The sequence below is a fragment of the Callospermophilus lateralis genome, chromosome 10 (genome assembly GCF_048772815.1).
Source record: "Callospermophilus lateralis isolate mCalLat2 chromosome 10, mCalLat2.hap1, whole genome shotgun sequence".
Taxonomy (NCBI): Eukaryota; Metazoa; Chordata; class Mammalia; order Rodentia; family Sciuridae; genus Callospermophilus; species Callospermophilus lateralis.
The window spans coordinates 131,370,601-131,439,827 of record NC_135314.1 but is presented as its reverse complement, the minus strand read 5'-3'; the positions used below and the strand labels follow the sequence as shown (position 1 = coordinate 131,439,827).

General features: G+C 52.2%; 2 protein-coding genes across 4 annotated transcripts; both read left to right on the top strand.

The window, feature by feature from the left end:
* Nucleotides 1-32,900: 32,900 nt before the first annotated feature.
* Nucleotides 32,901-62,265, top strand: Sema3f (semaphorin 3F). 3 transcript variants are annotated; one of them, XM_076868061.2, is made up of 19 exons: nt 32,901-33,437; nt 37,514-37,672; nt 51,077-51,237; nt 51,345-51,407; nt 51,519-51,638; nt 52,383-52,475; nt 54,023-54,116; nt 55,995-56,114; nt 56,341-56,480; nt 56,598-56,712; nt 56,876-56,945; nt 57,116-57,260; nt 58,209-58,431; nt 59,015-59,103; nt 59,219-59,260; nt 59,432-59,589; nt 59,787-59,854; nt 60,143-60,276; nt 60,949-62,265. In XM_076868061.2, exons 2-19 carry the CDS (start codon nt 37,561-37,563, stop codon nt 61,357-61,359), a joined length of 2,358 nt encoding a protein of 785 aa, XP_076724176.1. In that variant the 5' UTR covers nt 32,901-33,437; nt 37,514-37,560; the 3' UTR covers nt 61,360-62,265. The 3 variants fall into 3 exon arrangements, with proteins under 3 accessions (XP_076724176.1, XP_076724178.1, XP_076724177.1); XM_076868062.2 differs by lacking the exon at nt 32,901-33,437 and adding an exon at nt 33,782-33,841; XM_076868063.2 differs by lacking the exon at nt 52,383-52,475.
* Nucleotides 62,266-64,473: 2,208 nt separating this feature from the next.
* On the top strand, nt 64,474-67,621 carry Gnat1 (G protein subunit alpha transducin 1). The gene is made up of 8 exons (XM_076867432.2): nt 64,474-64,579; nt 65,794-65,836; nt 65,945-66,086; nt 66,188-66,345; nt 66,439-66,567; nt 66,785-66,914; nt 67,166-67,319; nt 67,431-67,621. Exons 1-8 carry the CDS (start codon nt 64,474-64,476, stop codon nt 67,619-67,621), a joined length of 1,053 nt encoding a protein of 350 aa, XP_076723547.1.
* Nucleotides 67,622-69,227: the final 1,606 nt, after the last annotated feature.

Sequence of the window (69,227 nt, the reverse complement as noted above, 5' to 3'; positions counted from 1 at the left end):
ATATATATATATATATATATATATATATATATATATATATATATATATATATATGTATGGAGGATTGAATCCAGGGGCACTTAACCATTGGCATATACCACTGGTCCTGGCTTCATGTTCAGATTTTTAAGTTTGAGAGTTTAACATGTTTTAAGACTACATGGAAAATCATCCATAACTCCACTTACCTTCTGTCTTCTCAACTGCTGAGAGGGTTCTCCAGGATATTGCAGGGCTTTCTATTCTTGATAGTGTCATCCCATCCTTGTCTCCAGCACCAGGGAAGAGACCATGTTTGAGGAAGACAGAAAGTATGCCTGGGTGGCAGAGACTTTTCTGAAGACCAGGTGACTCGATAGGTTCTCATATTGCCTTATCTGGCCTAATAATTCTTGAGCTCCATAGATTTTGTATATAATCAGGGAAGGCAGCCTTTTCTTGAAACTTGTTCTAGACTTAGTGGCTTTTGTGGATGGTCACATTTTCTTAGGGCAAGCCTGGCCCTTAAACATTTGAAAATAGGATGAACTTCCAAGACACAGGTCCACCCCCAGCCTCCTCAGTGATGCCTTTGAGTGATTGAGCATAACTATAGTTTTGTGAGGGAGAGAGAAGTAAATGCAAAAGCTCCAAGTATAGGTTTTCAGAAAGCCATGAGAACCTCACAAGGCCCCAAGTTTCCAAAGGCCAGATAGGGTATGTATGTGCCAGACTAGTGTAGGGTAGGCACTCTTGAAAACAGATTGGCCCCACCACTGATGCCTCAGGGAAGATGCTGGTGTTCCAGCACCGAGCAGCAGTCACAAGCAGCCTAATTAGCTGAATCTGACACTCAGCATGGACAGCTCTTCAGGTGAACACAAGCATAATGGACTGTGGGAAGCTCTTAATTATGTGCACCCAATACATCAAAGCTTTTTTTTTTTTTGGAACAGGGATTGAATTTAGGGGCACTGAGCCACATCCCCAGCCCTATTTTGTATCTCATTTGGAGACTGGGTCTCAGTTGTTTAGCACCTCATTGTTGCTGAGGCTGGCTTTGAACTCATGAGCCTCCTGTCTTGGTCTCCTGAGCTGCTGGGACTATAGGTGTGTGCCACTGCGCTTGGCCTGGGCAAAAGCTTTTTTTTATCTAGGGGAGCCAGCCCTTTCATCAATCACGTTCAGCATTGGGTTGGTTTCCCCACACCAGGAAAGGCACTTGTAACCCTCCCTCTCTGCTTGGTGGTATTCTCTATGCCTCTATACGGACTGCTCTGGACCATAGTATCTGCTGTCAGCAATGCAGGCGTTTCTTATGACATGAAATTGAGGGTTCCTGCTGGGTGTTGTGGCACACACCTGTAATCCCTGAAGCTGAGGCAGGAATATTTCAAGTTTGAGGACAGCCTCGGCAATTTAGCAAGACCCTGTCTTAAAATTTAAAAAAAATAAGCATGGTAGTACATGCCTATAATAATCCCAGTGACTGGAGGCTGAGACAAGAGGATCAAAAGTTCACTACTAGCCTCAGCAATCTAGTGAGGTCCTAAGCAATTGAGAAGAAACTGTCTCAAAATACAAAATAAAAAAGGCCTGAGAATGTGGCTCAGTGGTGATGTGCATTTTGGTTAATCCCTAGTACCAAAAAAAAAAAAAAAAATTGAGGGTATAGTTCAGTGATTAAAAAGATGGGGGTTCCTGTGACTATGAATATCCGAGCCAGCTTTTCAGAGAAGCTGTGGAGACACCCTCTGGTTTTTTTCAACCTGTTTTATAGCCACACCTGTCACTAACCTATCTAACCAAGTGACTGCAGCTATCATCCCTACTTTTTTTTTTTTTTTTTTTTTTTTTTTCTGGTATTGGGGATTGAACCCAGAAGTGCTTTACCACTGAGCCACATCTCCAACCCTTTTTAATTTTTCATAGTTTGAAGCCATCTCAGTCTCCTGAGTAGCTGGGATTACAGGATTACATCATGCCCAATTCCAAAGTTCTTTTGTTTTTATTTTGTGATACTGGAACACTGAGGCATTCTACCACTGAGCTACATCCCCAGCACTTTTTTTTTTTTTTTTTTGAATCTCAGTTGCCAAATCTCAAATCTGGCCTTGTGATCCTCCTGCCTCAGCCTCCTGAATCCCAGGAATTACAGGGTTGTGCCACTGTGCCTGGCCAGTCCCAGTTCTTTAGATTTTGACATGCTAAATCTTGGGGCTCAGATCCCTGAGGACCTGAGGCTGAAGTCCAGGGCAGGCATCCTCCATCAAGACTGGCTTCAACCCCAGGCCCTGAGATGAGTATGCTCAGTTCTGCCTACCCACAGAGCTGCCATTCTTCCTAACTATGCCTGATGTGGAACTGCTGAGAGCAATATAAACTTCCCAATGAGGGAAACCTAAATCCCAAATTTGGAAGGGGATTTTGATGACCTAGAGAGAACCTCCAGGGTTCCTGAAGTCCAGATTGCCCTTGGCTGGAACAGCTGCTGCGATGTGCAGAGCTTTGAGGGCTCTCCAGGAGCAGCTGTCATGGCTATGCATCAAACAAGTTTCAAAGCCCAGATGAGCAGCCAGGCCTGAGCTAAGCTCCCTAAGCATGCATAGTCTGGCTAGGGGTCTCAAGGGCGCCCGGAGCCCAGCCACCCTTACTGGGGAGCAGCGGGGTGCAGGGGAGGTTGACAAACAAATGCCTTCAGAGAGAGGTGGGGTATGGAAAAAAATTGCTGGAGACAGGTCCCTAGAGGGGAGTACTGTGCTGCTGCTGGCCACCAGGTGGCAGCACTCCATTATCTTACTGGCCAGGCTGGTATTCATAGTGGTAGTGGGAGGGTGTCCCGCCAAGTCCTGAGGTACTGGAGGTTCTCAAAACCTCTTCTCAGGTCTCTGAGATTCAGAAAGACATGACAAGAATTTGTGCCTTAAAGCTCCTTTTGTGGAATCAGGTAAGCTCCCAGGCTGCTGGCACTATTTCCTGAGGATCCCCTTCCTCTCCCCATCAAAGATCCCCACTGGTTAGAAGGGGAAGTTGTCTCCATAGCACCCAGATGAGGGCAAGAGCTAGACTGGCCATGTGCATACTAAGTGCTTCAGTCTCTTAGCAATTCTTGCCAACCTTGATAAATAATTTCTCTGGTCGATAAAATGCATTTCTGCCTCTCACACTCCCTTTATCCATCTGCGTAATTATTGACTCTCACAGAAATACTCTTGACAGAACTCATATCAGACCTGCAGTTTCTTTTTCTACAGCCCATGGAGCTGCAGACAGACTTGCCCAGGGCTCCCTGGTGGAAGCAGGGAGTGTCCACATGTCCTCACCACAGCCTCCCAAAAGGTGACAGGAGGGAGTAAGACCTTGGGTTAAGATCAGAGCTCTATCTGGAGTTGGTCATACCTAGCCAGAAAACTTTCCAGCAGGACAGACAGACCAGGGACAGGTCCTGCTTAGTCCAAGCACCACTTTCATGCAGTTTAAAGTGGAAGAGCAGTTGCTGGAGGTTACTAGGTTGGGCTGTTTACAGGTGAACACTGAACCTGGATTTCAATCTGGATGGTTCACCCAGTTGACCCACAGTCCTAAGAGTTCCATGGAAATGGGTCCTCCTGTATCAATAAGATCAAGCTCCAGCACTGATGCACTTCAATCCTGAAATGAGCTGGGCCTTAGAACCCCCAACACCCTGGAAAAAGAAGACAAAGAACAATCCCTAGATGATGCTGGGAACAGGAGCTGAAGACAGCAGTATGGGCTTCAAGGGGTGGGAGGCTGAAGGGATAAAATAAGAGGGGAGGAGTGGTTATCACAGAGGGGCTCAGGGGACTCTGGGTGCACTGCTGAGATAAGACAGCTGAACTGTGTGTGAATTCTCCTTACTGATGGGGGAGGCCACAGCAAGTGGGCACTTTCCTGCAGGCTCAAGCTTTGGGATCCAAGGGGCATCATCACCCTCTGTGTCGTGTACAGAAGCTATTTGAGAATGATTCATTGAAGCAATTAAGCCCATCCCCTGGCTTGGGCTGGAGACAGGATGGGTGGAGGTATGGGAGCCCAAACCAGCCTGCCCTGCAGTGTTGGGTTTAGCCCCAGGCTCCCCAGCCCAGCATAACCAGTCACCAGAGAATGCCCACTCCACAGGGCCAGAATAAGAACTGAACCCAAATCCTAAGGAATAGCAGGACTGGGACTTCTTCCCCTCCACCCCACCTTCCTCCCATTCTTCCCCCATCCCTTGGCTAGGCTGAGAGGACAGTCTATTCACAAGCACATAGCATGCATACATGCATGCACACTCACACACAGGCTTAGATAGTTATCCAGCTGCAGCAGGCTGTGTACATATTTCCCCAGCACTCTGGAAGTGTGCAAAGCCACTACATGCAGATGCCTGTAGGTCATAGCACATGCCAATCCAAAGCATGAAGTATGTTCATTCATACCTCTTGCCCTGGCCACTGGCACACAAGCCAATCCAAATTCACCACTGCATGGAAGTGTGACCTGGCTCCAGCCACAGGGTACAGGAATCAAATGTTCTTGCTATCCCTGAAGGAAGGAACCTGCTGACTGGAAGCAGGGAAAGGGGAGAGAGCCCTCAGGGCCACAGCCTGACTACAGCACAAACCATCACCCAGCTTACATACCCTTGTGCACGTACTCAATCCGTGGCTCCGCTTTTCCAGGTAGGTGTATCTTGGGGGTTTTCATTTGAAACAGGTCCCTGAGCTCACAGAACAGATCCAAAAGGGCCAGTTGCTGCTCAGCTCTAGGGCTGAAAGAGAGCTATGGGGGTAGGATGCTGAAGAACAGGCATCATGTCCTTAAATAGATTAGTTTAATACTCCCCCTTCCAATACAGCAGCCGTACCTCATGGATAGGAGAGAGAGTGGAAACAGATTGGTAAACTGAGGTTCAGAGATGGACCTATGCATGCCCAGTTGAGAGGGCTCTTCAACAGTCATGCAAACCCATCAATAGCTCTTGCTACCCATGGCCCAAACATCTCCATCGGTTAGTGCCCTATCTCCCCCAAGACTGGGCTCTGTTTCCCCTCTTGGGCAAGGAGTCTCCAGAAACAGCTGAATTCTGCCTCTTCCCTCAGATAAGGCTCTCCCAGGACTGGATAGGCCCTATTTCTCCCTAGCACCTCAGCCCTAGCTAGATCAGGCCTCTCCTTTAAGACCAGGAGCCCCAACTTGAGCCCCTTCACAGCCTTCTACCAGATTCAAAAGCAAACTGGGAGAAGCAACCACATGCTTACACCACCATCACACGCCCCTGCCCCACAGATTTTTCTGGTTCTTATTAATGTAAATGAAATCTGCTCCAAGTGGCCTTAATGGAAAGCGTTCCTGGAATTTGTGCACACGTGGGGTGGGGGAAACCCTGAGATTAACTCTTGTGCAGCCGGGCCCAGACTAGTCAGGCTGCAGTGACCCTGAGACTAGGATGGGCTTGGTGGAGATCAGGTCAGTCAGAATTTTCTCCTCACATCAAGGGTGGCAGACAAACATCTATATTCTGTCCCTTGTCCTGGAGTCAGTTGAGCATGTTCAGAGGTTTCTCAGAGCCTTAGAAACGTAGCCTGGACAGAAATGGGGAGCTCTGGAAAGTCCTTAATCAAGGAAGGGCCCCACCAAAGAACAGAGGGGCAAAAGGGAAGTACAAGGTAGAGTAGCTGACAGTACATATCTTGTCTTCATCCAGCTCTATCCTAATTTAGGAGATTTTGGACCCAGGCACCCTGCACAGAGAAGACCTTGCCTCTGAGATTTCTCTTCTTCCCCCAACCCCACCTCACTCCTGCCAGGACCATTATCTTTGTGACTATTAAGGGCAAACGGAGGGAGTTTGAGAATCCAGAGTGGATGCCCAAGACCAGTTGGCATCAGGGTGGGAGCAGAAAATCCCTGGCTTGGAGCCTGTAACATGCCCTGCCTGGCTCCTTCACTGAATCTGGATGCTTGTTCTGGCACAGCCCTCGGGCCTGGCCCCAGCGGAGCCCTGTTTTACTGCCTTTCCTGGCCAGGACAGGGATGTCTGCTTCATTGGCGGGGGTAAGAAGAGTCTAAGATTTCAATTTCTCCCAGGTGTGGCTCAGTCTGGAGGATGCCTTGGGGAGGCTGGCTAAGGGGCCCGCACCTGGAGGTAGGGGCTGCAGAGACAGGGAGGAGCTCAGGAGAGGGAGTGCAGGAAGGGGAGGAGGCGTTAGAGGGGGTCTCAGAGAAGAAAGGGGACTCAAGATGGGGAGGTCCCTGGAAGGAAGTAGGGGCTCTGTAAAAGGGGAAGGCTCAGGGAGGGGGATTGGAGGGGCAGAGGACTTACAGGGGTCTGAGGGCAGAGGCTCAGGGAGGGATATTGGAGGAACAAGGGGGTGGGGAGTTGGAGGCTGGGGCTCTGAATGGGACCAACTTCCTTGGGGAACTATAAACTGAGGATCCTCCTCACCCACACCTGGCAGGCAGCTGGGGGAGGAGACTGACCCACTTAGCTGCCTCTTCCCTTAGGCTTCCACTAATGAGCGCTCTGGGCTTTGGGAGGCAGCCTTGCCCCCAGGCTTGCTGAAGGCCATCCATCCCCCTATTGCCCTTCATTATCTACTGGGGTGTTCACTGGCTCAGTCGGTCTCTCGGTCTCCCTTATCTGTAGCTGTGCTTGCCTGTGATGGTGAGAGGCAGCTCTGAGCCCCAAAAATGTACCCCTACTTCCCCAGATTGGGGAGGAAACAAAGGCTCCCAGACCCCTGCTGTGCAGCCAGCTCTGAGCAAAGAGCTTTGATTCCACCTGTGGGCCCCGCCAGCATGCCAATGAGGAGGCAGCAGGGTGCCCACGCATAGCACATAGGAGAGCTGGCTGAGGCCCTAGCAGGACCCTGGGGGTGGACAGTGTACTCAGATCATATAGAGGTTTGTAATGCCTGTGGTCAGAAAGGAAAGGGGTTCATCATGGATGAAGGAAGACCCCTTAATGTGGGGGAGAACAGGTCTGGAGGATGAAGAACAGGGAGATGCTTCAGGGGGCATACTTCTAGGAAGATGGGAACATGGCTCGAGGAGAATGAGGCCCCTAGAGTAGTTCTAGGAAGGAGAAGTGGCATAGGAGAGATGGTGGGAAGAGAAGTTTGCAAGGGCACAGCTCCTTGTGGATAGCATGGGAGAAACAGTTCTGGAAGCAAGCCTGGGACAATGTGGGTGCTGGGAAGCACAGCTCTGGTGACACTTGGGCAGCACAGTTTTGGGATTGTGTGGGAAACACTATAAGAGTGAGGGCACAATTTGAGAACAATAAGGTTGGGAGCCAGCTCTCAAGGATGTCTCATGGGAGGACAGTTCAGGGAGGAGTCTACAGTGTCTCCAATAGCCTTGACCTCCTTGGACTCCTTCTCACATTCCTAGGGTACATGGGAAGGTCTGGTTGCTGGATTATGCCTAAATCCCTGAGGCCTCCCCTAACTCTGTCCCGCAGTCCATCTGTCCTCTTCATCCCAGAGGATCCCAAGGCCCAGGTGGCACTCTTTCCTCCCAACACCCTCATTAAGGAAGGGCTTTGAGATCCTTCTGTAGCATCTGCCCCCCAACCCCCTCCCAGCCAGCTGCAGGCTCTGGCCCCTGGAGCCTTATAAATATTTATAAGGAGATAAGCAGGATCTGTCAGGTCCCAATCCAAACCTTTGTCCTGGGAGTAAGAGAGAGAGAAGTAGTCTCAAACTCAGGGCTTGAAGCTTCCTGAGGCAGAGCCAAGTCTTTGGCCAAGGTAGACCTCTCTGGGTAAGTCTCCTGGGTTCCATAATAGGGATGGGACTGGGCAGCCTCAGGGAAAGCCCCTGGCTTGGAACAGGGCTCAGATGGTGAAGCTGGCAAGGCCTGACCCCCGTATCCCTCATCACACTGGCTGTCCCCATTGCCAGGCCGCGTCTGTCCAGACTAAGCTGGCTGGCCTTTTATACAGGAATTCCATCACCTGCCTGCTGATGTTGCCACCCTACCTTCTAACTTCGAGTCTTCATGGCTTCATAACCCCCAAGTTAAGACCACACTGACCTGGGGACCTGGCAGGAGGCACACTCAGTATCCTTCTGAGGGGCATGTGTTTAGGGGAGGAACTCCAGCCTCCTGTCACAGATCATAGACCACCAGGCTTCTCAGGCTCCCCCAGCCTAAGATATGCTCCTCTGGGCTGGCCCACCTTCCCCTCCCTTCCCATCTCCCCATATGTCTTCCCATGTGGGTGCTAGGACCAACAGCAGGAGGGGCTGAACATCTAATGAGCAAGAGAACAGAACACTGTTAGAGGGAATGTGAAATATTGTATCCAGTGTGCATGCAAATTATTAAACACTGTACCCCATTTACAGGCTAAATACTAGATCTGAATGGCATCAGATACCAGGCTGAAGAGGAAATTAATACTGTACCCAAAGGAGGGCAGACTCTTAGTCTACTGAGTATAACTAAGTACTGGCGAGTACCATCCTTGCAGTGTGGGCACCTCCTCTTTGGACATAGCTAAGCATTTTTCCAAGGAATACCATATCTAAGCTGTGAGGGAACAAAGTTCACAGTGTACACCATCCCAGGTCCTTGAGCAAATCCTGCATCTGAAAGGAAGCATACCTTTCTCAGGCTCTAGGTGGGTGGAATGTGGGTAAAACATAAATATTGTCCTTTGGTTGGGGTGTATATGTGGCATTCTGTTTTTTATTTTTTTGTACTGGAGATTGAACCCAGAGATGTTCTACCCCACTGAACTGTGTTCCCAGTCCTTTTTATTTTTTATTTTGAGATAGGGTTTTGCTAACTTGAGGAAGCTGGCCTCAAACTTTCAATCCTCCCTCCCTCAGCCTCCTTCCTAATAGCTGGGATTGCATATATGCGCCACTGGGCCCAGTTTTTAACTTTTTTTTTTTTTTTTTCTGTGTTGGAGACTGAACCCAGAGCTTTGTGCTTGCTAGGGAAGCACTCTTCTATTGAGCCACACCCAGGTGTAGTCAGGTCCTGTATTGGGGGCAGGTGCATTCTGTACTTGGGACATACTTAACCTCTTTTCCTGTTTGGAGAACTGCTGTACCCACACTTAGGCACAGTTCTTAACTAGGACTGTCAAAGAAACCCTGAAATTGATATATTAATAATGAATCCAATGATACTCCAGGTGTTCCTGGCCCATGGTGTGGGGCTCAGATGATCAATGAGGTTTCCCATGGATTCCAAACCTGCTCATAGGATATAAGCCCCCACAAGGCATCTAGCTCAGCTCTGCCAAACTGGGCTTATGAATCATGAAGTTGTGGGGGCAGCCCAAGGAAACCGAAGGACAGCCCCTATCTCCTTCTGTCCGGTTGCTGCCTAATGGGCCCCAGACTCCTTTCCTTTTCCTCATGAAAGTCTGAGGGTTGTCCAGCAAAACTTCTGAGAGAACCACCAAATCTATTTGGTACAGGGTGGAGGCTGGGTGGAAGCCAAAGTGGAGTTAGGCCCAGGGCTGGGTTCCTCAGCTCTGGGATCAGTCTCTTGCTTTATGATCCCAGGTATTATCATTTGTAGGACCGAGGACACTTGGTCTGGAGTAGCTAAACTTCACATGGCACAGCACAGTTCTGGAAGCAGATGGGGATGGAGATAAGATGCAGGCTCAGGGCCACAGGCCCTGGGGACAACTCCAGCAGTACCTATGTGTTTACATGCCCACATTTATAAGTAAGAGGTACAGCCTGGATATACATTATTCCTCTATCCCCATTAGGAATCAGGATTAGTGACCTCCTGCCAGTCTAACTCCAGCCTCAGTGATTCCAAGTCAAGGGTCCCAGTAGGGTCCATTCAGCTGTCCAGGATGGTTCTGTGCTTAGCAGAATTTTAGTTGCCATTCAGCTGGTAGCTTAGAATTCATTAACCTATTGTCACAGGTTAGTGGGCCAGTGAATCCTGAAGGGGTAGTCCTTGGGTTTTTTGTTTGTTTGTTTGTTTATTTTAATTACTTCTCCAGAGTCAGGCCTCCCTACCTGAGAGCTGGTTGGTCTTCCTTTTTTTTTTTTTTTTTGGCACCAGGGATTGAACCCAGAGGCATTCTACCACTGAGCCATATCCCAGCCCTTTTTATTTTTTGAGAGGATCTCACTAAGTTGCTGAGACTGGCCTTGAACTTTCCATCTTCTTGTCTCAGACTCCCGAATTACTGGGATTGCAGGCATGCATCAATGCATCCTGGCTTTGAGGGCTGATCTTCCAAACCTCCACTGTACTTGTTGCTCTGTCCATTGCAGGCAGGCCCAGAGTGTTTATAGGGTGCATCCTGATAGCCCAGGATAGCCTGCCTGGTGCTTCTGTGTCTCTATGGAATTCTTGTGCTTAGACCATGCCCTCAACTGAAGGGAACCCTAGGCATGGGTCTGGAAATCTAGATTGGAACAAGCCAACTTGAAGTTGGCAGGCCTGGGAAGTTTATACCCCCCACCTCCATTGCTAACTATTCTGTGCAGACACACTCATGTGCAGACACACACACACACACACACACACACACACACACACACACACACAAACACAGGCAGCCCATATAATCTCTGAAGCTTGGCTACACTAATGCTAATGCATTAATGGAAAAACCCGATACTCTAGGAGCCACGATGCTCCCAGGTGTGTTTAACCAGCATCTCATGGGATTGGTTAGCCAGAATGTCCAGCCCCTAGTATGCACAGTGATGGCTGCATAGTGCTAAGTCTGCATTGGGACCTGTTAAAGTCACCTGTGATTCTGGTTACCTGGTTGTCCTGGATTCCCTGAGAGTGTCCTCTGTGATGATAGAATAGGAACTTGTCTGCCTCTCCTGGACCCTCACACTAAATCAGTGTCTTGGTGATAGGTCTTCTCCTGCAGGCCCCTGGAGAAGATGAGTGCCACCTTGAGTAGCCATCTTCCAGGTATGTGCAGTCATCTTCCAGATGTGTGCGGCAACCCTCCAGATGTGTGTCATTGTCTTAAGGGTATTACATAGTTATACTCTAGGATCCTGGAGTTGATCTCTGGCCATGTACTTCTTTTTCAGGACCAGTGATGAGTGATGGTGATTCTCAGACTGTCAATTCCCGAGGTTAGGAGCCCACCTGGATGGTCTCCAAGACCCAGGCTCTCCCCAGCTAAGAACCCAGATAAGAAGTCTCAGGACCCAGCTCCAGACTCTCAGGCTGGGAATGGTGTGAGATAGGTGTGGGTAGTGGAAGCTTGGGGATTACTCCCCACAATTCTTTTTCCTGTGAACCATTGCTAGGGAGGAGGGGCCCATCTTGGTCTTCTGGCCCCCTGGAAAGATTGGGGGTGACTAATTCCAGGTCTTTCTAACCTCTTGTCCCCAGGTGCTATAGCCCGGGCCCATCTCCTCTGCCCATCCCCTCCGGCCACATCCCAAATCCCCAATCCAGCAGCAGACCTCCTCGGTGTTTGCCTGTTGCCATGGTGATGGGATGCACCTTTCTGTTACTATGGCAACCAGTCAGGGGTTTTTAAAATTCAGTTGAGGTAATTTCTACCCCTCAATCCTCATCCTCAGACACCTCGTTTCTTCTCTTTTCTTCTCTGAATGATAGAATGTTGTGGTGGGGGGTTGGATCCCACAGCCACCAGCCAGAGCTTGATGTAAAATGGGCCTGTGGGAAGACTTCACCAATTCCTCCCAGACTTTTCCACCCAGACTAGACCCTGAAGAGTAGGACAGTTTTCTTCCCACTCTCATCCCCAGGCCCAGGCCTAAGATGAGAATATGAAGGCTTTGCCTGGCTTGATAAGCAGCCAGTACACCTGGGAGGTCTAGATGAGGGTGCAGCCCATGTGACTGTGTGCCTACACAGGATCAAGGAGAGTCCCCAGGGATCCTCCCAGGCCTCCCCACTGTGTCCCCAGGCTCATTTAGAGATCTCAAGACACCAGGGCTCAGACCCTAGGACAATAGGGGACAGATGTTGTTTATGCTGTGTCCTGGTGCTAAGAAGCTTAGCATAGCAGAACTCTGGGCTGGCTGGATTTGGGCAGAGGGCATATGAGAGAGATGGAGGGAGGGAAGGGGATGCAGACACTGTCCAGTAGCTGGTCCTCCCCCTCCCCCTCACCATCAGAGTCCTCTATCCCTAGGCACCTGCTTCATTAAGTCTAGTCATTGTAAATTCATGAGGGCCAGAATCCCCTCCCTGCCCCCACCTTTCTCCAGACGAGAAGAAGAGATGCTGACAGCCTAGGACAGACAGGTAGATGCCTGAACCTGCCTAGTCTGCATGTAACACACTTTGGCTTGTCCCTGTAGCATACTGTTGTTTCCACAGGTGGGGCCTCCCCCAGAGAAGAGGTTTCAAAGAGAAAAAAAATCTTGGACAGTCCTATAGCAGGGGAATAATCCCCACTAGCTCTGACATATGCCTGTTTCCCATCTCCTCAGTGGGTTGGGTGGGGGTCCTATTTCCTGAAGTTGGATGTGGAACAGCACTGTTACCCTAGCAGCCCCATGGGTAGTTCTTTAAAACAAAGGACTGCAGGGCCATCTGATGGGTACCAGAGATAAAGGAGGGAGCTAGGAGATTATTCCCCACAATTCTTGCTCCTGTGACCCACTGCTGGGAAGTAGGGGCCCATCTTTGCCTTCTGACCCCCTGGAAAGGTGGAGTACTACTCTCCGCCTCCCTGTCTCTTGGGCACAAGGGCCAAAACCTTAATAGCAACGGTCCTTCTGGGGGTACAGATGGACCAGCTGAACTTAAGAGGCTACAGAGAATCCCTAGGTTGAAGCCTCTGCCTGAGGTTCCACATTTCCTCTCCCAAAACAGGGAAGTCCTAGAGACCAGAAGGGTTGTTTGGAAAAGAATTGCAACCCCCATCTCCTCTAGTAAATAGTGGCCCCAGCCCAAGTCCACTTTACTTAGAGAAGGGTTCCCTGCTGCCCTGCCCACCAAGCCCCAGAAGGCCTTTACAGGGTCCACAAGTACCTGAACACCTGGGTCTATGCCACCCACCTCCCATGTATAGGATAATAAAGTCTGTATTAGACACTTTTCATTGGTTATTATTCCCACTAACCAGCCTTGTTGGCTCCATTGGCCCAGACAAAGCCACAGGGTTCTCAATGGCAAGCATAATTAATTCTGTTCTCCTGCCAATTGGTGGGAGGAGTGGGCAAAGAGGGCTCAAACCCTCTTCAGGCAAGGAGGAGGGAGCTGGGTGTGGTGGTGCACACCTGTAATCCCAGATACTTGGAAGGCTGAGGCAGGAGATTCACAAATTCAAGGCCAGCCTGGGCAATTTAGTAAGATCCAAAATAAAAAGGGCTGGAGGTGTGTCTCAGTGATAAAGTACCCTTAGGTTCAATCTCTAGTATCATACCAAAAAGTGAAATGATGGGGCCCAGTGAGGGTATGAAGATTGGAGGGGTATTTTGGAAACCCACCTCTAATATCTGCCTACTTTTCCTGCCAGGCTCCAAGACCAGAGAGACCCCAGATTAGGCTGGGGAGGAAGGAGCCCAAATCAAGCCCTAGATGAGGGGGTATGTCCTAGGTGGGGAAACCCTGATCCCTGATCTTCTTCCACACTCAACTGGTTGGCTCCTGAAGGAGAAAATCGGGTATTTATCTCCCAGGTGCTTCCCCTCTACAGCCAATGATGGCCTCTGCCTTTTTTTTTTTTTTTTTTTTTAAATTTTCAGTGCTAGGGATTGAACCTAGAAACTCACTGATACATACAAGTAAGTGCTTTACTACTGAGCTACATTTCCAGTCCACTAGGGAACTGCTTTTGAACCACACTATAGCTCCAACTAGGATCTTCACACTTGAGACCCTACTGCTAATCATGAGGGCAGGGCAGGGTTGCTAGAGGTTTCTCATGTTAGCAGAGGCGACTGGTGAGACCTGTTCAGCTCAGTGTGACCTGCTTAAACTTGACATGAGCCAGAGCTAAGTCTAGCTGAGCAGAAACTCCAAGAAAGTCTGCTAGCCCTGGTAGGCTTGTGAAGCACTGAAACTCCCATCCAGAATCAGATGCAGGTGCAGGTGAGAAAGAGACCAAGAAGGGCACGATCCAAGGCCAAGGTCTTTGGCTTGGGCAGGACAATAGTCAGGATGGGAATGTAACAGCTCCATCCCAGACATCTGATGGTTTAGATCCTGGGCCCTGCCTAGACTTCTGGAACCTTCTCTCCTTTAGAGTCAGAGGCAGGACCCTCCCCACAACCCCACCCTAAATATATATACATTATCATAAAAAGAGCAAACCTCAAATTGCACTGTAATCTCCCTGGAACAGTCTGATCCTTCAACATCAAGAAAACCTCACTGGGAGTGCTGGCACACGCCTTTAATCCCAGTACCTTGGGAGGCTGAGGCAGGAGGATTGCAAAATTCAAAGCCAGCCTCAGCAATTTATCAATGCCCTAAGCAATTCAGTGAGACACTGTGTCAAAATTAAAAAAGAAATCCTGGCCACGCGTGGTGGCACACACCTGTAATCCCAGCGAATCAGGAGGTTGAGGCAGGATGATCACAAGTTTGAGGCCAGCATCAGCAATTTAGCAAGGCCCTCAGCAACTTAGTGAGACACTGTCTCAAAATAAAAAGTAAAAAGGGCTGGGAATGTGGCTCAGTGGTAAAGTACCCCTGGGTTCACTCCTCAGTATGCAAACCAAAAACAAACAAACAAAAAACCCTGAATTATTCTGCCTCAGTGGAGAGGGGTCCCTGAGGCTCCAGGACTGGGTATCAGGGCCTAGAATCTTGCCTCCCAAGAGAGCATTTAAAAGAAGAGCTGAGGAAATAAATGCCAGCAAATATTTATAGCCCAAGGGAGGTGCCAGCCCAAACCTTCTCCGGGTAGCCACCTGCCAGCTAAGAGATGAGCATCTCTGCTTTAAGCTAGGAGGCCACAGAGGTCTAGAAAGTACAGGAGACTCATCCAAAATCCTATAAGTCATGATCTCTCGGCTTTAAGTGCTGGACGGTAGGGCTGGAAAAGCCAGCTCAGGGATCACTGTGGTATGGGAGGGGCTTCCAGGTCAGGGCTCTTGAAAAGGAACAAAGGGTCCAGTTCCCCTTGTGGAGCCAGAGCTTCAGATGATCATGGGTCTGGGGCAAAGGAGAGGGAGCAGAACACAGCTATGAGTATGGGGGCACTGGGGAGTCATTGAGGTTGGTCCCCACACTGGCTACCATAAAGAAAATTAAAGACTTAAGCAGCCCTCTTAGCCCACCCAATAGTACTTCCCCTTCCCAGCAGGGACAGCACAGCTGTTGCTGTAGTAGACACTCCCTTCAGGGGACTGGTCTGTCTTCCCCCAGGGTCTGCCAGGGTGACCCTAAGGGTGCACTATTCAACCTTATACCTTCTCCACAGCTTGCCTGCTCCTCCCAGGACATTAAGGGTCAGTTCTGGACACGTGAAGCCTATTTTTCACTAGCCAGAATGGAGCCAGCCTCCTTCCTGGGGAACCATCTGCCCAGCTCAGGTTGCCTGAAATGGGTACCAGCATAAGAACAAACAGAGCTTGGCAGCCGGGAGCGGGGCAGCAGCCCTGAGTGGGATGTGGATGTAGCGGTAGGGGAGGTAGCCCTCTAGCCCTGCTCTGGAGTTGAGTTCCTGCAACTGTCCATGAGCCCAGTCTTGCCTGATGACTACATGAACTTCTAATTCCTAATCCTTCAGCCTTGTGGTGGACTACTCCCTACCCAGGTCCTCCCCAGAAAATCTATCTCCTCTTAATACACAAAAGGCCTCTGCTTCCCTCCAGGAAGACTCCTCCACGGCCCTCCATTCCCTGCCACTAAACTAATAGAGCTGGGTGGTACTTCCTATCATCCTAGTGCCTGCTACTGCCCCAGTGCCAAGGACAGGTTGGCTCAGTGAGCATTGCCACCTTGGTCACAGCTTTAGGGTACTTGTTCCTGGGGTGACACCTGGCCAGTTTGGACCAGCTATATTCCTCCTTTCTCCTCCAAATCTGGCTCCAGGTCCAGGGCTTTACCAGGCTCTGAAGACTTTACCTAGATACAGAGCTAAACTCCAGGACCCCATAGGAGGCCCACTCTCTACCCAGCTGTCACTACCCTGCCCACATGAGAAGGAAAGGACTGGTATAACCTCTTCCTCACCCCACATGTGGGATTGGCTTTGAGGGATCCCTAGGTCTAGTGGGGGGAAGCAGCCTGCCTGTCCTCAGACCTCTTATCCAGGAAGTATGAACTGCTATGGACCTTAAGATCCGGGCCTTTTGAAGGAGTTGGTACCCTTGCACTCATCTTTCCCCATCACAAACTTCAGTGCTGTCTGTGTCCGGATGAGGCACTTTCAGTCAGTGCTGGGATGGGCCAGTGGGGTCCTGCATGCCAAGAGGACTATGCAAGATTCCCCAGGACCTAAGGTCACACAGGGGTCGCTGACTATACACTTGCTGTATAGTCAGAGAGTATAGAGGAGAGTAGAGTATGGCAATCCTTCCCTCTGGGTACTCCAAAAAGCATTTAGTATACCAGTCAAGGCTCATTTTCCATTTCCTGTTGGTTGGGTCTCAACCTGACAGGCATCCTCTCTCACCTCCCAATCACCATTTCCTCTCCCCCCTCCCCCTTCCCCCACCTAATCAGAATTCCCCCCACCCCACAGAGCAGCTTCCTCTCACAGCTTAGTCCAACTGCTTCAAGGAGGGGCCATCATCCCAGCCCCTGCCTCCCTGTAGGCTCTGTCCTCTCCCCTCTGTCCTTCAGGAAGACCTCATCCTATCCTAAAGTACCCCACCCTTGGGGGTGCCCCTCCCTTAGCTGGGGTTCAGGGTCCTGGCCCCCACCCCCAGCAAACTTGGCTCCTTTCAACTCCCCTCCCTCCCGGGCAGAGGCAGGGCGTTCAAGTCCATTTAATCTTGGCAGAATGCAATTTCCTGCTTCAGGGAGCTGGCGGGTTTAGGAGGCTTAATGAGGGGGAGGGGGGAGACAGGGAAGAAGAGAGGCTGAGACAGGCCTGGGAGATGGAGACAGTCCCTGAGAAGGGTGGTCTAGGAAGCCTCAGGGCTGTGTGTGTCTGGGGTTGGGGGGATATTTAGGGGTCAGCTCTTCAGTTTCAGGCTCCCATTGGGTCAGGGGCCTCCTCTGCAAACCTCCCCACCCCCAGCTATGTGAAATAGAAGGGGCAGGGGGCCCGCTGTCAACAAAATGGGGGAGGGGTAATGAGATACTGTATATGTGTGTATAGAGGCCTATGCCTGTATGGCTAAGGGGGTGGTGGAGGTATAGGCCCAAATGTGCAGATGGGGGAGGGGTCCAGGGAAAATGTACATCTGGGGGGGGAGGAATCCTAAATGGAATGTCCCCTTTGGGTGGGTCAGGGAAGAGTGCAGCTGGCAATCCCAGACCCCTGAGTGGTAGAGTAGCAGCCAGGCTGGAATTTCAGCCCAGAATGGGAAGCTTATCTGTATGCTGCCACCAAGGAAGCAAAGATAAGGGACAAAGGGGCCTCTGAGCTGCCAGAAGCCCCACACCTGGTGGGGGCAGGGCAGCCTAGAGTCCTGCCTGACACCTGGAACACAACCCCTCAGGGAGATAGAAGCTGGTTGTCCTGTGCTCCCCCACCTGCAATACCATTTGGCTCCTGCATTCACCCCTACCCCAGGTGGTCTCCCCCTACCTGGTTTAGCAGATCCACCTCCCAGAGAAGCCCTCCAAAGAGCCCAAAGCCCATGGAAGTAGGAAGTTCTTAGGAAGGGCTGCTGGAAGGAACGGGATGGTCAGGGACTAGCCCAGGTACAAGGTACAAGAAAGTATGCGAGGGACACTGTCCTATGCCCTGAGTTTGCTACCCTTCATAAAAGCAGCATGTCATGCAGAGGGGCTGTCCTGTCTCTCTGGGAAGGATAGCTTCAGTCAATGAACAGAATGCTTTTAGAGGCAGCAAAAATTCCCCAGCCTGGGGGAACCCCACCACTTTGTGTAAATTTGTCCTGGTCCTTTGCACCTCCAGTTCCCCTTCTGGCTAGCCCTGCCAGCTGTCTGAGGCCAGTGGTTACCTCCTCAACCTGGCCTTGGCCTCCAGCTTTGGCCTTTCCAAGGACTGTTCCAGGGCCCATAACTGCCTTCACCCCTACCACTTTGCTGTTTAGTCCTGGTCCCTCCTGATCCTTGAAAGGGTAGGTACAAATAGACCTCAGATGCCATTGTTGCTCTCTTAGCCCCTTGTCCATCCCTATTAGGTTCAGATACTGCCCATGTCCTGCTCAAGGTAGCTCAAGTTTCTTGTTGAACACACTACAACAGGGCATGTCTCCAAGCCCTTGCCCAGGTCTATTCATCTTCCTTCTTTATTTCTTTATTTCCTTTTTTCCTTCCTTCCTTCCTTCCCTCTCCTTCTCCTCCTCTTTTTTTTTTTTTTTTTTTTTTTAAATTGAACCAGGGACACTTACCAGCCCTTTTTATTTTTTATTTTGAGATAGGATCTCACTAAGTTGCTGAGGGTCTTGCTAAGTTGCTAAGGCTGGCCTAGAACTTGGGATCCTTCTATCTCTGGCCCCCAAATCATTGGGATTACAGGCATGTGCCACTGGGCCTGGCACCTACCCCACTTTCAAGATTGTTCCTTTAAGGGGCTAGGGTTGGCTGGGCACAGTGGCACAGGCCTGGAATCCCAGTGGCTCAGGGGGGCTGAGGCAGGAGGATCTAGAGTTCAAAGCCAGCCTCAGCAACAGCAAGGCACTAAGCAACTCAGTGAGACCCTGTTTCTAAATAAAATACAAAAGGGCTGGGGATGTGACTCAGTGGTTGAGTGTCCCTGATTTCAATCCCCTGTAAACGCCCCCACCCACCGAGAAAAAAGGGGGAGTGGGGTTGTAGCTCAATGGTAGAGTGCTTGCCTAGCATGTGTGAGGCACTGGGTTTGATTCTCAGCACCACATATAAATAAATAAAACAAAGGTCTATCAACCTGAAAAAAAAAAAAAAAATTGTTCCTTTAAGGCCCAGCAGTGTCACCTGCTCTAGACATGCTTCCTTTAGTTACTCTCCAGCCCCTCTGGGCACTCTGCATACCTGTCACCAGGACACCTCCCTGCAGACTTGGGAGTTGATCAAGAACATTATCATTTTGCCAACTTCCACAGTTCCTGGTGCATAATTGTTCAGAAGAATTGTGGGCTGGATGCTGGGGTCAGGGCCAGAGCTGGGCTGGCCTATTTAAGGAAGGAGGTAGCTGGGTGTGGTGGCACATGCCTGTAATCTCAGCAGCTCCAAAGACTGAGGGAGGAGGAGTGCAAGTTCAAGGCCAGTCTCAACAATTTAGCAAGGACCTAATAACTTAGCCAGACCCTGTCTCAAAATTAAAATTTTAAAAAGGGCTGGGCTTGGGCTGGGGATGTGGCTCAAGCGGTAGCACCCTCGCCTGGCATGCATGCAGCCAGAGTTCGATCCTCAGCACCACATACAAATAAAGATGTTGTGTCTGCCAAAAACTAACTAACTAACTAAATAAATAAAAATATATAAAAAAAAAAAAAAAAAAAACAAGGGCTGGGCTTGTGGCACCATGGTTCAGTGCCTCTGGGTTGAATCTCTGGTACGGGGTAGGGAAGGGGGGGGAGAAGAAGAAGAAAGGAAGGAAGGAAGGAAGGAAGGCAGGCAGGCAGGTTTGGGCCCATGAGTCCCAGGTGGCCTGATTTGCTGACACTGCGTTCCCATGACAACCTGTAAACAGGCTCTCTGTGTGTCGGGGGTGGGGTGGGGGGACAGTGAGGTTGTGCTTACCTGAGGCATGTGCTGCCATGGGACCTAGATTGCTGTCAAGCCATGATAGGAGACAGAGTCAAAGCTAAGCAATTGTGGCCACCTCAGCGCAAGTGGACCCATATGTTGGATAAGAAGACAAACACCTATCTTCTCTGGGGCCCCAGCAGAGAAATTCCAACCAGGCCCCCTAGCACTGGCATTTGGCCTCTTTGTCATGCACAGGGGAAGGTTGATGAGTCATAGCAAAGGTGACACGGGAGACTTATACCCTATATGCAGGAGGCTGCTTCCAGTGATCTGTTATTGGTGGTTTGTTTGATCCTCTCAGATCCCATGAGGAAGGCACTTGTTCTCATTGGACAGAGGAGAAAACTGGGGGAAAATGAATGCACGTGGGTGGTGGGTGCGTGGGTAAGAACCTCATATAGCCAGGTTTAGAGAGGGCAGATTTATGGGAGACCAGCAGCCTTCCCACACGCAAGTGTGCACACGCACCCGTGGTCCCAGCTTGTAGTTTGGATATGTAGAATGAGGCACAGTGAGGTCAACAAGCTCAGTGAGGTCAAAGGGCCACAGTGCCAGCCTAATGGCCCTTCCTGTGTCTGCCCATAGGAGTTCTAGTGGATCAGACCCATAGGGCTTCCACTTGTCAGGCTCTCTCTAGATGCCTGACCCCTTCCTACCTGGGACCCTCTCCCCTCCTCAGGGGACATCAAGGTGTCGGGTCAGGGTGGGCTATGGGCCCTGTAGGGACTCAGATTCCCCAACCCAGGGCCATTATGTTCCCTCTTTCTTTTCCCTCTCCTCCTCCGCCTCCTTCTCCTTCTCCTCCTTCTCCTCCTTCTTCTGAAGTACAGAAGATTGAACCCAGGGGTGGTCTACTACTGAGCTACATTCTCATCCCCAGTCCTTTTTTTTAAATTTTGAGATAGGATCTCAAACAATAAGAGAGGTAAATAGGGAGCCTACATCATGGGAACAAATTTTTACTCCTCACACTTCAGATAGAGCCCTAATATCCAGAGTATACAAAGAACTCAAAAAATTAAACAATAAAAAAACAAATAACCCAATCAACAAATGGGCCAAGGACCTGAACAGACACTTCTCAGAGGAGGACATACAATCAATCAACAAGTACATGAAAAAATGCTCACCATCTCTAGCAGTCAGAGAAATGCAAATCAAAACCACCCTAAGATACCATCTCACTCCAGTAAGATTGGCAGCCATTATGAAGTCAAATGCTGGCGAGGATGTGGGGAAAAGGGTACTCTTGTACATTGCTGGTGGGACTGCAAATTGGTGAGGCCAATATGGAAAGCAGTATGGAGATTCCTGGGAAAGCTGGGAATGGAACCACCATTTGACCCAGCTATTGCCCTTCTCGGACTATTCCCTGAAGACCTCAAAAGAGCGTACTACAGGGATACTGCCACATCGATGTTCATAGCAGCACAATTCACAATAGCTAGACTGTGGAACCAACCCCGATGCCCCTCAATAGATGAATGGATAAAAAAAAATGTGGCATTTATACACAATGGAGTACTACGCAGCACTAAGAAATGACAAAATCATGGAATTTGCAGGGAAATGGATGGCATTAGAGCAGATTATGCTAAGTGAAGCTAGCCAATCCCTAAAAAACAAATGCCAAATGTCTTCTTTGATATAATGACAGCAACTAAGAACAGAGCAGGGAGGAAGAGCAGGAGGAAAAGATTAACATTAAACAGAGTCATGAAGTGGGAGGGAAAGGGAGAGAAAAGAGAAATTGCATGGAAATGGAAGGAGACCCTCATTGTTATACAAAATTACATATAAGAGTTTGTGAGGGGAATGGGAAAAAAATAAGGAGAGAAATGAATTACAGTAGATGGGGTAGAGAGAGAAGATGGGAGGGGAGGGGAGGGGGGATAGTAGAGGATAGGAAAGGTAGCAGAATACAACAGTTACTATTATGGTATTATGTAAAAAATGTGGATGTGTAACCGATGTGATTCTGCAATCTTTGTAATGTTTTGAATAACCAATAAAAAAAAAAAAAGAGAGATAAGATCTCACTTCTTCAATTCTCCTGCCTCAATTTCCTGCATCTCTGGAATTACAGATGTGTACCACCACGTTCAGCAAGGTCTCCTCTCCTTGAGGTGGCTCCCAGTCCTCAGCTCAAAGCCTGAGAGCCTGGTTTATCACTTCTTGGAGACAGTTATGTTGAAATTTCCAGCCAAACTGGGATGAAGCCAGATTCTCTGCCCATTTGACCAAGATATAGGGCAGAGTAAAGGGTTCCCCCAAGGACCTCACAGGAAAAAAGACTAGCTGGACGTTCAGGACAGGCTTTCAGAGGAGACCATTTTGAATCAGGCCAGAAGGACCAGGAGTCCCCCTACTAGGGAGACAGGGAAGGGCACTCTTGGGGAAGAGGAGCTGAGGCAAAATCTTGGGCACAACAGGATAGTACAGATGATGAAGCTGGCTCTGCAGCAGCCAGAGGCACTGCCCAGGTGAGCCACTGAGTTTTGTCTGGGAGGCCCTCCAAAGATCCTCTGACTTGTTCTGCTAGGATCACATAGCAGGCAAATTGGGCATTGCTGTTTGTCTGACTTAGACTTTCCATGGGACTCTATCAAGGCCTTCATTTCCCCATCTGCCATCTTTGTCTGAGTTTTGGCATGGGAAGAACAGGGACTAGGGATGGGGCTCTGTGGGGAGAACAAGGACTAGGGATGGATTCTTTAGAATTCTGAACTCTGTGGCCCTGATCAATAGATAATAGAGGAAACAGAAACTAGCACCTACCTAGACAGATGGGAGCCCTAAGGTATCTCCCTACCACAAGCCCCATTGTGAGAAAATATTGGGAGCAACAAGGGGAATGCATGGAGGAAGTGAACACAGAATTTCTTCCAAAATCTGGCATGTGGTAGGAGCTCTCAGGCCTTGTGCCTCAAATCCAGCTCTTATCTCTTCTCTGAGGCCCCTTCTCTACCTGAAAGACCCAGGATGATGAGCAGGATGATGAGGTCTGGGCTACCTTGTGACCCTTAAGGTCACAGAACCTGAGCCAGCCTATGGCCCAGGACGGGTCTCCTTTCAAGCAAATAAAACTCCAGAAAGAAGCACCAGTGTTTGGGATTGCAGTGACACATGCCTGTAACCCCAGCTACTTGGGAGCCCGAGGCAGGAAGATTACAAGTTTGAGGACAGCATTAGCAATTTGGCAAGGACCTGTCTCAAAATTGAACAAAAAAGAGAAAGAAAGAAAGAAGGGGGTGGAGAGAGAGAGAGAGAGAGAGAGAGAGAGAGAGAGAGAGAGAGAGAGAAGAAAGGAAGAAAAGGAAAAGGTAGGGGGTACAGCAGGGTTATTCAGAGAATAGGCCCTAGCCATAGTCTAGCTTAGGCCCATTTAGACCTCTGGCTGGAAAATGTGGGCTTTCCGAACTTTAGTCATCCTAGGGCCTCAGGCTGCTGCCTAAGATTCCATCTTTGGGCCCCACATGAAGTTAAGACCTCTCTTAGGTTGGGATCTGGATATCCTTGGCTATACCCTTGGTGTACTCAGTTGGAGGGGCAGCCACAGTGAGGGCAGGTGATGCTTGGGATAGTCCATTTCCAGGGAGGAAAGCTGAGACAAAGGGTGATCTGTGGGACTATCCACAGATAATAAGATGCAGGCTGGGTGTGGAGTGACAGACCAACCTTTCTCCATACCTGGCTGCCCCAAGACTGGAGAGAGCTAACAGAAAGGAGCTGAGGTTTCCTTGTTCCAACCACCAGCTGTCCAAGTGTCTCCTCTCCCTGGGAGCAGGAACTGGGTGCACAGAGAGCAGAGCAGGGAAAGGCAGCCCCATGGCTGAGGATTGAAGTGACCATTAGGCTGGAAGAAACGGGGACAACTTGGCTAGAAGACAGCAATGGAGGGTACTTTAAGAAAAAGAATAGGTGGGCTGGGGTTGTGGCTCAGTAGTAGAGCACTTATCTAGTATTTTGTGAGGCACTTGATTTGATTCTCAGCACCATAAATAAATAAATAAAGGTTTATTAACATTTAAAAATATATTTTTTAAAAAGGCATAGGGATGTGGGGATGCTGCAGGCCTCAGTTTTACCTCAATTGTTTTTGTCCCCCCAGATTAAACCTGTGGATTAATCCCAGGGGTGTTCTGTTACTGAGTTATATTCTCAGACCTTTTGAGATCGGGTCTTTCACTAAGTTGCCAGGGTAGGCCTTGACCTTGAGATCCTCCAGTCAACCTCCCAGAGTTGCTGGGATTATAGGCATAAGCCCCTACACCTGGTTCCTTTTAGGGATTTGGAGGACAACTGCCTCCTCTGGAGATAGCAGTGCCCTTCTGGGTCTGGCTACTAGTATCTTGGGAAAGGTGGACCCACCAAGACCTGAACCAGCCAGGAGGACTACTTGAGCCCCAGAGACCCTCTTTCCTGGGAATGGTGACTGTGGCTGAGGTGGGCTGGAATGGCACACAGTAGGTATTTAGGCATGTTTTGACACATGAATTTATTCCTTTGGGTGGCAGGAACTGGGTTCTCCCTAGTTAGACTGGGGATGCTGGGGCCAGGCAGGGCAGAGTGTGAGGTCTGATTTTTTTTATCTCTTCCCAAGTAGGCTCTGCCTCTCCCTGCCTACATCCCTCCCCCTGTCTCTTATCCCTCCATCTAGGTCGGTGCCTGTTGCTTCCGGCAGCAAACATGAGCTTTGCAGAAACTTGTCCTCAGATTAAAGCTTAAACCACTATTTCAGGAGAAGGGGGTAGGGTGGCTGGCCAGGCAGGCCATGTGTCCAAGGGTATAGGGACTAGGGAGGATCCTGTCTCCCCCCTCCAAAATCCAGGTCAGGTCCAATAGATGGGTTCCAAGGGAAGGCTGAAGGAATCCTGACCATGTTCAAAGATACTCAGGAAAACTCCCAGTGCTGGTCAAATCCTTGTCCTCTCTTCTGGATGTCTGCAATTTCCTCTCTGGCACCCCACTAGTCAGGGAGATCCTTTAAAATCTAAATCAGCTGAGCATGGTGATTTATACCTATAAACCCAGCAGTTTGGGAGGCTGAGGCAGGAGAATCGCAAGTGCAAAGCCAGCCTCAGCAACTTAGCAAGGCCCTAAGCAATTTACCAAGACCCTGTCTCTAAATAAAATATGTTAAAAAAAAAAAGAGTTGAGGATGTGGCTCAATGGTTAAGCACCTCTAGGTTCAATCCCCAGTACCAAAAATCTAAAATCAGACTCTGCCATTCCCCCTCATCCTCAAGTCAGTCATAGGCTTTCCTCTTTTAGAGGTTGCACCTCAACATTCAATGGAGTCCTAGTCTAGAACTCCCCGATGAGGTCACCCAGTTCCTTACTCTTCAAGGTCTCAGCATTCCCCTCTATTAAATGGGTGCACAGGGGAGGGGGGATAGTAGAGGATAGGAAAGGCAGCAGAATACAACAGACACCAGAATGGCAATATGTAAATCAATGGTTGTGCAACTGACGTGATTCTGCAATCTGTATATGGGGTAAAAATGGGAGTTCATATCCCACTTGAATCAAAGTGTGAAATATGATATATCAAGAACTATGTAATGTTTTGAACAACCTACAATAAAAATTAATTAAAAAATTAAAAAAAAATGGGTGCACAATGGTGTTCTAATCTAGGTGAGTATGAGCTCAGATTCTTCCCCAGACTACACAGATAACACAGGAAGATTCCAAAAGTTCCAGGGTGAGAGGTCAGAGACCCCCAACATAGCCAAGGCCCCCTGCTCTGCCCAATTATGTTTGAAAATCAACCCTTAATAGGACAGGAAATCACCAGAACCCCAGAGCAAGGAGCACAGGCTTGACTTCATTGCCCTGCCAACCACAGTTCATGGAACAAGGAGGTTCATCATTCTGGATGAATGCTTAGCCAGCTCCAGGGGCTTCCTCTAAGGAGGCCATAAGCTATGAAGGGGAGATTTTCTGGAGGGAGCATTCCTTATTAGTCAACCCCAACACTTCTGGGCCACAGAGACCTTGCTGATGTAGCCTCTCTGTCTCCTGGCCTGGGAAGGCTACAGACCTAATTGGGATGCTCTAGTTTCAGATCTCTGGTGTGAAGGCAGGGACAGTAACCTCAGATTGCAAGCCCTCCTCAGGGATGACCTGGAGCCAGGCCTAGGGAGGAGGGCCAGGATGACAGGGTGCCCAAAGTCTGCACATCAACCCACTCCCCTTCCAGCAGGGCTCTCTTTATCTGGTCCCTACTTCCCTGCTGGGAGTGTAGAACTTAGGGGAGGCCACGCCACCCGCCATCACCACTGTCACGAAAGGGACATTCCCCAGTCATTTGGAACTAAGTAAGTCCAGATCTCAGCTAGCAGGCCTGGTTGCAGAACCCTTCTCAGGGGCCCCCCTCCCCCAGGACTGGGGCCACACAGACACATGGAGGGAGTGTGCTCAGCAGATGTGGACCTGGGACACAGCCAGAAACTTCACAAGACCAGAGCCTGTTGGTGTTAGCTTTGTCAGGGAGCTGCCTGGTCTCTCTTAGCACTGAAGTCCACTTCTACCTAAGGGACTATGCCTGCCCTGGGGAGCTCAAGTGGAGCTTCACTGCCTTTTGTGTGTGTGTGTGTGTGTGTGTGTGCGTGTGTGTGTGTGTGTGGTGTGTGTGTGTGTGTGTGTGTGTGTGTTCACGTAGATTGAACCTGGGGCCTTGAAGCTCTATACTATTAAGTCTACCTCCTTAGCCCCTTTGCTACCTTTTAAGTAAAGCAGAGTCTATCTTAAGTCCTGGATACTACACCTTGAGAGATCCTCTTTCTTCAGTCTAGCTCTTAAAAAGAGGGGGAAAGAGCAAACAGATACCCTTCTGAGTCCACCAAAGCTCCAGGTAAGCGTGAACTGAGGCCCCAAGGAAGGAGTGAAAAGCAGCTCACAGCCTGTGATCAGCGTATGGACGGGCATGGGACTGAAGCTCCTGTCCCCCAAAGCCCCATTCATTCATTCATTCAACACCTGGAGAAGCAACATAAGACAAAACACACAAAAGTCCTTTCCTCTTGGAATTGACAGTTGAGCATAAAAAAATATGTAAATTCTATAATATGTTGGGAGGAGAAAAAAGAGAAGGGAGATAAAAGGAAGTTAAGAATGCTGGATGCAGGGGCTGGGGATGTGGCTCAAGCGGCAGCGCTCTCGCCTGGCATGGGTTCGATCCTCAACACCACATACAAACAAAGATGTTGTGCCCGCTGAAAACTAAAAGAAAGAAATAAATAAATTTAAAAAAAAGAATGCTGGATGCACTGGTGGCTAGGATGGGCCTGACTGAGAAAGGCTGTATCGGGGTTAAGTCCTGAAGGTAGGGAGGGTAAAGCCCATGCACACATCTGTGGGAAGTGTGTCCAGATAAGGGGAATAGCCACTGCAGAGGCCCTAAGGGCTAGAATGTGCCAGGTGTGGGAGAAAAGTAGGAGGCTATAGCCAAAACAGGAGGAAGCAAGTCAGAAAGTTGGGGAGGGGATGGAGGGAATGATGTCACGCTAAGGACTGACTTTCAACAAACTAGGAGCCATAGAGAATTTTGGGCAAGAAAGAGACATGATCTGCCTTTCATTTTACCAGGGTCCCTCTGAATTCTGGCTAAGTAGGTTATAGGCACTGAGAGAGCAGGGAGAAAGCTCCCATAATTGTCATGTGAAAGATGAGGTTGGCTATGGAGGTGGAGGCCTCTTAGGCAGTGGCTGCAGAGCATGTGGTCAGGAGGTAAAAAGTGGTCACCTGACACTTTGGATATGGTGAAGGTGAAGTTTGAAGGATTTGCCAGTGGTTTGGATGTGAATGTGAGAGTCCAGGCTAATTCTGGGGCTTTTGGCCTGGGCTGCTCGAAGGACAGAGCTGCCCCACTGAGCCAGGCTGGCATGAGCTCCCAGTTTGGGTGCTTTTTCACCTGGGCAGGGTGTCCTCAGCCAGGTTCATTGGTCAGTGGCTGGGACTGGTCACTACTGATCCAGGGCCCTGATTCCCAGAAATAAGACCTCTACAATGGGGCCAGAGGAAACCTGAGTCTGTATGTCTTTCTTTCTTTCTTTCCTTCCTTCCTTCCTTGGGATTGAACCCAAGGGCTTTTACCATTGGGCCACAACACCAGCCCTTTTTTAATTTTTATTTATTTATTTATTTTTTAGTTATAGATAGACACAATATCTTTATTTTAACTTATTTATTATTATGTGGTGCTGAGCATCAAACTCAGGGCCTCATACGTATGAGGCAAGTGCTCCACAACTGAGTTACAACCCCAGCCCCCCAGCCCTTTTTAAAATATTTTATTTAGAGACAGGATCTTGTTCAGTTGCTTAGAGCCTTGATAAATCACTGAGTCTGGCCTTGAACTCACCATCCTCCTGCCTCAGTGTCCTGAGCCCCTGGGATTATAGGTGTGTGCTACCATATCCAGCGGAAACCCAAGTTTCTACCCCAACTCTTATTGGGGAGGCCTCTCCAGAACCAGTAGGGACTGAGCTTTTAGCCTGGACTTGGGCTCCCCAGTGGGGGCTGGGCAGGCCTGAGGGGGGTAAGGGAAAGCTGTCTGGCCTCTGTCTAAACAGGATGTGTTCAGGCTGGCCAATGGTCATGGGTCACTTCGAAGCCAGTAAAGCGTAGGCCCACTCGACCCTACCTTACATGGTCCAATTCATATACACACACCACATGACATGAGGGGGTATGTGAGAACAGGCAAAGACCCCAGTGCCCTTATTCCTCTCTATTATTCATGCTAAATTCACATGAGCAGCAGTTGCTAGTAGATTCCTAAGGGCCCCAGGGGAGTACAGAAGGGTTTGGGTGCCCTGGGCAGGATCTTTTAGTGCCTGGATTGAGGTGAAGGATCCTCAGGGGCCCAATCCTGACACAGCCACTAAGGCTGACTTCTCTGTCTAGAGGCCTGAAGGATCTAGGAGGAAACAAGAAGGACATTCCAGGCCCAGGGGAACAGCATGTACAAAGACTCAAAGATGAGAGACAGTATAGAACTCCTGGAAGAGGTTTGGGATCCCAAGGGGCCCAATAGGGGAAGAGGAAGATGTGATGCGGCAACCTTTAAAAAGGAGGCCTGTGCAGAAAGAGGCAATGTTTATGGGTGAAGGAGGTGGCCAAGGGCCCAATCCTAGAGGAAATGCAGGGTTTAGTGGTGCTGGAGTCTGGGAAGAACATTCCTGGTAGAGGGAACAACAGCAGAAAAGACTTGGTGGCAGCTATGGGGAACAGCCAGGGAGGTGGGTCTTTCCAGCTTTTGATCGGCTTAGAGCCAGCCCCTGGGGCAGGTTGGGCAGGAGAAAGCTGAACCAAACCTCATCCTGGCCCTGAGCCATGGTGACTCCTCACTGCTCCCCCTTCCTGGTGCTGCCCAACCAGCTGGCCCACACCCCCTCCAGGCCCCTTCCCAACACTCCCCCTCTCCAGGATCCGGTTCCTGGGCCAGAGAGCAGGCGGCGCCTGGGGCAGGGGAGATGAGAAAACCAGAAAGTGGGGAAACCTGAGCCAGCAACGCTAGGCGGGCCAGGGCCTGCTCAGCCTGCTAGGCCCGGGAAACAGGTTCCCCCGAGACTGGGGCAGAGGAGGGAGTGCCCGTGTGGCTGCCACCTTCATCCTCGGGGTATGGGGGGAATCTCAGAGGTCCAGGCTTTCTGAGGCCAGCCTTCATATGCCAGGCCAGAAAGGCAGGATCTCTTTCAGGAAGTGCATCAAGGGACTCCCCTTTTCTGCTACAGGCAGGCCAGGAGCAGACAGATAGGGGATGCACACAGCAGGAGGCCAAGAGGTGGCAGTTCAGTCCCCACAGCACAGCCTGGAAGAGTCAGAAGGAAAAGAAGCAGGCATGAACACTATTGGGTACTGCCAGGAACAGTCGGGCCAGGTGGAAGGGCTGGGGTGTTAGGGGAGGAGCCTGTCAAGACTCTCCTGCCTGCTGACAGCATCATCACCCAGGGTGGGGGCTGGGCCAATTTCTCCCAACTGTAAATCCCACTGTTGGCCCAGAAACCTCTCAGAAGCCTGTTTCTCTGTCTCTACCCCTCCCCAGCCCATGTGACCAGACTGGTACCGTGGTGGGCCATGGAGTTGGGGGCAGTGTAGGGTTGAAGAAGATGCTTGGCACACTGTGGAGGAGGCCTGACTATTTCCTTTCAGGTTACCCTATTCCCCTTCCAGGTCACCTAAGTGGAACTTTATACTATTGGGCATCCTGGGTGATTCTCAGGCAGAGCGAAAATAGCTGAGTAGTCTTTTGAGGGGAGGACAGTAGGAATATGGGTGTCAGGGAGACCATAGGGTAAGGGCAGTCAGTCCATAGCAGCTTGGTAGCAGAGTGAGGAATTGACTCTCTGGCTTCTTGGCTCATATTCCCTCTCAGATCAAGATGGAGTGCTGCAGGGCCTTGCTCTCTTATTTGTTCAATAAAGATTTACTGAACTCCCTTAACTCCACATGGGGCTCTAGGACTCAGAACCAATTCTAAGCACCTGTGTCTGGGATGGCAGGCCTCGGCTCCACATGGGTTCCCTAGCCTGGTCCTTCTGTCCTGTAAGTTTTTTCTTTTTCTTTTCTTTTTTTTTTTTGGTTCTGGAGATTGAATCTAGGAATGTTTTGGCCACCAAGTCACATTTCTGGTCCTTTTTTATTTTTTGAGACAGGGTCTCACTAAACTGCTTAGGGTCTCTCTAAGTTTCTCAGAAACTTATCTCAGCCTCCCCAGTTATTGGGATTACAGGTGCCCCACCAGACTCTGTCCTGGGTTCTCAAAGCTCCTGAAATGCTGCCCTCTTCAGTCACCATAAGACTGATGGTCATATGCCCCACTTCTACCAGTCTCTACTTCTTCCTCTCTGCAATGGGGATAATTGCTTCTTGGTGTGATTGGGAATTATGATTTCCAGGGCTGGTTTCAATGGGACTTTTTTTTAAAGAGAGAGAGAAATTTTTTTTTAATATTTAGTTTTTAGTTCTCGGCAGACACAACATCTTTGTTTGTATGTGGTGCTGAGGATCGAACCCGGGCCGCACGCATACCAGGCGAGCCTGCTACCGCTTGAGCCACATTGCCAGCCCTCAATGGAATCTTTAGATCCCTGAAGCTGAAGGCAAAATTGTAGAAAGCTATACAATATTACTCCAAATAATACCATATAACAACATATTACAATGATACAAAATGCTTAGCCTACCCCTGACAGAGCAAGGACTCAGTGAGGATTCACTGCTGCAATAATACTAATTTTTTTTTTTGGATTGATTATTCAGTCCCCAAATTATCTATGAGAGAAATTGGCCTTCCATCCTGTAATGAGGCTCAAATCTAACTCTCTTTCCTTCCCCTTGCATCTGTCCCTCCCCTTCCAGGTCACCTAAGTAGAACTTCATGAACAAATCAGTTGAGTCTCTTTCCTTCTGGACCCTGCAACCAGTTCTGCCTTAGTGTTCATGATGATGCTGATAATGCCAGGGTGGTGACAGCAGTGGATGGGCTATGAGGACACCATGGAGGCTGAGAAAAGATGGAAGAGAGGGTGCTTGAAGCCATAGTGAAGTGACCTCGCTGCTGTGGTAGTGGTAAAGTGGTAATAACCTCTGTGGTGGTTATGGTACAGAGGAGTGAGGATAAAGAAGGATGACTGTCACAGGGTTTTATTGTCATTCCCCACCCCTCCACTGGTGCTGGGGATTGAACCCAGGCCCTTGAGCATGCTAAACATGCCCTCTACCACTTGAGCGAGCGTCACAGCAATTTGAATGAAGCATGACAGAGAGAGGAGGTGCAGACACTGTCACCACAGGTACCATAACCCCAGTTGGTGTTTCCTCACCTCAAATGCCCAGCCTCTGCTCAAAGCATGTGGGTAGCACTCTGCTCCTGAGTCCTCAGCAGGATCCTATGACCTGTCCCACCCTACACTATAGTCACTCAGTCAATGGGTCAGAGGGACAGAGGTTTGCTCCTAGGAGTCTTAGCCAGGAACAGAAGTAAGGAAGGATAAGAGAAAGAAAGGGAGAAAGAGTAGGAAGAAAGAACAGGAGAAAAAGGAGGAGGGAGAAGAAAAGGCCAGATTGAGGCAGGGGAAGGAGGGGAAAGAGAAGGAGAGATTATGGAAGGAAGAGGAGGGAAACGAAGGAGACAAAGCTGAAGGGAGAGGAGGAGAAAGAGGAAAAGGGAGAGGAAGGAGAAGAAGAGAGGGAAAAAGAGTTGGAGAAGGAAAGAGTAGAAGACAGAGAAGAAGCAGAGGACAAAGAGGGCCAGAATCTCTGGGGACCTTGGCAAAGTGCATAGGGCAGGGAGAAGTGGTCTTGGCTGATGAGGACATGACCTTGGAGGGTCGGTTGAGCAGAGGGTCCCTTCCTGAGGTCAAAGTGAGCCCCTCTTCAGTTGCTGAGCCCTTGGGTTATCACAAGGCCATTTGAAAGCAAGTGTCCCTTTTAGGAGAGGCCTCAGTTCATTTGATTTCTCTGGGATATGGAATTATAAAGGATAGTCTTTGGGAGCCGCTGGCTTGAAATAGAGCTGGTTATTGAGGTGATCACGGAATGGGGGGAGCATCTGGTGGCCGGACAGAACAGAACTGGTGGCTGGACTGCTCCCACCTGGCCCTAAGCTAGAGGCGGTGGCCCGCGGGAAGGTCCAGCAGTGTCAGAGTCCCAGGGGCTGCACCGCCACCTGCTGAGCAGCCAGGGCAGTCCCAGGTCCTGCGCTGCTGGGTTCAAGCTAGGTGCCTCGGGCGCGGTTGGCGGCGAGTGGGAAGGAGGGACGCTGAAGGGGGTGCGCAGGTGAGCGCAGGCTGGTTGCTTCCCGGCGGCGCCAGCCCTTCTCGCCAGGGAGTTGAGTGCCCGGGTAAACACCAGTCGCGATGTGCACGGTGTATCCACGGAGAGACAAAGCCAGGGCGGGGCGGGGGCGCCGCCCGCGAAGCGGGGGCGGGGATGCGGGGTGCAGATTAGCCTCCCCTGGCATGGGTTGCCCACCGCCTGGGAACGCTGAGCCCAGCCCGCGGACAGGTGGAGCGGGGGCGGGGCGGCGGCCGGGCGGGTCCCGCCCCGGGGGTGGGGCCGGCCGGGCGGGGCGGGGCGGGGCCGTGCTATGCAAATGTCGCCCACGGGCGGCCAATTGCTGGCGCTCCCCGCGCGGCTCCGAGCGCCCTGTCCCGCCAGCGGCCGCGAGACCAGAGCAGAAAGCGAACGAACCGCGGCGGTCCAAGGAGCCCCAAGCGCAGCGTAGGGCCAGGGCGCGCCTCGAGGAACCGTGCAGCCCAGCGCGGCCGCCCGACCCCAGTCCAGCAGCCAGGCGAGCGCAGCGACACCGGGCCGAGCCAAGCGCAGCGCCCCGAAGCCGAGCGCGCGCCACCGCCCGCGCCCCGCGCTGGGGAATGCGCCCTCGGCGCGCCGGCCAGGGGGCGCCCGCAGCCCGCCCCGGGGGAGGCGGCCCCGAGCGCCCCTGATCCTTCCCATGGCCCGGGCTGGGGCCCGGGGCCTCGGCTGCTGACGTGCCCCAAGCTCGCGGAACCAGTTAAAGCCGCGGCCCCGGTGTGGATCTGTGCTCAAGCGCAGCAGCAAGAGGGCGCGGGCAGGGCCATGGCCCCGGGGGGCCGCTAGAGCGGGCCGGCCCAACAAGAGCCGCTCCGCCACCACTGCGGTCGACACCGCCCGGGCGCCCAGGCCCCGCCGCCTCAGAAAAGGTGAGTGCAGCGGTAACCGGAGGGAGTGGGCAGGCGGCCGGGCCACCCCGCGACCCCTCTGGGATCCGCGGCACTGCAACTCTGCAGAAGTGTCCAGTGAGCTAGACTCGGCAAGCCGAGGCACTGCCCGAAGACGCAGGAGGCTACAGGACTAGGGTGGGCTTCGTACCTGTCCCGGCGGCCCGGACCCCTTAGCTCTGGGGCTGTATAATGATGCATGGATGTTTGGGTGATGTGGCCTGTGGGGTCACCAGTGTGCAAAGCAACTTTTTCCCCCACCCGCAGGGATCCGAATAGGTGGATACCTTCACCCTCACGCTCCTGGAGCTGGAGTTCCGATTCCCCTTCTCCTGTTTTCAGTTTTCTTTCCCATTAACGCCTGAGGCAGCACTCTTCTGCATTAGGTACGCCTGCCCTGCCTCAGTGTCCCTATCTGAAGACCGGGTCAGTCAGAAGGAAAGCGCTATACTGGCAGCACCCACGGGGGTAGGGGTTTGCCCTGATCAGTAGGGCAGGAACACAGCCAACTCAGAGGTTTTTCTCCTAGCATTTTGCCATCCCCTTGACCCTCAGCTGCATCTTGGGTTTGCTTTTACAGCAGGGAGTCCTGCTTGGGTTTATGGGTCCCCTGCATGTGGAAGTGGAAGTGATCCTGCAGTCAAGCCCCTGTTTGAACCCAGGGCCCCACTACTTAAGTGTAACAGGGTCAATAGGAGCTTGATGGGCTTGCCTGGAGCAAGTAGGACAGGAGGATGTCAGGGTGGCCCAGGAATTAGGTAGTGCTGGCAAGAGGAGTCCTTTGGAACTAGAACTGGGGACCTTGATGGATAAATAACACCTAATTTTTGAGATAGCTGCATTTTGCCACCAGCCGATTAGTGACTGGAGAGAGGACAAATGGAAGGCACCAGTGTGTTCACCCTGGAGCTGAGCCAGGTTGGAGACCCCTTGTCCTTCTGAATTCACCCAGTTTGTCTCCCAGAAGCCACTATCCTAGTTGCAGAGATGGGAAAACTGCCCAGGGATCAGGAGACTCATCCCAGCCCAGCGTGTTAGATGGAGCTGGGGCCTCTTCCCAAGCTACTCAGGGGGGTGTGCCTGGACCCCATGGGGTATAGTGTCTGGGCAAGACAAGGGCATAGGCATACCTACCCCAACTGCTCCCCCTCAGTTCTGAAGAAGCCAAGCCCGGAAGTGCAGAGGTGGGGGCCAGAGAGAAGGCCAGCAGCCCTAGCTCCAGTCCTTGCTGCTCTGCATACCTTGGGGTGGGGGGAGGATGGAGCCAGGCCCAGGTGACCTTGACTGGAAAACCCTGGCCACAAAAGCAGGGTTTCAGTCCCAGCTATGCTGGGGCTGCTTTGCTTCCTGGTCCATGAGGTGTTGGGGGAGGGGGAGCCAGCCGCCAGGAAGGAGCTGGGGGGTGGGTGGGTGGTTTATATCTGAGGGGTTGAGTAGCTGGTGGGGTGCTCTTAATAATTTCCTCCCCATGTTCCCCCACAGTCCCTGTTTCTGTCTTATTTCCATCTAGGCAGTTCTCAGTTCAGAAGAGCCAACCTCCCTTTCCTGAGGCAGGCTGTCCACCCCCCCATCCCTCACTGAGCTTGGGAGGTCTGGATCAGGCTGGACAAATCGACCACCTGGCCCCCTGTCCAGCCCCCAGGTGCCTCCGGACCTCTTCCTCTAGCCGCCCCTTCCCTGCACCCCTTGCCAGCCCCAGCTCCTCGTTTCTTTGTTCAGGCGTCTCTCCTCCGTCCCTCCCTCTCTCCTCCCTCTCTCCTCCTCCCTCTCTCCTCCTCCCTCCCTTACTCCCTCCCGCCAGTTTTCCTCCTCTCCCTCTCAGCCCTCCTCCTCCTGGTGGGCTCCCAGGTGGCGGTGGCTGTTCCTTCTCTGTCCACCCATTTGAATCTGTTTCGATTTGGGGGCTTTTAGGGGGTTGGGGCCAAGTAGAAGGCATCTAGGGGCTGACAGAGGGGAAGGGACTGTGGAAACCTCCTCCCCCTTTCCCTTTCAGTCCTTTCCCTCTTCTTCCTTCCTTCTCCTTCTTTCTGCCATCATTAGGCTAAAGAGGGAGCCTGGACTTAGGCCTGAGACCCCAGCAGACTTCGCATCCCCCATTCACCTCTCTCAAGGGCCAGAGCATTGTAGGAGGTCCCTGTAGGGGCACTGTGGGAAGTCCCCCACCTTCCTGGACACCTTGGGTGAATCTAACTTCTGTCCTTGGTGACCCTGACCTTTGATACCATGAAAATGGATGCAAGAAAAATGAGGTCATGGGGAAGGGGTAGAAGGGAGGCAGATTGACATGAGCACCCTGCTACATAGAATCAAAGCTCTCAAAGGGACTGAGAATGCATCCTCCCAAGCCAGGACAGCATCTCCCAGCTTTCCTGATCCCCACCCCACTAGCAGGTCAAGTTCTTGAGCAGAGTCATGCCTGTGAGGACGTGCGTAGGCATGCAGGTATGGAAGTGTGTACATCCAAGACTGTTAGTGGGGGGCCTCCCAGGTGGGTGAGGGAGGTTGCACAGCTCTTTCTCCCACCTGTCCCCCTTATCAGAGCCTGCTTTTCCTGTCAGCACTAGCTTTGTGCCCCAGCAGACTTGGGGGAGGGGCTGGTTCTGATTCTCCCCACCCCCAACTGGCCTCCTCAAGAGGGAGCATCTGGGATGGAGGATATCTTAAGGAACATGAGAGGTGTGCCAGGCATTCTGGAGCCATGTTCCCACAGAGAGCACCACATGAGGAATAAGCCAGGAGGCCTGAAGCTGTACTTCCTGTTTGAGGAACCACGAGTGGTTTGCCTTGGCAGGAGAGGAAAGAGCTCAGGGGATGTGGGTCTTGGGAGGGCATGAGGGTCTGTCCAGTGAGGCCTAAGAGTCCGATGTGATGCCCGGTTCTTGCCTCAGCATTGGTTAGCAATGTCAAGAGAGTAATAGGCCACAGTGCTCCCACCCCCAAAAGAGTCTTAGAAATGGGCCTGGGTCTTACCTCCCTGGGAACAGACAGGGCAGACTAAGGAATGGGGCTTACATTATCATTCTTGATGACCCCCCCACCCAACCCATGCTTCTGTGTGTGTGTGTGTGTGTGTGTGTGTGTGTGTTGGGGGTGGTAGGAGTTGGCGCTGGTTTGTGCCGGGAGGGAGCAATATGTTCTGACAACTGGTGCTGGGCTGCGTTTACCCAACAGCCAGCCTGCCTGGGGAGACAATATTTGAAAAACATAGTATTGAAACTTGGATCTGCTAAGGATGTGGGGGGTCTGAAGGAGATAATTCAGCCATCTTATACCCTGCCCCAGGCCCACTGGCCATCCTAGTTCCCCTTCTTCACCCTCTAGGGTCAAAACTGGAACTTTTCCTGGCAGGAAGTCCTTCTGCCTGTCTGACCTGGGTCCTTCCTGCTTTGATTTTAGTAAAATTGAGCCCTGCTATTCTGTACATCTCTTTTTCTTGCGGATGATGTCCCTTCTGCTTTAGGCTGTCTGTGTGTGTCTTGCTCATCCTCCCAGTTCTCTCCCGTGCTTCTCCACACACCAATAATCAGGTCCAGATTTCCCTGCATCCACTGGGAGGAAAACTTTGGCTAGAGCAGTCAGGGATGCAACCCATCTCTTCCTCCATTGCTCAAGGTGGGAGAGAGAAAAGGAGTCCACTTTCCTGGCAGTGGGTGCAGGGGAGAGAGCCTACTGGGGATTGGAGAGGGCTCCAAGATCACCTGCTCATGCTAGACCCTTTGAATGTAATTCAGGATTCTATGAGGGGTAGAATTTAATCTCCAGCTGCTCCTCATTAGCTCTGGTGACCCCAAGCCACCCACCATGGCCTGGTCTTGTTTGTCCGTGACACTCTCCCAGACAAAGGCAGAAGAGCATATATCAGGTCTGCCCACTGGAGCATTCATGGCCCCAAGTGGGGTGTGTAAACATGAAGACCCCCCCACACACACACACACCATTACTCTTTTTGTTCAGGTAGGGAAACTGAGGTACCTTGGGCAGAAATTGAATAAGGGAAATGTTGGTAAGGAGGGAATCCCTCAAGTGCTTCATACATTCCAATCTTGTTCCTCTCCTAGGTGTCCAGAGACCAAGCCTGCTTCCTGGGCCCTAGGCCCCTCCCACAATGCTTGTCACTGGTCTCCTCCTCTGGGCTTCCCTACTGACTGGGGTCTGGTCAGCCACCCCTACCCAAGACCACTTCCAGGCCACTCCCCGCGTCCGGCTCTCATACAAAGGTAAGAGGCTGCCTTGATCTTCCCCAGAAATCTTTTCTTTCTTCAGAGCACTTGACTCCACTGCACAAGAAAGAGAAGAAGGGTCGGGGCAAAAAAGGGACAGATTGTATAGCCACGTGAGTTTTCCTGGGCATGGTGGGAAGGGCAACATAGGAGATGGAGTCTTACTGGAAAAGGCTGGAGACTAGACCACTTAAATATTTTGACAAAGGGTCCAGAGTCTGGGCATCTGTGTTCCTGGGCTATGTGGCTCACCGTGTTCAGGGAATCTGTCTCTGATTCCCTGAAGGTGACAGCTGAGGAAATGGGTATGTTATTCCTTCTAAACCTGCAACTGCTTTGTAGTGTATGCTGGTGTCCTGGGCAGCCCCTGGGTGGAAACATTGAGGCAGACACTGGAGCCTCACCAAGCTGGAGGAGCAGCACCTCCCCTGTTGGAGCATGGGTTCCAAGGAGCCTTCCTATGATCTCCAAGTGGGAGGGGTTCCCAGGAATCTGGAGTCAGTCACTGTGGCCTGTTATAGGTTCAGGGAAAACTCATGCTATTATGAGAGACCTCGCTCCCTGGATCCCTAGTGAGACTCTGATTGGAAAATCACTGGAAGGGTTTTTATTTGTTTGTTTGTCTTTTATTTGCTTGTTTGTTTTGTAATGAGGCCACACTGTGTTTCCCAGGCTGATTGCAAACCCCTGGGCTCCAGCCATCCTCCATCCTCTTGAGTAGCTGGGACCACAGGTGCATGCCACCATATCCAGTGCCATTGGAAGGTTTTAATGATCTGTTGGGGTCTGCAGCTAGTTCCCTAGCTTCATCACCTTTGCACTTAACCCACTTGGGCAGGTGAATACATGGTGTACACACCCAAGAGGACATATAGCTCACCTGGCTAGCAACTTCCTCAATGGAGGATGTGGCCTCTAGAGTCCAACCTGAGCCTGGGGAGAGGGGCAGTGGCCATGCCGGGGTCTGAGGAATCTGGGGTCATTGCTGAGTTCTCAGCCTCAGCTGTTCTCTGGCTAGAGGTAACTTTGTCCAGCCTCCTCTGCCCTGGGTGGGGCCAACTCAGCCTTGGCTGGCCAGATTTCCGGGCAGCCATATTGAAAGGCTGGGCTGACCTTTCCTTCCTCAGGCTTGGCTGAGACCCAGCCCCCATCTTACCAAATTGTCCCCCCTCCCTCATAGGGCCCCTCCCTGGCCTCATGCCACCCAGGCAACTAGATGGAAAGAGTGGGGAGTGAGCTGCCTATCATCAGCTTTCCTAGCCCCTCACTTCTGGAATTTCTGAGGATGGGCCTGGAGAAATGATCAGAGAAGAGTTAATCCATTAGGGTTAGAAAAGCACCCCCCTTTCCCAGGCTTGGGTAGGTGAGATATTTATTCTGCTGATACCTCCACCCTTCCCTGGTGGAATTCTTCAGAACAGATTAATAAATCTTGAAGGGGTCAGGTCCACTCCTCAGTCCTTCCCTGCCCAGGGTGTCTGCAGGGCCAGTGGAGTGTCTCCTTCCCTCACAGAGGCAGGGAGGGGTGGCTTGGGTTCCATACCCTAGGGATCCTGTGTCCACTCTGGGTATTATTCTTGTTATTATCCCCATAAGGAAACTGGGAGGACAAGACATTCCTTTTAACCTTCTTGGACCTCCAAGGGTAAAGGGGCAAAGGCTTTTGTTCCTGTTTTCCAGAGAGAGAAACTGAGTCTCAAGCAAGGGCAGAGCCAAGGTCAGTCAAGCAAGAGGCAGAAGCGAGGCCAGAAATAGAACCCTAGTGTCCTGGCCTTGCCAGCGCCCACATCTTGTTGGGTCGATTCCCTCTCAATTAGTTCTGAAGCCGACACCCACAGTGACTAAAAGCCATGCTTGCTGGCAACCAGCCTAGGGTGCCCCATGCTGTGGAGGACTCGGGTGGGGCTGGAGGTTGTCTGGGGCCTCCCCCCCCTCAGGCAGGTTTACCAGCAGAGAATGACTGTCCCCTGTCCCCATCTGCCCTGCATTCTAGTATTATGCTTAATTGCTTCAATTTAGCAGATTCTTGGGCACCTATTGTGCACCTAGCCCTGGCTGAATGCTGGTGACTGCTGTGGATGAGACGAGGTGCTCTCAGGTAGACAGCTGAAAAGACAGTGGATATTCAGTTGATCAGTGCCCTGGGGAGCCAGTGTGCACTGGACGCTTTGAGTCCTCCATGCTGAATGATCTCAGCTGATTATATATATACAAGTGTCCCTCAGTGAGGAGAAGGTCCTCACCAAATGCTTGTGGAGAAAGAATGAAGACCAAGTCCTAGAGAAACTGGGCTCCCACAGCTAGGCCACATGCTGGGAAATGGGGAAGGGAGATTTTCCTTCCAGGGTACACAGGAGGGGCATAGAAAGGGTTGTCCTCAGAAGCACCACTAGCCACTTGGGCTCCCTGACTCAGTTTCTCCTTCTGTGCTTGGATAGGTATAGCAACCGGCAGCCCAGGCCTCAAGGATCCAGGGTGGACCTCTCCTTCTCTGAGTCCTGCTGCAGGCAGGAGTACCAGTTCTAGCACGGGTAGGGCTAGACCCTCCAAAGCAGAGGTGCTGGCATAAGGGGTCACACTGTTCAGGCCAGATAAAGGAACAAAGGCAGGAACGGGTGCCAGACTTGGGCTTGCTGCCCTGCCCGCCCAGGCACCCCAGCCAGATTTAGAACTAGAAGGTTGTGAGGGCAAAGGGGCCCAGAGTTCATTCAAATTGGTAAGTCCTATGGCCCATCTCCTTAGCTTCCATCAGCAGCACAGACAAGGTCAGGTCCAAGTGAGGGGTAAAATGGGACAGTTTTTCAGGAGTTGGAAAAGTACTCTTTGATTCTCAGTTCTGGGTTCTGGAGAATTCATGGCTGTCTGGGACTGGGGCCCTCTTCCCCTCCCCACTTTCCCAAGGTCTGGAGTCCCTTTCACCCAGAGTCACAGACGGTATCCATGAAAAAGCTTTTCCTTTCCCTACCCTGAGATGACTCTAGGCCCTGGGGTACCACCTCCATCCCCTGCAACAGTAGGGAGGTGCAAGGCCCTGCCCCGTCCTTTGTTTAGCTTGGGGAGTGTTTACTTTTTCCCAGGAAGCCGCCCTTCAATGCATTACTGCTGCCTGGACTAGCTTTGGCCAGGACTTGGGGTCAAAAGATGTTTGGTCGGAGAGAGGGATCTTGTGATGACAGGCAGTTGGACTACGAGGGAAACTGAGGCAGGAAAAGGGAGAGGGGAACAAAGGGTCACCTTGTGAGGGGAGATCAGGAAAGATGAAAATAATGGAAATAAGGGTGGGTAGGTGCTTATTGTGATAACCAGGCTGTAGTCTCTCCTAGGCCTGAGCAGAGGCTGCCCAGTTAGTTTCCTGTGAGAAGGAGGCTCAGAGGGGCTTCCCAGGTCACTCCGGTGGAAGATTGAAATTGTGCCTGGCTCTGCTTGATGCCTAAACCTGTTCCAGGACTGAGAGTGGAGGGTGGGGTCCTGGTGATGCTGTGGCACAACCTGTAGCCATGAGTTACAGCTTGGGTTCTAGGATCCTGCAGAGCCAGCTTCAGTGGTAATAGTATTGTTTCCCGAGGAAACGGCTGGTGTGGCACTGGCAGGTTCCTCTTGTCTTCTGTCTACTAAAGGAGCAGAATCGGAGTTTGCTTATTTTCAGGCTGTAATTCTACTGAACAGTGTCTGCCAAGAAGCCCTCTTAAGTCAGACATGAGACAACCAGGACCCCAAAGAAAAGGGGCTTCGGTGTCCAGAGCCTCTCTGCATCCTGGCCCTTTCTGACCCGAGGTGTAGCTGATTCCTTAGTGAGTAAGGATAAATGGGTGGGGCTGGTCGCTGCTCTCCCACCTTCTTTGGCCTAGCTTCTGGGTGGGAGAATGGCTCAGAAGAGTAGTACCATTCACATCATTTGCATGTGTATCCAAGGACCAAGGTTGCCAGATCTTGTTCTGAAATGACAAGGTTGGAAGTCAGGAGAGGTCACAATAGGGGTTAAGGTGGAAGGCCTGCAGCCTTGGAACCAGGCTTAGCTACTGGGGTGGGGATGGGGATGGGAATAAGGCTGGAGAGCTAGATGACCTGTTCTTGCCCCTCAGGGGCTCCATGGCCAGCCAAACCAGGACACAGAGCTTTCAATTGCAGAGTAGAAGGAAGAGACCCAAGAGTGGCCTCAGGAAGCTGACCTGGGGTCAGGTGGAACTAATCCGATAGGGATCGGTGTGTATTCCAGGATGAGCCAGGATGACAATTGGCCCATGGAGAAGGTAGAGATAGAGACAGAGTCATTGAATTTATCAAGAACTTGTGTGAGGCCCAGTCTGACTCAGTCGGACCATGGGCTGGGGCCTTCAGTTGTTGCCCATCCAGGTCCAGCCACGCTTTGGATGGGACTGCCACTGGTTGGGCCTCCACAACACAGGCCTCGTCTCCAGCTCCCTGGCATGTTGCCTGCCCCTCCCTGCCTGGCTCCAGCTTCCCTTGGCACTGAGCATGGAGCTGGTGCATGCTCAAGGAGTAAATCATGTTCCTTGGCAGCCCCCACTGCTTCGTAATCGTAAAGAATTTAAAGAGAAACCACCAGGATAAAAATTTCACCCTGGCCCATAAAGGCATCTTTCACCCTGTGGCTCAAGAGGCAGCCAGCCTCAGAGGGGCCTTGTGGCTATCTGCACCTGTGTGTAGGCACTTCTGACCCCTTGATCCTTCCAGAAGTAGTGATAGCTCAGAAGGTGGCTTCAGGGCTATAACTTTCTGACCCCTGACTCTGGGAGCCTGCCAGCTCCACACCCAGGGCTGAGTAGAACACTTAAATTTGTTATGGTGCAGAGGTGGTGGCGGTTAAGCTGGCTGGCCCTGAAGGCAGACAAACCTCTGAGGTTGACTGTGTGACCTCAGACAAGTGCCTTAGCCTCTCTGAGCCCTGGTTTCCCCCCATGAAAAGTAGGATTGGTAGTTACTCCCTAGAAACAGCATCCCAAAGGCTCAGGCTGCTTTGCTTGTGACCTGGTATGGGGTAGACCCTGAGCAGTGTACTTCTCTGCTCCCACTACCTCCTGCAAAATGGGGATGAATACTGTTATTGCCCTAGCAGTGAAGGAACTCTCAGTGACCAGGATGGTAGCTGACAGATGAGGAGGGGGAGTGCCCCAAGGCGAACACACCTCTCCCTCTAGAATTCTAAGTTTTGTTTAGGGGGATGGTACTTGGAAAGAACTGCAAGAAGGACCCTGAACTCTGCAGGCTGGATGGATGGGGTCAGGAGGGGAATTCCTATCACTAGCATCCAGGTATCTGGCAAGCTTCATCTGGAGGAGACAGCATCTCAGAGGAAGGGAAATTATAGAGAGGGAAAAGCAGGGGTGAGGGGCATGCAGTGCTGAACCTTGTGACTTTTAGCTCTTTTCTTATGGCAGAGGTACTAATTATGGATGGTGGGAAAATTCTAATGATAGAGATGCATTTGGGGGAGAGTGGGTGCCTTGGAAGTAGCCTCCTGCTGAGATCAACTTAGAGCCTGGTTGGGGCACCTGATCACCTCCAGTGACTCCCTCTGTGGATATTGTTGTGGCTCCTGCAGCCTGTGTTAGGGTGGTCAGACTTGGGCTGCTCACTCCGGCATCTACACAGCAGGGCAGAGAATATGTTTGCCTCCCCTGGCTTGGTGCTGTCCTGGGAATCTGAGCCCTGTCTCAAGGGAGCCCTTGGAGAAGCAGAGAGGATTCCTGCTGCATTTTTCTTAGAAATAGCAAGAGGGCCTTTGCCAGAGGTCTGGATGCCAGAAGGCTGCAGCCTCAATCCAAAGCCCAGCTCACGTGGGTGCCTGCACTTGGCAGGCCTGCAGCCCCGCACCCAGGCTGCTGTGGGAGAGGGTAGAGTCCTCCTGGGCTCCAGACCATGACCACTGGTCCTGACCTAGCAGAGAATGGGGTTTGGGCAGTGGCTGCTGGTGTAGGATCCAAGGAACCAGTCTGTGGTGGGGGACGAGGCTCTGCTAGGACCACTTTGGCATTCTTACAGGAGGGACAAGAGCTAACCAGCTGGTGCATTACTGTGTAGGGCAGAGACCAACCCAAAGCAAGGATCCACAAGCCCTTGGGGCCTGGACACCTCAGCTCCAGACTCCCTTCCCCTACTCTTCCTTCTTTCCTCCCTCCCTCTTCCCCACTTGCTTTCACCCACTCCTAACACTAACCTTTCCTGACTTCCTACCCCAATTTAGTCTTTCCTCTGAAGTTATAGCAACAAGCCAAGAACCTTATTTCTTCCGACTTAGGGCCCAGTGTGGATGCCCTTATTTCCCTCCATGGGCAGAGTCCTCAACTTTGTGTATCAGCTGGTCAGCATGGCCCTGAAGGCAGACAAACCCTCAATTCTATCCTTGTTGACTGTGTGACCCCAGACAAGTGCCTTAGCCTCTCTGAGCCCTGGTTTCCCCCCCATTACATTACACATTACAACTAGCAGAGCAGTGCCTAGAATTTGGGGGACTTGTGGACTCCTGCAAGCACTGAAGCTGGGTGGTTGGCCCTTGAGGTGGCCTCAGTCCAGGAATGCTTGCAATATCATTTTGATCAACCCCTTCCTGTACCAGCACTAGGCTTGTGTGCCATACCCGTTGCCTTCTCTTAATTGGCTACCCGCTTAGACCTGCTTGGGCTTCTGATCTAGCCTTGCCACAGCCTCAAAGCTGACCTTGAGCCCGGATCTCTATGCTTTCGTTTTCCCATCAGAATGTATTGACAAGGGGGCTAAACTGTCTTTGGGTGATGTGAAGAGGTTTCAGGTTCTACAGGAGTCCAAGGAGGGCAGCAGGGATGGGGGCTGGGCCCAGGGCAGGGGGAGGGTCTTGACACCCACCAGCCTGTCATCCCATCCTGGCCTGTCCAGCTGGGTGATTTATCGGAGTAAATGAGCCATGGAGAGTTTGTTGTCTTTTGTAGTCACTGGGAGGAGGAGGTGGTGGTGGAGGAAGGAATGAGGGGTTTCCGGGCCAGGTCTGGAATGTGGGAGGAGGAGTGGGCCCCTGGGGCCTCTGGAACTGGAAGCATCTCTGAAGGCCCTTTTACTCTCTCCACCTGAGAAATGGATCAGAGCAAGCCTTTCACCTTAGGACCAACCTCTCTCCCTACCCCTTTACCTTTCCTGGGACACATTCCTGTGTGATCCACCTGTCAGGCCCTGGTCACCTCCTCCCACCCCCACACCAGGACTTCTCTTGACCATACTGTGTCCTTTCCAAGGGTAACCCAGGCATTGGTCTCTGCCCACCCTGCAAAGGCCCATGTGTGTTCTCATAGGTTCACACCATTAAGTATCCATGTAGAACCTCATGGCTCCTGAACCACCAGCCCAGATCTGGAATGATCGGGTATCAGGGGGCCATGGGATGAGCAGGGTTAGTGGAAGCACTTAGGCTGGAGAGCCTTCATCTGCTGGGACAGAGGGTCCAAAGTCACCGGATGGTCTTATGGGTGCAAGGTGTAGAACTTTTGGTCCTGGGCTGATGTGTGCCCGGGGATGACCTTGTTGCTCCTTTCTTCCTGGCTGGCTCTTCCTGGCTCAGAGATGAGCCAGCCCCCAGCCTGTCCTCCTGGGCGGAGCAGGTGGGCACTGGGGCAGAACGGTCGTGGGAACAGCATGCCTAGGCCTGTAGGCCCCAGCCCCCAGCCCCCACCCTCCAGCAACTGAAATGGGAGGGAAGAACAGAGCAGAGTTTTAGCCCAGCTGGGCTGCTCTTACCCCTGCTTAGTGTTTACTGAACAGCTGGGATGTTTACAGTAGCCCTTAAAAGAAGAGGCCCCTGTTCCAGAGGATTTTCCATCTTGAGGGTCCCACTGAGAGCTCTTCCCACCTCATCATCTCCCTGAACCCCTGGGATAGATGGCCAAGGATGTAGGCACAGCCACCATCCGACCCTGCACCAGTGGCACTGTCCTCCACCCCTTTCTCTGGCTTGGGTTCTTCTCCCCTGGAGGAGCCACATTCCCAGAAGTGGCAGCTCTAGGTAGTGAAATTGAGTAACTGGATCCCCAGTTCAGACATTTAAATTAAATTCAATCAGAGTGGTGATTGAATATAAACACGAGGAGTCATTTACATGTTAATTATGTTGAATGGACTATGAGGCCATAATTAGTTGCTAATTGGGTGAGAGTGGCTTAATTGGTTTTGTTGGCACCGACCTGGCTCACCTGCCTGAGGGGAAGGGGAGTGGGTGTGGATGCTCCCTGGGAGGCCTCTGGATCTTCAATCTGGAAAGCCTGGCCAGAGAGAAGATGGGGGGGCAAGTATTGAGGGACTTAGGAGGGCCAGAGGAACCTGGAGCCTACCGCCAGGCAAGGGCATCTTAAGTCCAGGGCCGAACCCTGGTTCTGGCTTCCAGGGATTCCATCCAGAACACCCAAGGTGGGGAAAGGGATCAGCATTGACAGCCTCCCCTGCTCAGCTCCATGTAAGACCTGGCCTCCAATAAATGGTGAGTGCCCAAGAAGGTCCATGAGAGCACAAGACAGGTATCATCATAGATGATGGACCCTGGGTTGACCTGGTCAGTGGTTGAAGGCTTAGCATTGGGGTAGGAGTGGACTGGGTGTGCTGAGCAGGGACACCACGAATGCAAAGGCTTCTGGGCTGCCCTGCCCCCATTTCACACTGGCTGGGGCTCCCAGGGTTGCAGGGCTGTGGCCAGGGGCTGAGGCCTTCCGGCTGGCCGCTCATTAAAAGAGGATTAGGCTGGAAGCCAGGGGGCCAGTCCAGCCCTGGACTTTCCTCTGGGGCCCCTTACAGCTTTGGGGAAATGAAAGCGGCTGGGGGCCCCCTCCCTAGAGCCCACAGGGGGTGTCCAGTACAGACTGCCTGGTCCCTGACTCTCACTGCCACGTCTTCCGACCTCAGAAGGTCATGAGGTCTGTCTTCTTGATGGAATATACTAACAAAGACCCAGGCCGGCACACCCCACCTCTTTACCCCCAATCCCCTTTCTCTAAAGCTCAAGGATTAGGGCTGTACTAACCCACATGAAGTCAGAGGTCAGAGGTAGACTGCAGAGACCTTTCTGTCACTCTCTGGACCCCCAGCTCTTCCGGGGAGGTGAATCTGTCAGTCAGGCCCTCCTGCTTTGTGGAGCTGTAACCAAGGGGGTGGAGTGCTCACCTCTGCTCCAAGACCCTCTTTTTGCTGCAGACCCTGCCTCTCTGGTAGCAGACCTGGTATCCTAGAGATGGGCCACAGGGGTCAGACCCCTCATACACTTGGGGTCTCTGGTGAGAGCTGTGTACACATTTCCTCAGTGCCTGTCCTTGTCTACTGCCTCCTCTTATTAAAGTAAGACATCAGCTGCTGCTTCCTAAAGATGAGGAGACCCCTGGGGATGAAGCCCCCCCCAGGCACAAAGAATGTTCCTTGCCTCGGAACCTTGGCCAGGACATTCTGGACCAGAATCCTGGCTATATGATGACTGAGGGAGAGGCCTGGAGGCAGCAAATGGCTGCGGAAATGAGGTGTCTGATGCCAGAAAAGGCTCTTCCTTCCTCTATGAGGGGAAAATCCTTCCCGGATGTTGCCCCACCCAATTCATGCCTAGCCTTGGTGAGAGGATGGGGTGGGGGCCTTCCTAGGAGGCATCACACAGGCATACCACCCTCCCTCCTGCCAAGGTCAAAGCTTGCATGGGCTTGAATCTTGACCTCCAACAAACCCTTGATTGGGCCTCAGCCCTCCCTCAATTTTGCTATGATCATGGGGGAGGGGTGACACTCCTGCTATCAGGGATGAGCTGGGGACAAGTGGTGCTGAGGTGGGCCTGACCTGAGGATATGATCAGGCTTGGTTCACGTCAGCCCCTACCCACACTGATGCCACCTGGGGCCCCTGGAACCTTTTCGTACTGGCCTTTACTGATACTGTGGGTATCAGAGAAAGGTACCTAAGGCTACTTGACTACTCTATTCTGATCCAGGGTCCTTAGATGAATATGGCCCCTCAGTTCCTTTGTCCTGTGGTGCATGGGTTAGGAGGGTACTAGACACCAATTCTACCTTTCAATATACGACCTGGGATAATCGACATTTTCCCTGGAGCCTCGGTTTTCCTCTCTGCAGCTAGGAATACAGGACTTTCCTGGGGCTCCTTGTTTTATTTTCTCCTACCGTCTGCCATGAATGTTCCTGATGTGGGTTAATAAGGCCAGAGCCCTAGCCCTAATTCTACCTGGGACACTGAGAAACCCCCTACATCTCTCTGCCTTAGTTTTCCCTTCTGTAGTCCAGTTTGGATGAATGATTTGGGATTTAGCTCTGCTTCTGTGGATGAAGTGGGTGGGGACCTGCTGGATTTGGTAGAGGTTGGGACTGAGTCAACAGGAAGCTCCTTCCTTCTCCATAGCCCTCTCTGCTCTCCACCCCAGCACTAGGAAATGGGGCAGCAGGGATGGGAATGGGGGAGGATATCCTCTAAGAGATAGTGACATCTAAAGGAAGCCTGCTTCCTCAGGCAGAGAATTTGGGACCCTGTCCCAGCTCTCCTGTCCCCACAAGACAGATGCCCGTGGAGTGGGGAAAGAGCAGAAGAATGCCTGGCTATCATTTTCTCCGAGATCAAAAAGGGACTCCCACTCAGGATCAGTTTGAATGTCAGTACTAGGAGGGTCCAGGATATGTCCTAGGCAGGAAAATGAGACCCACAGAACCAGAGTGCTCCAACTGGGATCACAAAGCCCTCTCTAGAAACTGAGCCATAGCCAAGGACTCCTGATCTTGGGTTCCATCGCTTCCTTACCCTGCTCCGCTTCCCTGTCACCATTTCCACAGTGACTAAAGTATCACGTCCTGTGACACCAGAGGGTCCTGTAATTGCAGAGCCATTGACGCCATATCCCGCAGCCACTGGGAGGGGTCCAAGGGTCCTGAGTCATGTGTCCTATTGATGGAGGGCGAGTCACCTTCCCGTCCCAGCTCTGCTGGCAGGCGGTCTCCACCACCAGGACTGGCTTCCCAGGGCCTCCCCCTCCTTCAGCCATAGACCTGCGTAGGAATCTCATCCCCGCTGTACTCTGGCCTGTCACTTCCCTTCTCTGTTCCCTGATGTCCTCACTTATAAACGATATGTGAGCACAAGGCTTTGCATGTGCTTGATGATTGAGTGAAAGGCGCTCACCACTCTACCTCCCCCCAGGGACAGATAGGGGAGAGGGTACAGGGACAGGATGTTGGGTGAAGGCTAGTCTCCTGTCCCCCTTCTGTGCATTCAGATTCCTCACTTGCCAAGTAATCTTTCCCCTGCAGAGGAAGCTGGGGAATACCGGGGCTTAGGGAGTAGGTTGGGGTCTTTTTGGACTTGGAGCATAGGCCATGGTAGTCATGGCAAGCAGAGGGGAGGGTCTGGATTATGGAGGTCAAGGATGAACAGGGATGGAGGGTGGGGATTATGACTGCTTGGGTCTCTGGGAGCTAGATGTCTGAAGCTTCCCCTATCCCAGGTGCTATGTTTGAACGTGGCCACTTGAGCTCTGCCCCTCACCCCTCCATTGTCCCCAAAGCACCCCCTAGCCCAGCAGGATGAGTGAGGGCATAACTAAGGCCATGCCCCAGCCAGGGTATAAATAACCCCTGGCGGGCTGTCCCTGCCTGTAGGGGCTCTTCTGGCAGTCCCACTTCCTCTCTGGCCACTTCCCAGTCCTGGGGGGTAAGGGAGTGTTTACTTTCCTGTTGTCACTATGATTGGGTGGCCAGGCGGGGGACTCCGAGTGGCCCAACAACAGGTGCAGGACAGGTGCCCAGGCTGCCCTGCCTAGGACTTCAGAGGCGCCGCTGGACTGGCGGGTGAGGCCATAGCCAGGCAGGAATCGGCCCTTTGATCCCTTGGCATCCTGGCGTCCCTGCGTCCCAGCAGCCAGCCAAGGTCATCACCTGTATTCTCTGTTGCTGTGTAGTCAAGTCTGGGAAGGGCAAGGCCTTGCCTTGACCCCCCCCCCCCAGCCACTCAGAGTGAGGTCTTCGTACCAGACATGAACTCCGAATCAGCTGTTGGAGCTCCTGGCCCCCAGCCCGCCTCATCTACCCTACATGCCCAGCCCAGCACATCCTAGAGCTCCTGTCTGAAGCTACTCTCAGGCAAAGTCCCCAGCCCATCCTAGGGTCCCTGGCACACAATTGGAGTCAGGATCAGCCAGGCCAGTCAAGGACAGCCACCTACTGGTGCCAACTTCAGCCTGTGCCCAGGGCTTCAGATCCCAGCTGTTCTCCCTCCAGGTGCCCTAAAGCCTGGCCCAGGCCTCCCTCTTGATTGCCCCACCTGTGAAGTGGGTTACCAGCTGAGTGCCTCAGCTGTTGCAGGGTGTGTGTGTGTGTGTGTGTGTGTGTATGCACATGCATGCACGCGCACACATACCTGTACCATGTGTATACATGTGCTCTTCTATGTGCTGCCACGTTAGCCCTTGTGCATACAAGTATTCATCACCCTCATCACACGTTTTCTCGCTAGCTGAACTAAAGATAGGTGAGGGTGGGCAGAGAAGGAGCTTACCAAGGGGCACCTTAGCTTTCCCAGAGGCAGCTTCTCATAGTCCTATGTCTGTCATTGGCTGAGCTGCCTCCTGTCCTTCCTCCCCAGGAAGGATGACTTTTTCCCAGTGTCCTGGGGGTAAGAGGGATAAGGTTGCTAGACTTATGCCAAATAGAAAACAGAGACCCAACCAGCCCCTTGCCCCAGCCCTGGGGGCTCTCAGGCACTAAGGAGAGAGCCTCTTTCCCCCCTTTCTGACTTCAAAGTGGCCTGAGTATTCCATCATTAGCATTGGAGTCATCATTCCACTGGAGTCTGGAAAAAGCCAGAGGTCTGTTGGACAGCATGGCAGGACTTTTCAGAATCCTGCTAGCCTGCTTCAAACCAGGTGGGGACTTGGCTGTGCACCAACTGTGTCCTCTGCCTGGTGAACAGCCAGGGTGAGGATAGGGCATCTAGGCTCCATGCCAGCGTCTGCATGCTGGATGTGTCTTATGTGTTCCTGACCCCCATTCCTACCTGCTCATTAACCCTTTTAGGCTCATGTAGGAAGCTGACCTCACCCTGAGCGTGGGAGCATTAACCCCCACTGAGTAAAGACACTTTGATGCCATCACTCACCCTGCCCTGAAACCCACTGCCCTTTCATTGGTGCTGGCTAGAGCTGACTATGAATCAGCTTTGGGTGTGACTCCTTCCTTGGCCTGCCCACCTGTCCCACTTTCTCTTCCCAGCCTGTCAGGGACTGGAGAAGAAGTTACAGAGGCTCTGGGAGATCAAATTTAAGAGACTTAAGACAAAGATGTGGAGGGGTCCCTGAGGGACACCTTGGCCTCAGTGCTTTTTCTCAGAGGGAATGTGGTTGGATAGTCACCTGAAAGTCCTAACTGGTACCCTGTCCTTTACTCATAGAGCTAAAGGCCACAGGCACTGCCCACTTCTTCAACTTCCTGCTCAACACCACTGACTACCGAATTCTGCTCAAGGATGAGGACCATGACCGCATGTATGTGGGCAGCAAGGACTATGTGCTGTCCCTGGACCTACATGACATCAATCGCGAACCCCTCATTGTAAGGGCCATCTTTAGAAGTAGGGCATGGGGGACATAAGGGCGTGGGATCTCAGGGCACAGGGCCCTGTCCAGCAGGCTGCACCCTCTGACCCCCATCTCTTGCAGATCCATTGGGCGGCCTCCCCTCAGCGCATTGAAGAGTGCGTGCTCTCAGGCAAGAATGGCAATGTGAGTGTTGTGGGGTTCTCAGGTGGGAAGCAGGGTGAATGAACGAACCCAGAGAGGAGATGGGACCAGGCAGGTATTTGTGCATCTGTTCAGCTTTCTCTCTGGTCTCAGGGCGAGTGTGGGAATTTCGTCAGGCTCATCCAGCCCTGGAACAGAACACACCTGTATGTGTGTGGGACAGGAGCTTATAACCCTATGTGCACCTATGTGAACCGTGGCCGCCGTGCTCAGGTAAGCCCTGGCCCACCCTGGCCCTGTATTATCCCCACTGATGCCTGCATTTCAGGGTCCTGATGGGCATGATCCCCAGCCCTACTACTTCTGAACCCTGTGACCGTGGGTGAGTGACCTTGTTCAACTCTCTGAGCCTCAGTTTCTCCACCTGAAATGGGGCTAACAACTGCCTTTCTCACAGGTCGGTGTGAGGCGGAGGCAGAGAGCTAATGATCCCAAGCTCTTAGCACTATGCCTGGCACATAGTAAGCACTTGCCCCATACATTGACAACAGTTCTCTTGGCTACGTCTGTGGACTGTTCCCCTGCAGCCAAGCCAGAGGGGCTGGCAGGGACCTTGGCCTCAGGAGGCTAGATGCTTGGGTCAGCTTCTGCCATGTGGCCTAAGGGACAGCTGCCTTCCTCTCCTGGGTTCTGGGGTTGGGGGGAGCTGCCCCTTCTTCAGTTCTGCTCCACCCTGCCTGCTTCTGCCCTTTTCCATTTCCATGTGGGCATGTATGTGAGCTGGTGTGACCTCATAGGGCATTGTGAGAGAGAGCGACTGGACCTAAGGGGCACATGTGTGTGTAAGTGTGCACCAAGCCTGTGTGTATGCGTGCACGTACACATGCATATCTGTACTCTGGGGGCCCTGTGCTCACGTGTGTACTTGGCCTGTGTGGTGTGAGAGGCTGGCAGCCCAAGCCCGCTCCCCCAGCCCCTGCCACCCCCAGCTCTAACCCCTGTTCCTCATCTTCTCAGGCCTCACCATGGACCCGAACGCAGGTGGTCAAAGGCCGCGGCAGCAGAGCCACAGACAGTGCCCTCCGCCCAACACCCGCAGCCCCACGCCAGGTGGGCCTCATCCCTCCAGGCCTTTGCCAGGCAGCACAGCCTCTGAGGTCAACTCATCCTGAGCCTGCCCTTCAGTCCAGCAGGGGCTCCCCTCTACCTCTGTTTCCCCACCCCACTCCCACCCTTTCCCCTGCAGTGCTCTTAGGCCCTGAAGGCAGTCCCACCTGGATTCTTGTCAGCTTCAGTGTGGCCCCTGCAGGCAAGAAATCATGAAGCCACCAGGTGGGGAAGACAGGAGTCCTGGAGACAGCTGTGCCTCACCCTGAGAACATGTGTGGAGACTTGCATGAGCACATACCAACATATTCTCGAGCACCCTTTTTCAGTGCCCAGAGTGGGAACGTGGCATGTGCGTGCCCTCTGATGCATGACTGATAGGTGTCCATGCTCATGCCTCCTGTGGGTCATCTGGTACCCTGCACACGCACATATAGGGGCTCTCTTCTGGGGTGATGTCTGTTCACTAGTCAGGAGTCAGATCTGGGCTGGGCAAGGTGGGGCTGGGCAGGGGCGGGCAGGGGGACAGGGGCTGCCGGTGAATGATAGAGTGTGTGCACGTGTAGTGGGGAATGCTGAAAAGTCGGGTCATTCCATTCCATGAGTGTGTGTCCAGGGTGTAAGCCACGGGTTCTGTGTGCTGGTGGTGACATGTGTGGAGCTGTGTGTGCAGCCCCTGTGTGTGCAGGAAATTGTGTGCAGAGTGTAACTGGAAGTGGGCCTGTGTGCACCTTCCCATCACCATCCTGCCACCTGCTGCCACCTCCTCCTGCCTCTGTCTCTGTCCTCTCCCCTTTCCCTCCCTTCTCCCTACCTTTCCTGCCAGGTCCAGGAGCTCATCCTGGTTCCAGTGCCTTTACCAACCCTCCTATCATCTTCCAGGCTAGGCTGGGAGGCACTAGGGCTTTGTGAATTTCGTGTGGTCTGGGCTGGATCCCCCAATTCCTGGCTCCCAGGGGGAGATGTGGAGCCTGGGGGCTCTGCTGAGAGGCAGGAAAGCCTTGGCCTGTTGTCTACCCTGAGGACTACAGGTAGGGCGTAAAGCCTGGGGACACAGCAATCTTAAAGCCCTCTGGCCTGGTCTAATCTGATGGCAAAGTACAGGACCCAGGCCCTTAACCTGTGCCCCCTGCCCTGGCCAGGTCTGCGGTCTCTCCTTGGCCCAGGAAAAGAAGCCACAACTCAAAAAGTTGGTCCTCTGTGGCCCAAAAGGGCCTTGGCCAGCATCTCCTGAGACAGTTGGCATGTAGGATCTTTATCCCCTATAAGCCACTTCATGCCCATCTCATAGCCCCCAAGGTCAAACCTTCTGAGACTTGATTCCCAGGTCTTGCCTGAAACCTGAGACTAGGAAGCAGATCCCTTGGAACCACAGCATGGCCCTTCCCCAAGAGACCTGACTGGATGGAGTACAAGCCTGAGAGTTCTGGGGATTCTAGGGGGTGGGCTCAGGGTATCCCTGGGGGCTCATTCTTGCCTTGAGAATCTGATGATGCCCTTCCTAGCTATGGACTGACTTGGACACTGCTAAGCCCTCCTTTGCCCTGCAGGATTACATCTTCTACTTGGAGCCTGAGAGACTTGAGTCAGGAAAGGGCAAATGTCCATATGACCCCAAGCTGGACACAGCCTCAGCTCTCATCAGTGAGTGCCTCCACCCTCCCCAGATCTATAATCTGAATATGTGGTCTCAGCCACTGGACTAGGGAGGGGGATCAATACCCCAGGGCAGAGACCATGACCAAGCTATCCCTAAAACCCCCAATGGGGCCCCACTTGGTAGGGAGAAGGGATACAAGTCAAATTCTCATGGAAGCTGAGGGGCAGCAACTAGGTGATATGAAGGAGTGAATGGAGGCACTGAGGGGCCAGGTCCTCCCCTGAAAATACACTGTGTGATCCATGTAAATCTCAGAACCTTCCAGATCTTAGGCTGCCTAGAAGAGAAGACTAGCTGAATGTGTACTGAAGGTGATATGAAGCAACCCATAGCTCTTCCACATGTCCGGGAGGCTGGGAGAGGCCCACAAGGAAGCACCAGTGGAGAGTTCTGACCCAGCTGTGGAGAGCTTGTTTTTTTTTTTTTTTTTTTTTTTTTTTTTTTAAAGAGAGAGTGAGAGAGAGAGAATTTTAATATTTATTTTTTAGTTTTCGGCGGACACAACATCTTTGTTTGTATGCGGTGCTGAGGATCGAACCCGGGCCGCACACACGCCAGGCGAGCGCGCTACCGCTTGAGCCACATCCCCAGCCCGAGCTTGTTTTTTGACTGGGCAGGTGTCAGGGACAATTGAAGATTCTCTTAGGAGAGGTCCTGTCTGGCTCAGGAGCAGCTATTGCCCCAGGGATCCCCCACTTTGGGGATGCTGCCCCTGTCCCCTGGCCCAGGCACTCTGCCTGCTTTCTGGCTGCCCAACCCAAATTGCTTTGCAAAGCAGCTGCTGGGCGTTGTGCCACCTGCAAGCCTGGGAAAGGCCCCTAGGGCAGGGGGTGGGCCTCCTTCTCTTCTTGGCGAATGAGAAGGTCCTAGCCCTATGACAGGCTCCAGACCAGGAAGTCTAATGGGAAAGACAGGGCCTTCCCTGGAGAGTCTCAGAGGGAAAGCATGAATTGGTGTGGTGGAGCCAGTTCAGTGGTTAAATTTTCAGGAATTTTTGAGCCAGTTGTTAAACATAGATATGATTTAAAATTAAGTTATAAAAACTTAGAATCAAGACAGACCTGGGCTGGGGCTATAGCTCAGTGGCAGAGTGCTTGCCCAGCACATGGGAGGCACTGGATTCAATCCTTAGCACCACACAAAAATAAACAAATAAAGGTATTGTCCATCTTAAAAAAAAAAAAAAAAAAAGACCTGGTGACACACGCCTGTAATCCCAGTGACTCAGGAGGCTGAGGCAGGAGGACAAGTTTAAGACCAGCTTGGGCAACTTACTGAGACTCTGTCTCAAAATTAAACAAACAAGCAAACAACAACAACAAAAAATTAATGGGGTGGGGATGTAGCTCAGTGGTAGAGTGCCTGGGGTTTAATCCCCAGCACTGAAAAAAAAAATTAATAAAAAACAGAAAATTTAGGATCAAATAAATTACACTAAAACAAAGGTAACAACAACAAAAAGTTAATACTCAAAGCTTATTACTCCCTAATTATTTTACTACATTTTATTATTATCTATGCTCTGGAGTTATTTTCATCTATTGTGTCTATGGGATAGAAATACTGTTCAGTGGTATTGGCAGTGCTTCCCAATCTTGCTTATGGGGTGATAACAGCTCAGGATCAGCTGTGGTGGGAGTATTTACATCAGAGATTGGTTGTTGCTACTAATCAGAGTTCATTGCTATTACTCCCAGCCCTCCCAGAGCCAGCTGTTAAATTCTTCAGAGTACCCTACAGGAGATGCAGTCATACCCTGGGAAGTCTGAGGGTGGAGATAGGACCCTGCCTGGGGATCACTGGGTTGATGCCCTGGCCATAACAAAGGGCAGCCCCCTGACTCACCCACTGGCTACCCACAGACGAGGAACTCTATGCTGGTGTGTACATCGATTTTATGGGCACTGATGCAGCTATCTTCCGCACACTTGGAAAGCAGACAGCCATGCGCACTGATCAGTATAATTCCCGGTGGCTCAATGGTGAGTGCAATTTGCAAGACCTTAGATGGGAAGCACATCTGGGATGTGGCAAGGAGATCCTTTAGAAACCTACATGGGGGAATTTTTGTCCTGCACCTAGCTGGGACAGGGTGATTTCTTACCTGCAGAAAAATCAAGGGTGTTCTTGTACATGGCCAGTGATTCTGTTGGGGAAAGGGGTGTCTTCAGAGGAGAGACTCATGCAGCTGAACCTGCTCATCCATAGATCCTGCATTCATCCATGCTGAGCTCATCCCTGACAGTGCAGAACGCAATGATGACAAGCTCTACTTCTTCTTCCGAGAGCGGTCCGCAGAGGCACCTCAGAGCCCTGCTGTATATGCCCGCATCGGGCGCATCTGTCTGGTAGGTGTCCATAGGGCCCCTTATTGGCCCTCCACAGGCCCAGCTCTGGTTCTTTCAACCCTGCTCATTCTGGGTGTGAATGAGCTAGTCTAACCTGACATCCTGCTCCACCCCCAGAATGATGACGGTGGTCACTGCTGTCTAGTCAACAAGTGGAGCACATTCCTGAAGGCGCGGCTTGTCTGCTCTGTACCAGGAGAGGATGGCATTGAGACTCACTTTGATGAGCTCCGTGAGTGCCCAGCAGGCAGGCAGGGTCCTATGGCTGCAGAGGGATGGAGGGTGGATGGAAGGCCAAGGTACCTTTGGTGGGCCCCCTTCCCTGGGTAAGATTGGGCAGGGCCCTGAGGCTCCTGCCTAAGACCTCCTCCAGTACCTTCTCTCTCTGTCCCCAGAGGATGTGTTTGTTCAGCAGACCCAGGATGTGAGGAACCCCGTCATTTATGCTGTCTTTACCTCTTCAGGGTGAGGCTAGGGTTGAGGCCAGCAGTGACAGGGTGACGGGATTGGGGAATTATGACCTGTGGAGGACACCAGCCTGGAGGACACAAGCTCTGGGGTTGGGGCAGGCTGGGGAGGGTAAGGACCCTGGGCCGAGGCTCTGCCCCTCCCATAGCAACCTGCCCTGCACACAGCTCTGTATTTCGAGGCTCTGCCGTTTGTGTCTACTCCATGGCTGACATTCGCATGGTCTTCAATGGGCCCTTTGCCCACAAGGAGGGCCCCAACTACCAATGGATGCCCTTCTCAGGGAAGATGCCCTACCCCCGGCCTGGCACGGTAAGCACCTGCCTTTCATTTTCATCTCCTTATAAGAGGCCTACTCTGGGTCTGCCAAACATGGGCTTTACCATCTTGGAGCTCACAACTGGTTGGGGAGGTGGACCATGATACTCAGAAACCCCTAGTTTATAAAAGCATCTGACTGTGAAGGAGCAGAAACAGACAGCATCCTGTGATGTGAATAGGGGATTGGGTATGGTGGAATCCTCCTTGGAGGAGCTGAAGGTTAGAGAGAAGAATCTCCAAGGCAAAAGTTGGAGGCAGGCTGGAAGTCACCTTGGTTAGCTAACATTGAGCAAGGAGGTAGGGAGAAAGCAAGGCCAGCCCTGCAGGGTCTCTATGGCAATGAGTGGCATCTTGCTTTATCTTGGTATGACCTGGATCACCTCAGGAGACTCAGCAGGAGATTTAGGCGTGATCTGATCTAATGTAGCAGCAGATGCCATTCCATAGGGTTAGGACTGGCATGGGGAAGCTTTTCCCCTAGAGGTGAACTTGGAGTTGGAAGGATGGCAGGATGGCTGGGGTAGTGGGCAGGTTGAGCCCCAGGCAGAGAGGATAGCCTCAGGGAAGGGGAGAGCATGTCTAGTGTGTTAGGATGACTTCAGGGTCTGCTGCCCAGCTCAGCAAGAGGGAGGGGGGCAAGATCCCAAGGATAGCTAGAAAGGAAGGGAAGGAGACAGCAGGGGGGTGATGAGGATATGGGAAGGGAGTAGTCAGCTTGGCCAGGTGCTACCACAAGATCATAGTGTATGAGGCTGTGGATTTGACAACATGAGACTTTGGAACCTTGGCACAAAAGGAGCTACAGAGAGGCCTGGTGCAAGGCAGAAAACAGGAAAGTGGAGGTGGTGGGGAGAGACAGTACAGAGGCCTCTCTTGAGCTAATGGGTCCATGTGCCCCACCCGGGCAGCCTGGGATTGACACTCATCACCTACCTGCAGTGTCCTGGCGGAACCTTCACACCATCCATGAAGTCCACCAAAGACTATCCTGATGAAGTGATCAACTTCATGCGTAGTCACCCACTTATGTACCAGGCTATATACCCCTTGCAGCGGCGGCCATTGGTGGTCCGCACAGGTGCTCCTTACCGTCTCACTACTGTTGCTGTGGACCAGGTGGATGCAGCTGATGGGCGCTATGAGGTGCTTTTCCTGGGCACAGGTACCCACTGCTGCTTCCAGCCCCTCTGACACTGGGCCCACTGGGTAGGGGGTGCTGGTCCCTGGGGTTGGAATCTGCCCTCTTATGGATTACTATGGGCTCATCAGGTCAGCTCTGTCATACTCATCTTTGGGAATCTCCCTTTTGCCAGGATAGCTGAGGCTAAGGATGGAAAAACTCCATTCCCACCCTCAGAGGAACAGGGACACCGGATACCTGGTAGCCATAGTATGACAGAAAAGGGGTTGAGATAGATGGCAGGCACTTAGGATAACCCAGACCAAATACTAACACACATGCTGGCATATGTACACATATGGAGAAATGCACCCACAGTTCTAGCAACTCCCAACACAAGGGAATGCCCCAGTGTCCTGTTCTCAGCAGGGCCCAATATGGGGTAAGGGAGGCAGACCCTGGCCGTGACCTCCTTTATCCTGAACCCAGGGAAACCCTTTAACCTCGGCAAGGAATACCTGCTCCACTGCCCTAGGGATTTGGGGCCCTGGTGGGGAAGGGGCTGAAGCTTTGCCCCTTCCCCAGTGTCCCCAGCCCCACTGAGGTCCTGCCCGGCCCGTTCCAGACCGCGGGACAGTGCAGAAGGTCATTGTGTTGCCTAAGGATGACCAGGAGGTGGAGGAGCTCATGCTGGAGGAGGTGGAGGTCTTCAAGGTGGGTTTGGTCCTGTCTTCCCCACTTTGACCCTCCCCAGTCCCCTTCCCTGACTTTAGACCTCAGGGCAGGGAGGAGGTCCCAAGGTCCCAAGCTGATCCCTGTCTTCTTCTAGGATCCAGCACCCATTAAGACCATGACCATCTCTTCCAAGAGGGTGAGTCTTTGACAAGTGTGGGATAGGGGTATCAGGATGGAACCCACATTCCCTTGGGGGGGGTCACACCTTTGGCATACGGATGGGGAAACTAAGGCATGGAACAAGGAAGAAAAAAAGCCCAGACCTTCTTTGGAAAAGGAACTGACAAGCCCTTGCCCCTGCTCCTAGCAACAACTGTATGTGGCCTCAGCAGTGGGTGTCACACACCTGAGCCTGCACCGCTGCCAGGCATATGGGGCTGCCTGTGCTGACTGCTGCCTTGCCCGGGACCCTTACTGTGCCTGGGATGGCCAATCCTGCTCCCGTTATACAGCATCCTCCAAGAGGTATGGATCCCCAGACACTAAGAATTTTAGTCCCTGTCCTGGTCATTTGGAGGTGAATGTGCATTACCCTGGGAGGGTGTATGGATAAGACATCACTACACTGGGAACATAGGGCCCTGCCTTGGGGTGTTGGGGATACAGGGACCTGAGGAGGCAAGCTTCCTGGGGACACTCCCTTAAGAGCTATCTTCATCCAGGCGGAGCCGCCGGCAGGATGTCCGGCATGGGAACCCCATCAGGCAGTGCCGTGGGTTCAACTCCAATGGTGAGTGTGTGTGTTGTGCCTCCCACTGGGTGCTCCTCATGGTGCACAGCCCCATGCAGCCCATGAAACTGCTTACAGGGTCCCCACCATAAGGACTCAAGTTGGTTAGTGGTGGGTGAGGGTACTGGGGGTTTTTGATTAGGATGTCCCTGGTCACCCCCTCAAGGAGTGGATGCCCAGTGGTGCCTTTCTGCCTTTGAGGGTAGGTGCCCTGGGTGCCAGCCCCTCCCCAGTCAACACTCTGCCTAGGGCAAGGTTGCTTCCACTCAGTGCCTACTTGATCCACAGCCAACAAGAATGCTGTGGAGTCTGTGCAGTATGGTGTGGCAGGCAGCACGGCCTTCCTTGAATGCCAGCCTCGCTCACCCCAAGCCACTGTTAAGTGGCTGTTCCAGCGAGATCCTGGTGACCGGCGCCGAGAGGTGAGTTCCTGTGCTCACAGTGCTGCACCATGGATGTGGGAGTCCCTTGTACAGTGGAAATTCCACATGAGTGAAATGTAGTGTAGGAGCCAATCTGGAAATGTCCTCATGCTATGAAACCCCTTCTGAGCTTCTTTCCCTATATGGAAATAATTTGAGTGCAACTAGTTATGTAGAAACTCTGCAGGATAGGTGTCATTATAGAGCAACCATTTATAGGCATGCCTCTTCATAAAAATTCCATATGCATACCCCATTGGAGTATGCCTCCATGTATGGAACATCATGTGGGTGAGCTCTAGTATATGGTTCTATGGTAGCCCTCATTTTGTGGAAAAGTCTTACAGGTGTCCCTCTTTACATGAACATTCTATGTGGGTGCCACATTCGGGTATTCTCATTAAATGAAAATTCTGTGTGTGTGCTCCAAAATTCTCTCGTTCATTGTACAGAACCCTCATAGGGTCATCCCTCCTGAAATGGAAATATGTGCCGATCCCTTATTCAGATATTTCTCATTTATGTGAAGACTTCATGTAGGTTTTTCTTGGTATATGGAAATTCCACGTGGGTACCCCTACGTGAAATGGCTACAAAGGTGGTCTCATCTGGAAGCTGGCTAGGGCAGCAAAGTGGTCATCCAGCCGCTGAGCCCCGCCCCTGCCCCTGCAGATCCGTGCAGAGGACCGCTTCCTGCGTACAGAGCAGGGCTTGTTGCTTCGCGCCCTGCAGCTCGGTGATCGTGGCCTCTACTCCTGCACGGCCACTGAGAACAACTTCAAGCACATCGTCACGCGGGTGCAGCTGCATGTACTGGGCCGGGATGCCGTCCATGCTGCCCTCTTCCCCCCACTGCCTGTGAGCGCCCCACCGCCCCCTGGCACAGGCCCCCCCACGCCTCCTTACCAGGAGCTGGCCCAGCTGCTCGCCCAGCCAGAAGTGGGCCTCATCCACCAGTACTGCCAGGGTTACTGGCGTCATGTGCCCCCAAGCCCCAGGGAGGCTCCAGAGGTGCCCAGGCCTCCTGAGCCCCAGGACCAGAAAAAGCCCCGGAATCGCCGGCACCACCCTCCGGACACATGAGGCCAGCTGCTTGAGCCCTGTGTGGGGCCAGCCTAGCCCTCATTCCTTTTAATATAAAAGATATATATATATATATAAAAAAAATATCTATATTCTATACACACCCTGCCCCTGCAAAGACAGTATTTATTGGTGGGTTGTACATAGCCTGCCTCAGCAGCAGCTTCATCCAGAACTTAGACCCATGCTGGTCAGAAATGGCAGAAAACTGAGCCCACCTAATCAGGCCCAGTGAGTTGGCAGGGCCAGGCCAGGACCACACAGTCCCCAGACTCATCTGGAAGTCTGCTTGTTTGAAGGCCGCCAAGATCTACAGAACACAGGAAAGGAGCAAGCCCTACTCGAAGGGCCATGGACCATACATCTTTGCCAATGTGTGCTGTCAATTGTGCTGTGGTGTAGGCACGAATGCTAGGACTGCTTTGGAGTCTGGGTGTGGGGGCTCAGGGCACTCAGAAGGGAAGAAGGGGTCATCACAGGATGCTGGCCCCTGCCTGGTTGGGGGCACTTAGTCGAGGCCAGCCCTTCCCAGGTATTTATTCTCTATTTATTGGGGGCAGGAGGAGTCCTACCTGGGTGGGGCAGGCCCCTTCTCCCCTCCCTGCCTGGACAGCAGTGCTGCCCCATTCTACCTCCTTAGCTTTTCCTATGCTACCTTGACTTGGAGGCTGGGAAAACAGCAATGGGGCCAGGTACAGGCAGGGCTGAAGGGAGTCCCAAGTCGTAAGGGGAGAGGGGCCATTGTGGAGACCTGGGGCTTGTAGGGGCTCCCCAGGGCCCCCTTCTGCCCACCACTTCAGGCAGTGGGTGTAAATAGCTCTGGGGGCAGTTGGGTAGGTGGGTGGGGGCTCCTGGCAGCCCTCTGCTGCCCAGATCACAGTCACCCTTGGGTTCCATCTTGTTAATAAACACTGGCTCTGGGACTAGACTTTGGCTTCTCTCCTTGGTGGTGGTTGTGGTGGGAGGGGTTAGGGCCACACCTGGTGGGTAAGGGGAGACAAGTGGGGAGCTGGGAGATAGCAGGTTGGCCCCACTTTTAAAAGCCCAATTTTTTTGAAATCAGGTCTAGTTTAAGCAGCCTGAGTTCCAGTACTACCCTAGTCCCTGGGCAATGTGAAGGGTCTCAAGAGACTTTTGGGGCCACTTACAGTGTGGAAATAGGGGGTGGAGCCCAAACTGGCACAAATGAAATAGTCTTGCTTCTAGATAGATCCCATCCATCCAACAGGGTGAATATCATAAGCTGCCAGCTTATGGCAAGAGCCAGTGTCCACTTCCTATGCATCCTGTTTAGAGAAGACCTCAGTGCTCAGTATCTGATACCCTGGCACCCCCTTGTGGTCTTTTGAGTCAGTGGCAGGGCTAAATACTAAATGGCAAACAGGTTTCAGGAAAGGAGTCCAGCCAGGAGGCTCTAGGCCCATGTAGATAGCCTTAAGAGTTGATTTGGGTTGTCTGATGGGGTTGGGGGTGGGAAATCTCCAGAGCCTGGGAACTCAGTCTGCAACTCAACCTGAACTACTTCACCAACAATGTGGTGCAGCTGAACAGAGCTTCAGGCCCCCCAACCAGGCAGGTAGGCTCTAGAAGCAACCCTAGGCAGGTCATAGAGCCAGAACAGAGCAGGTATTATGGAGAGCCCCACTTCTCCATGATTTCAGGAGTACCAAACCTGCTCTGGGGCTTGGTTTCCCCCATCTGACAATTCATTGGAAAAGATGCACTTGAAAAACCTTGCCACCTCTACAGATCAGAGGCTTTGTTGCACCAAAATACATATGTATATATAGGTACAGGAAATTATATATGCACACATACAGCCACACACAAATGCTCAGGTACACAACTGTGCTCACAAATGCACATAGGCAGATAAACTCTAACATGCTTTGCACAAGAATATGCATTTGCACATTCAACCGCACAAGTGAACTCACACAAGCACGTGTGCCTGTGAAGGGAAATGCATAGGGGGCTGGAAATGTTGCTCAATAGTAGAGTATGTATGAGGCCCTGGTGATCCCCAGCAGTGAAAACACACAATAGCATGCACGTGTATATTTGTGTGTACACGTAAAACTGCACACCAAGTTGCATGAATACTCACATGCACTAAAAAGCATAAGCACATATGTACACAGTGGTATACAAGCACAAACCTGTCAAGCCATTACCTTGCTCGGTGCCAGTAAAGGACAGAAACTTACATTCAGGTACATATAGCTGATGTGCATGCCTACCATGCCTACCAGGGTCCATCAGAAGCATGTAGAAACCCTGCTCAGCGTCAGATCTAGCCTTCAGTATGGGGTAATTGCAGAGTAAGCCTTTTTGCCCCATGATTCCCAGCAAGGCATAGAACCCTGGTCTGGAGCTAACTCTCTTCTCATCCACTGCCTCAGTGTACTCCTGTGAGCCTCTACTTAATCATCAGTAAAATAGAGCTCATGATAAGAACAGCCATCTCCTAGGACCAATATGAGTTTACAAAATAAGGAACAAGCAGTGCTGAGTCCAGTGCTGGGCAAATGGCAGGTGCTCCATGCCTATTTCTCCCACCATTTCCTCTTCCTGTCATCCCCCAGGGCTCCAGGTCCTGTCCTCCCCTTTCTTTAATTTTTTTTAATGTGGTGCTGAGGTTCAAACCCAGGGCTCACACGTGCTAAACGAGTGCTTTACCGTTGAGCCACAACCTCAGCCCCCTTTCTTAGTCTTACCATACCAAATATGTCTTACTGTAGTGGGACAGGGGAAGTACTGTTCAAGCCCTGTCCTGGAGGGATGGAGGGAGGGAGCAGAAGGGATGCAGAGTCAGCGGTTGAGGGATTGGGGACATGCCAGCCTGATTAGAAGGGTTGGGGGACTGAGCTGGCTTCACCTGTCCTTGTCTCTGATTGGGCCTTGGGCATCCTAACTCTCAAATCCCACTAAGCAGCCCCCACCAGGGCCGTCTCCAGAGACCTATTAAGGTCTCTGGAGAGTCAGTTGGTTGCCAGTCTTGGGGCCAGAAGAGAGTCTCTGGAGGCCAGAGGCTGGCCTGAACCAAGTTCTTGGGATACCCTCCATTCAGAAGAGCCACCTGCTCACCTTGTCCCTTCACCTGCTGCTGGGGTCATGGGGGCTGGGGCCAGCGCAGAAGAGAAGCACTCCAAGGAGCTGGAAAAGAAGCTGAAAGAGGATGCTGAGAAGGATGCTCGAACTGTGAAACTGCTGCTTCTGGGTAGGGGTGTGGGCCCTGGTGGGGAAGGGCAGCTGCAGTGAGTCAGGGACCTGGAGTCAAGTGGGCAGCCCTTCTATGAGGCAGGGGTTCCTTGGGGGGGGGGAATAAGCCTATGATGAGGCAGAACACAGTGTAGGAGCCCTGGCCAAGCAAGGCAAGGCCTGACAGGTGATGTTGCAGTCCCCCCTAGGCTGGGCATCCCATGGCAATCTCCAAAGAACAATCATCCCACTGCAGAAGTTTGTGCCAAACATACCTTTGTACAAGTGTGTAGAAGGGATACTTTCAGCTTAACAGGCCAGCTGGGCAGGACTTAGAAACCAAAGGCCTCACTAGGAGCCCCACATAGGGTCACTCCCTTGGGAAGAAATCATCCTGAGAACAGGGATACTCTAGGACCACCCAGATCCCAGATCCCCAAACAATGACTCTCGGATGCCAGAACTTTACTGTTGGCAGACCTGTAAAGCAGCTAAAGTTGGAAAAGTACTGTGGGGAATAGATAAACTTGAGTTTATGGTCCCATAGGTAGTGAAGGGAGATGGAGCTGATATAAGCCTGTCTCAAAGCCACTGCTTAACCCCCCAAGGGGAAGGAGCTGTTTTAAGAGAGTCTTTCAAGCCTTCCAGGATCCATCCAATCAGCTGGAGGTGGGCAGAGGGACTGAATCAGGGCCCCCAGAGGAATGGCAGAGAAGCTAAGCCAAAATCCCATTAACTGTGCCCAGTGCTCCCAAGAGAGCCAGCTCAAAAAGGATGTCATCTCTGTCCTCTCTGCCTCCAAAGGCTCTAATTCCCTCTGAGCCTCTAAAAGACAACCTGCCTTATGGTGAAAGGCAAAGGTTGAAGCAGCTCAAATAATTCTGTGTATGCAGTACCGGAGATTCCCACAAAGTGGAGCTCCAGGATTTCTTTATTTTGGTCTCAGCATAATAAAGAACGCTTTATACCAGGGTCCTGGAGATTCCCTGGACAGTTAAGTTTTCTGATTTTGTTCATTGGCTCCCTTTTGTCATTGTGCTGACATTTACAAACGTTTTTCCCACAGTGCTTAAATGCTTACTGTGGGTGGGGTGAGGGCAGGTATGACTAGGGATCTAGCTGGAGTGTTGGCCCCTTGGATGCGGGTCCAAAGGGATGGCTAACTCCTCTTCTGGCCTCCCTCAGGGAAATGGAGGGGATCCATGCGGCTCTAAAGCGCAGCTTCCCTTTCAGGTGCGGGTGAGTCCGGAAAAAGCACCATTGTCAAGCAGATGAAGTGAGTGCCCCTGCCCTCCTGAAACCCCTGGGGGTGGGTACAAGCACACTGGGACTTAGTTTTCACTACTGCCTCACAAGACGCTGACTCTGCTCGCCTTGGCCACAGGATTATCCATCAAGATGGGTACTCGCTGGAAGAGTGCCTTGAGTTCATTGCCATCATCTATGGCAACACTCTGCAATCCATCTTGGCCATCGTGCGGGCTATGACCACGCTCAACATTCAGTACGGAGACTCAGCGCGCCAGGTGCGCCACGAGAAGGGCTGATGGGGCCCCCCGGGAACTGGAGGCGCCCAAATGGGCTCCAACTCGCCGTCCTCAACCACCAATCCCACCCTGCCCCCCAGGACGATGCCCGGAAACTGATGCACATGGCAGACACTATTGAGGAGGGTACGATGCCGAAAGAGATGTCGGACATCATTCAGCGGCTGTGGAAGGACTCGGGTATCCAGGCTTGTTATGAACGTGCCTCGGAGTACCAGCTGAACGATTCTGCGGGCTAGTGAGCGTTCGCAGGCAGGGCGGGAGGGTGCGGGCGGGACTCTTCGGAGCCCCTCTAGGTCACCCACCCACACACACCCGGTGTTTCCCACAGCTACCTCTCAGACCTGGAACGTTTGGTGGCTCCGGGCTATGTGCCTACTGAGCAGGACGTGTTGCGTTCTCGTGTCAAGACCACAGGTATCATCGAGACGCAGTTCTCCTTCAAGGATCTCAACTTCCGGTAAGATCCGATGCCCTTGCTCAGGACTGCCCTGAGTTCCCTGGAGTTCACAGCCCCTAGACCCGCTCCCTGCCCCTTCTCAGATGCCCTGCCAGAGGAAAGGTCCGGCGCCCCTAGATGCCAGTCCCATCTGAGAGCTCCCCAGTCAGCTCTAGGGAGGAAAGAGAACCCCAGGGGGGCGCTGGAGGCACAGTTTCAGGTCCCCTATGCCCCACAGGATGTTTGATGTGGGTGGGCAGCGCTCTGAGCGCAAGAAGTGGATCCACTGCTTTGAGGGAGTGACCTGCATCATCTTCATCGCGGCGCTGAGCGCCTACGACATGGTGCTGGTGGAGGATGATGAAGTGGTGAGTGCCAAGCTACTCCTGAATATTTGAAGAAGAAAGCGGAACTGGGGGAGCATCTGAGAGCAGAGAGTTGTTCCAGGGCGGTCTGGAGGAGGCAAGCAGGCAGCCCGCAGCCCTGCTGGAGGGGGAAATTCGGAGGCTCTCGGGGAACTAAGGGAGCCCGAAAAACCCTGGGCGGGTCCGTTGGGCGCCACCCATGTGAGGGCGACTGCTGGTGTCTTCTGGTGCCCGACAGCCGATGCTCTCCTCAGAACCGTATGCACGAGAGCCTGCACCTGTTCAACAGCATCTGCAACCACCGCTACTTCGCCACCACATCCATCGTGCTCTTCCTCAACAAGAAAGACGTTTTCACCGAGAAGATAAAAAAGGCACCCCTAAACATCTGCTTCCCGGATTACGACGGTGAGAGTCCCCAGCCCTGCCACCAGGCGGCGACCCATTCCCATGATCTGGGCCACGCTCCTCCCACCAGGAAGGGCTAAGGCCGGCTGTGAGCGCTCCCCTCTGCTACAGGGCCTAATACGTACGACGATGCGGGCAACTACATCAAGGTGCAGTTCCTGGAGCTCAACATGCGACGAGACGTAAAGGAGATCTATTCCCACATGACGTGCGCCACTGACACACAGAACGTCAAATTTGTCTTTGATGCTGTTACTGATATTATCATCAAGGAGAATCTCAAAGACTGCGGCCTCTTCTGAGGTGGGGTCCTCTCTTCCCTGTTTGTCTTCTGGGTTAGACTCCTCCCTACTCCCTGGAGTCCCGCTCCAATGTCCCCACCGCACAGCTTTCAGGGCCCACTCCGTCCACTTACCCTATAGGCCCCACCTATTTAATATATCGACCCTGCCCCATCTTCACAGGCGTCATATCTTTCAGGGCAGCCCCAACAAAATGCCTAAATCTATGTGAATCTCAGGGATGCTGACCCAGTTGACTCAGTTTCCTTCTCTTGTCACAGATGTCTGAACTGATGAATGTCCCTTGCCCTGTGGTCCTGCAGCCCCCCTAGCTGCCTTGTAGCCACATCCCTGTCCCCCATCAGGTCTCTAGGATTCTTGGACCACAGTCTGCTGCCCCACTAGCCACACACCCAAAACCCTGAACCCTGAGCCTTGAGTCACAGACCTTCCCCCACTCCCCCAACCCCAGCCCTGCTATTCACCGCCTGGCTGCTCTGGCCTCTTGGACCCATAGCAGCCAGCCACAGCTAGGACATGGCAGTACTTGGGGGCAGTTAGAGCTTACAGTGACTCAGCACTGCCCAACTGACCAATCTCTTGCAGCTGTCCTGCCCTTGGGGACCCACAACTCACCTGGTGGGTCTGGGTTCACCAAACAGCCCTCCCTCCCACAGTTTCATGAAGGTACTCTTGAGATACCCCTCCCCCAAGTAGGCCTGCTGTTACCAGCAGCCCAGTCCAGCCCTGCCACCTCCATGTGGCAAGTCTGACACCTGTCTACTCAGTGACCAGTGACTATCCCTCAGTAGTTTCAGGAATCCAAAGTCCAAGCTGGTCTGTCCAAGCTGAGAGGCTTCCACATAGATAAATTAGTGACTGGAGGTGGAGCTGGGAGTCCCTGGTGCTAGAAAGAGACATAAATTGGACCCTTCCCCAAATACCAGACTCAGAGTACCCTGAGCTCACATCCTTCAGATCTGCCTTTTCTGTCCCTGGATACCAGATCCGGACCATACCCCACTTCACCCACCCACATATACACAGTACTCCAGGCTGGTCAGCCAGGGGGATGGTGTGTTGAGGGAGCAAACTGTTGACCACAGCCTTGGCCAATAGTCAAGCTGTCTTAGGGGGTGGCTGGGGGCAGAGTCCAACTCCCATCGATCAGCCCCAGGCAGAAAATTCAGGATAGGATGGAGGTGTGGGCTGTGCCCAGAGGAGCCTACCTCATGTGGGATTACAGGAAACCCAGGTAACCCTTTTGTCCCTGCTTCTCTCGAGCCTCTCCTTCCAGAGCCCATTCCTTGGTAGGGAAAACTGAGAGCCATGCCTGAACCATCAGGGATAAAAATCACATCCCCAACATCCTGCTTCTTCCTTCTTCATCGAGCAGCAAATCTTTGCTTATGCCCATGAGGCAGGGCTGTGCTATAGCTGGGGATAAGGAGCTTTTATCTGGCAAAGCCAGAACATAAACTGCACTTCCCTTAGCTAGAAGCACAGCAGACTCAGCAATAAACCTTTGCATCAGGCCCCAGTTGTTCTTTCTTGGGGGAGTGCGGGTGTGGAGAGCTTAATTATCATGAGTTGTTGATATTTATTAAGTACCCAATGATGGGCTGGA

Excerpts from the sequence above, each read along its gene's own strand:
- Sema3f (XM_076868061.2), top strand. The coding sequence starts at position 37,561 with ATGCTTGTCACTGGTCTCCTCCTCTGGGCTTCCCTACTGACTGGGGTC. Across the intron at positions 56,713-56,875 it reads GACTCACTTTGATGAGCTCC|AGGATGTGTTTGTTCAGCAG; the intron begins GTGAGTGCCCAG and ends CTCTGTCCCCAG. Across the intron at positions 57,261-58,208 it reads CCTACCCCCGGCCTGGCACG|TGTCCTGGCGGAACCTTCAC; the intron begins GTAAGCACCTGC and ends ACCTACCTGCAG.
- Gnat1 (XM_076867432.2), top strand. The coding sequence starts at position 64,474 with ATGGGGGCTGGGGCCAGCGCAGAAGAGAAGCACTCCAAGGAGCTGGAA. Across the intron at positions 65,837-65,944 it reads ACCATTGTCAAGCAGATGAA|GATTATCCATCAAGATGGGT; the intron begins GTGAGTGCCCCT and ends CCTTGGCCACAG. Across the intron at positions 66,346-66,438 it reads CTGAACGATTCTGCGGGCTA|CTACCTCTCAGACCTGGAAC; the intron begins GTGAGCGTTCGC and ends TGTTTCCCACAG.